Genomic DNA, 71,834 nt, shown 5'->3' with positions numbered 1-71,834 from the left:
GGGGGGGAGGAAGGGGGGCAGGGGAGGTGCCTGTTGCTGTAAGAATAAGGGGAGGCCAATTAAAGAAGGCGACCCCTCTTCAGGGCGGTGGGGAGCGGGGTGGGGGCTGCTGAGGAGTTGGGGGAGTGGGGTTTGCAAATGAATCCCATTGTCGGCTGGGAAGGGGAGGGGGAGGAAAGGCCATGCTGGGCCCCACCAGTCTGGCTCCAGCGTCTCCCATCTGATTAATAGGCCTCCTCCCAGCATGGAAGGGGCTTTGCGTGGGAGCCTGTCCCAGCCGGCAAAGGCAGTTAGCCGGAGCAGGGGGAGCCTGATGCCAGCTGCTGGCCCCTCCGGGGAGTGCAGGACCTGGCTGCTCCACACTTCAGCAGTGGCCTCGGGAAAGGGCTGGGTGACAAGGGGGACTTGCCTCCACTCAGGTAGGCGTGAACCCTGCCGGGGCCATGTGGCTTATTCAGGCATTGGGCTCTCGGCTGCGACCACAAGCAAAGGAGCCTGTGAATGCCAGTGGGGTGTGTATGTGTGTGATTGTCTCCGGCTCTGCAGGGTTTCCTAGGGCACAGGATTCATTAACCCTGCACCCCACTGGCAACCGTGGCTCCCGCATCACAATCCCCCTCTTGCACCGTCTGCCTTGTCTATTCAGACGGCTAAATCATGGGGCAGGGCCTCTCTCTCGCTCCATCTCTGTACAGCTCCTAGCAGAGCCGGGCTCTACACTCAGCCTGGGGCCCGGAAGCCCAGCTGGGATATGCACAGGGACGAGGGAAACAGCTCACACACCTGGTGAACTAGCAGTGGGGAGCCAATGGCCTGAACAGCCGTGCAGATCGCGTGGCGGAGACAGACTGTGTTGTATTGCTTGTTAGTGCCCGAGTGCCCGACTTGGGAGCATTTTCATAGATCATAAGGGTTGGGAGGGACCTCAGGAGATCATCTAGTCCAACCCCCTGCTCAAAGCAGAACCAATCCCCAAATGGCCCCCTCAAGGATTGAACTCACAACCCTGGGTTTAGCAGGCCAATGCTCAAACCACTGAGCTCTCCTAAGCAAACTAGAAGGCATCTGAAATGCACCCATCTCTAGGTTTGAATGTGTCTGCTTCAGGCTTCGCGGCCGTTCTGTCTTGTCCCGGGACCACCAGCCCAGCTACCCTAGCGGCTTGCGCTGGCGCTGCTGGTCACACCGTTCTGTGATGGCAGGAGGCAGGGCCTGTTCTGGGCAAAGGGGGTGCCCGTCAACTTCTCTCCCTTCGGCGTCCATCAGAATCGCTGGGGGGCACCCTCTGTGGTGAGACGTGGGCTGAGTCTCTCCAGGATGACCAGATGTCCCAATTTTATAGGGACAGTCCCAATTTTGGGGTCTTTTTCTTATACAGGCTCCTATTAACTTCCACTCTCTGTCCTGATTTTTCACATTTCCTGTCTGGTCACCCTAAATCTCTCAGATGGTGTCTATCAGCAGAGCTCCACTGAAGCCAGATGCAGCTGGGACGATGCCAATTTACACCAGCTGAGGTTCTGGCCCAGAGTATCTTTCCTGGCACTTTCATTCAGGGGCAGACTTAGGACAAAGGGCAATTTAGAAAATGGTTAGGCGCTGTAATGGGCAATCAGCTGTGCAGAACTGATTGACTTGGATCAAAGCGATTAGGCCAGAGACGGGCAAACTTTTTGGACCGAGAGCACATCTGGGTGTGGAAATTGTATGGCGGGCCCTGAATGCTCATGAAATTAGGGGTAGGGGTGCGGGATGGGGTGAGGGCTCTTGCTGGGGGTGCGGGCTCTGGGGTGGGGCCAGAAATGAGGCGTTCAGGATGTGGGAGAGGGCTCCAGACTGAGGCAGGGGGTTGGGATGCAGAGGGGGAGGTGAGAGCTCCGGCTGGGGGGTGTGGGCTCTGGGGTGGGGCTGGAGATGAGGGGTTGGGAATGCAGGAGGGCGCTCCAGGCTGGGACTGAGGGGTTTAGCAGGTGGAAGGGGGATCAGGGCTATGGGAGGAGGTCAGGAGTGCAGGCTCTGGGCAGCTTTTACCTCAAGCAGCTCCCAGAAGCAGCAGCATCTCCCCGCTCCGGCTCTGTGCGCTGCCCCGTCTGCAGGCACCACCCCGCAGCTCCTATTGGCCACAATTCCTGGCCAATGGGAGCTGCAGGGGCACTACTTTGGGCAGTGTGCAGAGCCCCCTGGCTGCCCCTATGCATAGGAGCTGGAGAGGGGCATGCTGCTGCTTCCTGGAGCCGTGTGGAGTGGGGCAAGCCCCTGCCCCCGCTCCCTAGCAGGAGCCCGAGGGCCAGCTTAAAACATCTGGAGGGCCAGATGCGGCCCCTGGGCCGTAGTTTGCCCACCTCTGAATTAGGTGATCAGGTGCTCCATTACTTATGGCTAGGAGGGACCTGTCTACTAAAGCACTGGTCTGGGAGCAGGTGTGGTGTGGAATCAGCGCTATACAAAGTGTCTCTAGTCACCTCTTTTGTGGCCTGCCAAGCTCCTTTGTCTGGACGCCGGCAAGGGGCCGACTCCTCCGTTCCTATACGCAGTGCCCAAGCCTGCCTGGCAGCAGCACTGTCACACGGGGCTGCTAACGGTGCTGAAAGTCCAACATTGAGCTCCTTTCTAGCGCTTTCCATCTGTGGATCTCACTGTGCTTCGCAAGGGACGGTCATTATCATCACCCCCAAAATGGGGAACAGAGGCAAAGAAGTGACTTGCCCAAAGGCACACGGCTGGCCAGCAGCTCAGCTGGGATTAGACCCCCTATCTCCTGACCCCCAAATTCAGTGTTTGCTCCACGGGGCTGGCGGAGAAGCATTGCAGCAATGGGGAGCCCTGTTCCCGTCCCTGGTGGGACAAATCCGTTTTAAAACAGAATTTAAACACAGTAAGGAACAAACATCTAGAAATTGAGGCATATTTGATGCCATGAGCCTAAGTCAAATCTGTAGCAAGCCAGGCTTGCTGTCGAAGTCAGTCGGGCCAGTCCCGCACTCAGCTACACCGCTGTCATGCCAGGCGTCCTCCCTTGTCTCACGGAGACACCGGTGCCAGTCGGTGGCGTGGCCAGCACAGGGAGTGTAAGATGAAGACAGGACCCATTCGTTTATTTTACACTCTCAGCGTGGAGTGTTATGTTCCATGCCACCTCCGTTCTGCCCCTGGGGGTGGATGCAGGGCTGCTGAGAGCAGGTTTGGGCCCTCATGTAAAAAAATTTTCGGGCTCCCCAGCAAGGGCGGGCCAGCTAAACAGGGCCGATGAAGCTGGGGAAGCCAGGCCCCGGGTCCCCTTCCAGACCACCGGGCCCCGGTAATTTGTACCGGCTTCCCCCCCTCTTCCGTCGGCCCTGGGGACGCAGCACTCTTGGGATCAGCGACTGGGCCCCGCTCTGGTGGCACAGAGCAGAGAGAAATCCAGCATCACTGGCTGGCTGGGGCTTCCCTTGGCAGAAGGGGAATCCCTGGACGGTCTAAAGCCACATAGCAGCTTCTAAGCCACGTCCTCCAGGCCCGGAGCACGGGCGACATTCCCAGGGGAAAAGGGGCATGTCCATGCACTAGCGACCCCCAGCTGCCAAAACAGACAGCTGGGATCAGGGCAGGCCTCAGAGTGATCCCCAGCTGGCCCCAGAATCTAAAGACCATGTAGGTGACTTAAACCCAACTTCCCCTCATGGTGTGCCCTGCTGCGCTAGCCGGGCGGAGGGAATCCGGCCCACTGAATGCCAGATGGGTGCCAGGTTCACTCCTGTACCACTTACACCCATGTTCTGCCTCAGGTCCAGCCCAGTGCAACCCGCCTGTCCACCCCCCAACACCGCATAGCTCAAGCTACGCTGGCGTAAAGGATTGTACGGCCCATCTGCGTGGTGACACCGGTGTGAACATGGGGCCTTGGTTAATGGGGGCAGGAACTAGGGCTCAAGGCATAAAAAACTCATTGTCATGTAAAAGAAAAAAACTTCACTCTCCCCCACCCAGGGGGCAAGAGCCTGAACCCCACCAGGTGCTCAGAGAATCCAGCAGTGAGGGGCATTAGCCAGAGAGCTTCCAACAGGAAACCAGGTGATCTGGGGGAAAACCCTCAGCTGATGTAAAATGCTGTAACGACTGAAATCAGTAAGGCTACATTGCAGCACATGGAGCAATGCTGATTTATACCAGCTGAGGATCTGACCCCATTGACCTGAATGGAGCTATGCTGATTTACATCACCTGAGAATCTGGCCCCATTGCCCTGAGTAAAACTATGGTGCTTTACACCAGTGAAGGATCCAGGCCCATTGGCTAGAATGGAGCTGTGCTGCTTTCCACCAGCTGAGAATCTGGCCCCACTGGCTTCAGTGGAGCTGTGCTGCTTTCCACCAGCTGAGGAGCTGGGTTGGAGTGAAGCTGATTTCCACTAGCTAAGTGCCTGGCCCTACATTTAGAGATGATTGTGCTGGTTTATCATCTGGTTTCTGTCTTAGTAGCAGTATTTGGCCTCGTTTCAGTGCCTTCCGTGGGAGGCTTTCCAAGGACTTCCCGAAAATGAATGAGTTAAGCCTCACTAAGCCCTTGGGAAGTGGCACTCATTATTCCTACTTGCCCCTTTGTCCGACCACAGCATCCCATTGCTAAGACCAGCAGCACCCATCTGTTGAGGGGCAGCAGAATTCTGGGGGTTTTCAGATCGGCTTCCTAGCGGGGGAAAATCAGTGACATGGAGTGTGAGTATACACTAAGTTTAATGTTTTAGATGCATATATACACCAGCCCTGGCACAGAGATGGTCACAGACAGCATGCAGGAAATCCCTTCTACCAGAAATCTCAGTCCACACACCGGTGCCCCAGGAAGCTACTCTGGCCCCAAATTGTCACCAATTATAGAGAATAAAGCAGAGCTTCTCTCAAAGGTCTACTTCATAACAAAACAGCACAGTGTTTCTTCAATGGACTGAAAACTTGTTTGCGCACTAAGGACTTTAAGACCATGTGTAATAGCACCATTTAGTACTTCTGCCATGCCATTCCCACTTACAGATGAGGGAAATAAGGCAGCAAGGTGAAGGAATTTACCCAAGGCCATGCAGTAAGTCTGTGGCAGAGCCAGGAGTCAAACCCAGGTTTCCTGTTGCCTAGTTTGCTACTCTGCTCTATCTGTTTATGCACCCTCTTAATTGACTAATGGGACACTACTATCATTTTTACAGTAACCGTATATGATGTCACTAAGGACAATAACTTCAGGTGGCAAATATGCACCAGGAGCAGATAGACTTTTAAAAACAAGGGACCTGATGCAGACAGGTGGAAGTGTCTGGACTCCCTGACTGAAATGGAGTCGGGCCTGTTTACATTAGGTCTGAATTTAACCCAAAGACTCTATTTCCTCCCAAACACCCTAGTCTGAGGCTCACATTGAACTGCTCAGTGTGTCAGGCTGTGGCCAGCTTTGCCCATACCCACTGGCCAAATATTAGAACATAAGATCATAAGACCAGCCATACTGGGTCAGACCAAAGGTCCATCTAGCCCAGTATCCTGTCTTCCGACAGTGGCCAATGCCAGGTGCCCCAGAGGGAATGAACAGAACAGGTCATCATCAAGTGATCCATCCCCTGTCGCCCATTCGCAGCTTCTGGCAAACAGAGGCTAGGGACACCATCCCTGCCTATCCTGGCTAATAGCCATTGATGGACCTGTCCTCCATGAATGTATCTAGTTCTTTTTTTAACATTTTTATAGGCTCAGCCGTCACAGCATCCTCTGGCAAGGAGTTCCATAGATTGACTGTGTGTTGTGTGAAGAAATACTTCCTTTTGTTTGTTTTAAACCTGCTGCCTATTAATTTCATTTGGTGGCCCCAAGTTCTCATGTTATGAGAAGCAGTAAATAACACTTCCTGATTTACCTTCTCCACACCAGTCATGATTTTGTAGACCTCTATCATATCCCCCCCTTAGTTGTCTCTTTTCCAAGCTGAAAAGGCCAAGTCTTACTAATCTCTCCTCATACAGCAGCTGTTCCATACCCCTAATCATTTATGTTGCCCTTTTCTGAACCTTTTCCAAGTCCAATATATCTTTTTTGAGATGGGGCGATCACATCTGCACACAGGATTCAAGATGTGGGTGTACCATGGATTTATAGAGAGGTAATATAATATTTTCTGTTTTATCTATCCCTTTCCTAATTCCCAACATTCTGTTCATTAGGTGACTTTACCGTCAGAAACGTAGGCACCTCGGCACATACAGGGTGGTTTTGAGGATCTAAATGTTGAACTTGGTCACCTAATTTGGCAGTTAGGTGCCTAAATCCCTTTGTGGATCTAACCCTTAGTCTCTCTGTGCCTCAGTTTCCCATCAGTGACATGAGGGTAACAGCACTGCCCTACCTCACAGGAGTGTTGGCAGGATAAATACCTGAAGGACTGGGAGGTGCTCATGATATGGCTTGTAAGCACCTTTTAGCTAGTTATCTATCCAGATTCTTGATCTCTTGTTTATTTCACTTGACGTGTTTCCCTGTATGGGCTCCTGTGCTTTGCTAGTGCCAAAAACCACTACCCCAAGCAGAGGTGTGGTAGCAGAAACAGACACAAAGCTCTCTAATTCCCCTCGGGAGATGGCCTGCCAGGTGGAATCTCCACAGGCAACCCCTGAGGGGAGAAGCTCTCACCACACCCGCACTGGCTCACTCCCTGAGAGGAAGCTAGGTAAGTCCTGGCTTTGTAATTGTGCTGGCTTTGAAAAGCAGCTGTAGTTATAGGTATCTGGCTAAAGAGGAACAAAGTCCTAGATTTCCCCTCCTCTCCTTGGATGAGCCGTTGTGCTACCAGGAGATGCTTTGCATCACACACTGCGGCTGACGGTACCTGTGATGAGAGAAAAGCCGCAGAACCCCTAGAGCGAGCCCAGTGGTTTCCATGGAGCCATTCAATCTGAACTGATTCAGCGATCGTCACGGTGACCATAGCGTTCTGGCTGCAGCGTTTTCCCCTCAGTCATTTTACTTTTTCCACGTCTCAGAAATTCGGAGCGACGGTCAGGCTGGTGGAAGGTGCTGGAGCGACAGCCCCAGAGCTTGGTGGCCTTTGTTTTTCCAGAGAGCAAGCCAGCACAGGCAGCTGTCAATGCAAGAGGCTGCTGCTTGGCTCAGCCGTCGCCTGGCAATGTTAAAGGGGAGTTCAGGCCTAGATTCTCAAAGGTATTTTGGTGCCTAACTCCCACTGATTTCAAAATACCTAAATACCTTTGAGGATCCGGGACCCGGCCTTCATTGTTTGTTTCATCCTTGACCCCCTCAGCTAGCATCTCTCTCCATTCCTAGTATGCTGCTCTTTCTACATCCATGCTCATCTCATCGACCCCTGTCTGTTCTCCTATCTGTCTCAAAAATGTCTCTGCTACAGGCGGCAATCTCTGAACCCACCCTCAGAGCCTCTGCCTGGCAGTACAGCGACACCTGCCCCTTTGCCAGGTGCTAATCATTGTCTCTGCCACTGCAGCAGCCCGATGGCCCCAGTCACCTTCCCTCTTTCTGCTCAGCAAGGGCCCGATCCTGTTCCTCTTGAAGTCAGAAGTAAATATGAGACTGGATGGATCCAGCCCTTTGGTCCTGTCTGGTTCCCCTTTCTGCTCAGTTTGAGCTCTTTTCAAAAGGTGGGCAAGAAGGAGGAAGTGTCATGACAATAAGAAAAGAGGAGGAATGGGTCTTTCTGCTGAGGGAGAGTTGACACCTCTGGTTAATTAGGAAAATCACGGCTCAATTTCACTCCCCGCTGAAAATGACAAGATGGGTTTACAGGGAGGAATAAACCCATTTTTATCTCAGTGATTGCTACCTACTTCCAGGGGCTGAGGCCAGGTGGTTCTTTGCTGCTGGAGTGAAATGACAGGTCTGGGTAGGATGCTGCTTTTTTACAAGGGGAGCTGTTTTTAGAGCCCGCAATTGCTTTATGATGGACACTTGAAGGGCTGTAAAAGTGTGGGGGGTTTTTTTAGGTGAGCGCCCCTTCTCCGTAGGCCCTGGGTCGTGTTTTTAATCTTGATTTCATGCTGCAAGTGAGAAAGGAAGTGGGGGAGGAAAATAATGTCCCCTTGAAGCTAAAGTAACGACTGAATAAAAGAGGAATTGCGTGTCCCCACCCCACACACGTAATAAAGTGCGGAGCAGTGAGGGTCCTGTCACGTATGTGTTAACTGGCGCTTAACTATGGGAAATGACGCTTTATGATCCACTGGGTTCTAGGCCTGGGCCAGAAAGCTTGGGCTAGGAGTAGTAGGAAAGCCACTGTGAAATTTCAGCACCATAAAAAAGTGGCTTTGAAATCTGACAGCTGCGGCCAGTCTGGCATCTTTGCTTTCCAGCTACGGCAAAAGGAAAGCCGGGGGGGCTGATCCGGAGCAGCCCTGCCACTTGTGTTGTCATGTACAGTGCAGCGAAGCTAGTGCAGCCTGCTACCCTTCGGATCTGGGTGTGTTTCACAGCCACTGGGCACTGGCCCAAGGTACAGAGCAAAGGAGAATCAGGCCCACGAATATACATTTGCCAATGCACTCTCCAAATTGGGTGCCTCAAATTCTACCAGGGTCCACCCCCCAGTTCTGGGGCGTGGCCAAGCTGACCACAGCACAGGGGCAGAGGTGGTTGTCCCAGGACTCTGGGGCTGCCAGTGGGCAGTTTGGACATGCAAGGTCCGATGCCTGTGGGGAAGTTTGCACTGATGCAGCTGCACAGCGGTCGCCCCGGAAAGCAGACGCGCTGCCTGGGTGCAAGATGGGGCTCATGGTGGCCCAGCTCATTCTTGTAAATGACTGGAGTAAATTACATTGGTGCAAGGTCCACTGCAACCTGACCACAGGTGTGGTTTGCCCCAGTATAGCTACATCAGTGCCAACGCTGGCAGCCGCTCAGGGCCAGACTTTCCCCTGTGGACCACGGTCCCTCGCCTGGCACCTGTTAGATGACATCATGATGCCTTTAGGGTTCACCAGTCAGCTAGAACCCAAACCGGAAGGTCTTCAGGCTGACTTGCCCAGCAGCAATTCCAGAGCAAGTATTCCTTGTGTTGCTGCAGATTTACACTGGTATAACTTCATTGAAATCAACGGGGTTATGCCGGCACAAAATCAAAGTAACCCAGGGTGAATCGGGCTCCTGAATTGCCAGATATTTATCCGACACTTTGATTGTTCATCCCCTGCGACTGTAGTCCCAGCAGCCACCTTAGAGGATGATGATTTGTATTATCGTAGCATCGGGGAGCCCCTTTGCGCCAGGTGCTGTACAAACAGAACAAACAGACAGGCTTCAAAGAGTTTATAATCTAAGTCTCTGACAAGAGACAACAGATGGATCCAGACCAACAGGGCAGTACGAGGAAACAATGAGACAGTACTGGTTAGCAGTGGTCTTGGCCCATCAGCACCCAGAAGATGCCCTCAGATGCCAGAAGCACCCCATTTCCAGGTCCTGTGTGGGGAATCCTGCGACTGAATCATGCCAGTGTGAGGAGCCCCAGAGCTGAGGAGTCTATCAATGCAGAGAGCCCCATGGCTGGGGGCTTCCCTACTAGGATCAAGTGTTCCTATGGGGACCCTTAGAATCATAGAATATCAGGGTTGGAAGGGACCTCAGGAGGTCATCTAGTCCAACCCCCTGCTCAAAGCAGGACCAAACCCAACTAAATCATCCCAGCCAGGGCTTTGTCAAGCCTGACCTTCCAATGCGGTGAGCTGGAATGATGGCCCGGCTTGGGACACCTGCCTCATGTGCAAGCCCCTTCATTTCCACATTAAACTGATTTTTACCGAAAAATGTGTGGGTTTTACAAAAAGTATTAATCATTTTTTTCTGATTTTCACCCTACTTTTGTATCACTCAAATATACAAACAATAACTGGTTTTATTAGGAAAATGCAATACATTGCATGAACTCTATGTACTACGCTAATGCATTAGTCTGTGTGTATATGCAAGGCTGCCTGTTGAAGTAAGGCCATGCATTAGGCTAGAAGATACACACAATAAACAAACACGCACACAAGCTCTGAAGCACGTGCCCATCTGAACCTACTGATGAATCTCACGCCCACCACACGTACACATTTCAAGCTGTTGGCAGATAAGGGTTTAAAGCTCTGACGCGCTAAAATGGGAAGAAAACGACAATCTGTATTAGACTATGGTTCGGAACACAAGGAAGTATTTGAAAGTTTTAACGAAACAAACCCAGGAGAAAGGCTGAAGCTGAGTGTGTGCACTGTAAACGGGGAGGCCCAATTATTAAATGTAAATATTTGTAGGCTAATAGTTCCAAATCTACAACAGTGACCTGTTTATTCAGATGAAAAGTTTGATTTGGGGGATTAGCGAGATCTTGTTTTCTTGTTTTCAGAGGTGGCATTGTGTTTTGAGCTCTGTTTTAGTGCCGCAGCAAACCACATGGACGAACAGGATTCAAAGCATGAATCTAGTGAATACTCCCCCCCGTTATCCCCCATCTTTCCGTCCACCAAAGTAAACCTGATATTTACCCAGGAAAAGTGTAAATAATGTTTTGCATTGATTTTCACCTGTTTTTGTTGTAATAAACACTGATAAATTCCCGGGGGAAATTAAAGAAAAGAAAAACTGATAACGAAGGGCCCTACTCATGTGCTCTCTGCTGGGCTGTCAGCTGAAATCCGAAAGGGGCTGGGGTGGGCTCAAGGTGTTCCTCAGACAGATATAATAATTAATCAAAATGATTGTTACTATTAATTAGTGCTGCAGCAATGCCTAGGAGCCTCTGGGAAAGGGAAATCTCTTTGAAAGGGCCCCTGATTCTTCGGATTTCCCAGTGGGTCCCTGCTAATCCAGTTGACCACCCCCCCTCCTTGTCCCTTTCACTCAGGAAACACCCTGAGGATGAACCGTGGTTCCCTCCCTCCCTCAGCTCAATAAAGCCTTTAATTACTGTTGTGGAGACAGGTCTAAGCAGGAGCGTTGGTCTCAATCGAGAGGCGAGAGGAAGTGGAGATGACTTCATTAGCCTTGGAAATCTCCGTTAATGGTATAAATCAGGCACAGGTATGTTCCACGTCTCAAAGGTCAGGAAACAACCCTGACAGGATCCTCCTAAGACAAAGGCCTTCCCAGCAGTGATTCACCGGTGCCCTAACCTTTGCATACACCAGACGCCTCCCACCCCGCCTTTCCCCGGCTGCATTGTGAAACAAACCCCTGTGTTGCAGAACAGTAGCCAATTACACCAGGATTAGAACCCAGAGCTGTCAGCTCAAACAGAGGTCTCTGGCCCTGGAACTAGGAAAAAATCTCCCTAGGAACAGAACTGCCATAGCAGATCAGACCTGGGCTAACATCCCACCCTGGATTCTGTCGCCAACAATAGCCAGCACTCGCTGCTTCAAAGGAAGGTGCAGGAAAGCCTTCAGGGATAAACTGCCCTAATGGGGTGTTACTTCCTGACCTCCAATATTTAGAGTGTGGTTTATGCCCTGAAGCAGGAAGGTTTATAGCGCATCCAAACTTCCTGTGAAAAAGTCCTCTGAATGTTCATATTATTCATAAAAAAGCTCAATCCTGCTGAGCTTTCAGACTTGATATCCAGTGGGAATGAGTTCCACAGGCTCATTGTGCCTTGAGGAAAAAATGAATTTTCCTTTATTATTTGAAATGAGCTGCCTTCCAATTGTTCTGAATGTTCCCTTGTTCGTAACTGATAGTAGGGGGTGTGATTCGCAGCATCTGATTTGCCTTTTCTGTGCCATTCCTTATTTTGTAAACCTTTATCATCAGGCCTCGTTATCCATCTCCCCTCAGAATTAAACAGCTCCCAATCTTTTCAGCCTCTCTTCATGCCTATGGAAGTTTACCCAGACCTCTAGTCATTTTCATTTCCCAGCTCTGAAACCCCTGGATTTCTCCTCTACCCTTCCTGAGACATGGTGACCAGAACTCAACACACTGCAGGCCAGCATAGCTCATTGCTTTATAACCCGCTGTTACAGCGTTATTATCTCTCATTCTTTATGCAGCCTACATTTGGATTCCTTTATTTCCACTGCTGCTGCAGACAGAAGAGAGGCTTTTGCTGAGTTGTCCACACTGACGCCCTGCACACACAGTCTTTTTAGAGCCCAGCTCCAACATCACAGGCTTTTACTACATGAGCTAAAGGAGAATCCCCATCCGCTGCTTGTAATGAAGAGATTGTGCCACACAGTTGAGCAGTTCTGAGTCTATCCAGTAGAGGGCAGTAGTGCCCATACAGACGAGCCATTCCACAACAGTGTACTTTGGATGGATGATTATTTGGTTTGCAGGTACCCTGTAGTTTCATTAATTTACAAGGAGAAACAGTTCGCAGACCCCATTCATTTCCAGCACAGGAGTGACACTGACTGTATCGTCCCTGGGCTGTGCCGTTCCAACAGCGCAACAAAAAAGGCCACTTTATGTCGGGCTTTTCCAACTCACTTCTCCTCCAGCCGTGTAAAGAGGATCTATTTTTAGGCCCCTATTTTGGGGTGAGGGAACAGGAAGTGGCACGGTTGCTAAATCATAAAATATCAGGGTTGGAAGGGACCTCAGGAGGTATCTAGTCCAACCCCCTGCTCAAAGCAGGACCAACCCCCAGCTAGATCATCCCAGCCAGGGCTTTGTCAAGCCGGGCCTTAAAAACCTCCAAGGAAGGAGATCCCACCACCTCCCTAGGTAACCCATTCCAGTGCTTCACCGCCCTCCTAGTGAAAAAGTTTTTCCTAATATCCAACCTAAAACAATGTTTCTGCCTGGTTGGAATCACAGTATTTCAGTGTGGCTGGAATGCATGCGGCACACCCAGGAGAAGCTCTTTTGCAAGGAGAACTCCCCGGCCTGGCTCCTGGATGCCGGCTGTGTGGGAGCCTTCACGCATACTGGGTGAGACTCACCCCTGGGCAGGGGGCTATGCACCACTGGGGGCTGGAGGGGGACTTGCCGGGTGCCTAAGCCTTGTGATGATGGCTGTTTGCCCGGAGGGGTAGATTTCCCCCGCTGTGCATGATGTCAGCGGATGATGTACAGTTTCAGGTAATCCCTTTTGGCTGAAGAATGGCCTCTTTTGATAAAGAGAAAAAGGAAATGGGGATAATTATTGGCTGTCGGGAATAAAGGAGAAACCCTGAACTCACCGTCTGGCTGACATGAGAAGGGGAAGCCGGGGCACCGTTGACAAATGGCCCTCAGCTCCGAAAAGGCCCTGCCTGCAACATGCCAGTGGGCCCTGACGCGAACTGTGGTTGGTGATTTAAAGAGAGGGAGGCTGGGACCTAGACCCAGGGGTGGGGCAGGCCTACAATGAACCAAGGGAACAGGCTGTGTAGCCTTCAGTCCACGCAAAGCCCCAAAATGCAGCAGAATCGGACCGCAGGTGGTTTAGGGCTTGATCCAGCTCCACTGGAATCAGTGGGAATTACACCTATTGACTTAGATGGGGATTGGATCAGGCCAAGTTAGGGGCCTGATCCTGAGCACTGTAAAATGCCATTTAAATCAGTGAGGCCAGGATCCCCTCCCATTCCCCAGTGATTGGGGGCCGGGGGGGAGAGCCCTGCGGAGCTGTAGCTGATCATTGGCCTTCTGAGGAAGCCAGCGCTTCGCACCACAGTGTCATCCCTTCTCCTTCTGCCTCTTAAAAGGTTTTCTACAATTGAAATACCTCTCCACGATAGGCCGAAGGAGACACATTTCCAAAGCACTGGCCTTCTGCTAGGCGGACCAGATAGCAAGTGTGAAAAATCAGGACTTTTTTTCCCCCAGGGGCAGGAGGATAGAGTTGCATAGACTTTAAGGTCAGAAGGGACCATTATGATCATCTAGTCTGACCTCCTGCACAACGCAGGCCACAGAATCTCACCCACCCACTCCTGTATCAAACCTGTGTCTGAGCCATTGAAATTCTCAAATCACGGTTTAAAGACTTCACGGTGGAGAGAATCTTACAGCAAGTGACCCGCGCCCCACGCTGCAGAGGAAGGCGAAAAAAACCCAGGGTCTCTGCCAATCTGCCCTGGAGGAAAATTCCTTCCCGACCCCAAATATGGCGATCAGCTAAACCCTGAGCATGTGGGCAAGACTCACCAGCCAGACACCCAGGAAAGAATTCTCTGTAGTAACTCAGATCCCATCCCATCTAACATCCCATCACAGACCACTGGGCATATTTACCTGCTGATAATCAAAGATCAATTGCCAAATTAATTGCCAAAATTAGGCTATCCCATCGTACCATCCCCTCCATAAACTTATCAAGCTTAGTCTTGAAGCCAGATATGTCTTTTGCCCCCACTACTCCCCTTGGAAGGCTGTTCCAGAACTTCACTCCTCTGGTGGTTAGAAACCTTCATCTAATTTCAAGTCTAAACTTCCTGATGGCCAGTTTATATCCATTTGTTCTTGTGTTCACATTGGTATTGAGCTTAAATAATTCCTCTCCCTCCCTGGTATTTATCCGTCTGATATATTTGTATCTCCCCTCAGCCTTCTTTTGGTTAGGCTAAACAAGCCAAGCTCTTTGAGTCTTCTTTCATAAGACAGGTTTTCCATTCCTCGGATCATCCTAGTAGCCCTTCTCTGTACCTGTTCCAGTTTGAATTCATCCTTCTTAAACATGGGAGACCAGAACTGCACACAATATTCCAGATGAGGTCTCACCAGTGCCTTGTATAATGGTACTAACACCTCCTTATCTCTACTGGAAATACCTCGCCTGATGCATCCCAAGACTTCATTAGCTTTTTTCACGGCCATATCACATTGGCGGCTCATAGTCATCCTGTGATCAACCAATACTCCACGGTCCTTCTCCTCCTCCTCTGTTACTTCCAACTGATGCATCCCCAGCTTATAACAATTCTTGTTATTAATCCCTAAATGCATGACCTTGCACTTTTCACTATTAAATTTCATCCTATTACTATTACTCCAGTTTACAAGGTCATCCAGATCTTCCTGTAGGATATCCCTGTCCTTCTCTGTATTGGCAATACCTCCCAGCTTTGTGTCATCTGCAAACTTCATTAGCACATTCCCACTTTTTGTGCCAAGGTCAGTAAAAAAAAGATTAAATAAGACTGGTCCCAAAACTGATCCCTGAGGAACTGCACTAGTAACCTCCCTCCAGCCTGACAATTCACCTTTCAGTACTACCCTTTAACCAGTTCCTTATCCACCTTTCAATTTTCATATTGATCCCCATCTTTTCCAAGTTAGCTAATAATTCCCCATGTGGAACCGTATCAAATGCCTTACTGAAATCAAGGTAAATAATAATAGAATGCTATTTAAATATTTTTGGATGATTTCTACATTTTTAATCTCTGAGACAAAGCCCCTAATATTGGGATGGTTTGGATAACACCTGGACAGCTGGTCACCCTACCTTCTGCCCATCTCTTTGGGATACTATAACATGCGGCTCATTTATTCTTCGGGCAATTCCAATTACTGCAACAATGATTCCCCTCCCCGACTCCCCAGTCCCCTTCAAGGGGACTGTTGCGTCTTTTGCTCTTTAGAGAATAAAAACAGTATGTGTAGAAATGCCATGGAGAACAGGGGAGCTAGCACTGGGACTCAGTGCTTGGCCTGGGCAGCCCTTAGAAGAGCGGGACTCAGACTCAAATCTTTGCTCAGCCGTGTGCCATAAAGAGAGTGACCTTCTAGCTGCTGTTACAACTGACAACACCTTGAAAGAGGCAGCAACTATTGCAAGTGACCTGGGAGGCCAGGAGGGGGAGCTCTCTTGCTGTGTCAGGCAAAGAAGGGGCCAGCCGGGGGGGAGTTTAGCTGAGATTTTTGGTCTTTCCACCCTTCTACCTGCCTCGGCCTCGGGATGCCATTTGCTGCAGCTTCGTGGACCTCGACCCAAAGGGCTGGTCACTAGGGAGTGATTTGGTTTTGGTTCTGTTATGTGAAGACGCTTGCGCTGCTCAAATCCAGCCCTGGCTTGGGCTGACTTCATTCCGGGGCTGAATTTGCCCCGCTGGGTGTGCAACAGCTAAAAAAGGTGCTTTCGAAAAGTAGAAACCCGAGGGCACTTCTGCGCCGCTCCCCTGTGCAATGTGTCCCAAGCGACTTTCCCGCAGCAGCATCCATACCCCATTTAACAGAGGGGGAAACTGAGGCACAGAACAATTACGTGGCTTGACTACGGCCACACAGAAAATAAATGGCAGTGGTGGGCATAGAACCCAGGTAGCCCACTTGCTAGTATTTCACTGCACTCTTGTCTCAGGCTCAGTCTGTTTCGAACATAGCTGCTATCACTGGAGTGCCTGAGCACCACATACAGCAATGCAGAGCTGCATGGAGCTATCCAAAATAGATTCATCAGAGGACTCTGCCCCGTTCACCAGCTCTCACTGTCTCTGGCACAAACAGGACCTTTTCTACCCCTCCTGCTGCCCGCTCCTGCCCCGCACTGCTCACTGCTGTAAGTACCTCTGAATACACAGCGCTGCTCCTGCTGCAAAGCAGGAAGTCAGCAGGGCAGTGGCACTATTGAAGGGAAAGGTATTTGGCAAGTCAGCTCCCTTGTCCGCAACAGAGCTGGGTACTGAAAACCCAACGGATCACAGCGCTGAAGGAATAGAAGCACAGTCCTCCTTAACGCGGCCGTCGGTGTTTCGTTTAATCTGCAAGATAATGATGATATTTTCTCTTCTTAAAACAGGGAGTGTGTTTTGTGTCTTGCTGGGCGAATACTGGGCTGGGGTCAACGGTGAGTGTCTGGCAATTACTAGACAGAATTCCTGCCTTTTCAGAGTCACAAAGCTTCAAAACCTGCCTGCTTGACTGGGTCGAATACCCGTAGTCCCCGGATAAGGCAACTAGGGCCGAGCGCCTCGAAGGTATTTAGGCATTTCACTCCTGTGACGGGGTGTCCACCTCACACAGGACAGGAAGGGGTTAAGGTGGCCAGGTAGGCCTATTAACTGCCCAGGCTGCAGCTGGAGGGAAAGCCAGGGGCAGGGCCGGCTCCAGGCACCAGCGCAGGAAGCAGGTGCTCGGGGCGGCCAACGGAAACGGGCGGCACGTCCGGGTCTTCGGCGATGGGTCCCTCGGTCCCTCTCGGAGGGAAGGACCTGCCGCCGAAGAATGAAGCCCAGCTGAGGAGGAACAGGCAACCGAAGGAAGCTGCCCGGAAGTAGGCTGCACTTGCTCCATTAGAGGAGGGAGGCGGGAGGTTGGCGAACCCAGAAAGGTAGAAGAAGGCTCAGGGGAAAGCAGCAAGGTAGGACAGTGCAGGCCTTGGCTGCTGACTAGAGGGCCCCTGAGCTAGAACCGGAGTGGAGGGCAAGCCTGGGTCCCCCTACCAGCTGCTGCTGAAGTGGCATTGTGAGGCGGTGAGCAGGAAGGCTGCCTGAGCCCAGTGGTCAAGAGGAACTTTGCTACCTCCAGAAGGGGAATCCATATGGAGACCCAGCCGGAGGGCTGAGTCACGAAGAGGAGGCTGCAGTTCCTGGAGCGAGAGGGGCTGCAGGGTGAGACAGGATGGGTGAAGACACCACCAGAGGAGGGTGCAATGCCTGGCAGAACTAATCCCTAGGATGGCCTGGAGGAGGCGCCACCAGTGGATCCCATCACACTCCCATGGAGGCTCTGGGCCCAGGATACTTGTGTAACTAGCTTGAAAGCCTGAATGTCTATATGCCTTAGGCTGCAGTTTGTTTGCTGGAGCGATTCCTTGAATGTTTTCAAATGACAATCATGTTCCTAACCCATGGGAGTCTTTTGTGCATGTGTCACAAAGTGAAAATAAAGCCCATTGTCACTGAGTCGGGAAAGCACTTAAGCAGACGCTTCACTTTAAGCATGTGCCTAATTCAGCACGTAAATCAGCGGCCTTTGCTGAATAGGGACGTGCTTCAGTGTTTTGCTGAATAGCACTTGGCAAATACTATTGGACTAGGGCCTGTGGGCTAGAGCCAGGGCCGTGTTTAGGGAGCTTTGCATTGCTTCGTTGGCACAAAGCTGCCCGGGAGCGGGTGTAACCAGCCACATCAGGATCACTCACATGTAAGGGGATCCTCTAGGGACACAGAGCCAGTGTAGCTGCTCTGATACCCTCCACTGCAGCCATACAGGGACAGTGGCTGTGGAAAAAGGAAGCATGGCTGGGATATCCCCATGTCTCAAAGATCCCCAACTGTCAATAGCAACCGGTGCAATTTAGAGCAGCCCTGAGGCTACTCTAATTTGTGCCTGGGAAAGACCTAACTCAGATCAGTCCAGACCAGGGGAGCACAGAAGCAGCTTAAAGCCACTACCTCTCCCACTGAGCTGCACAGATTTCTCCTTGGCCACAGCTCAGAATCTGGCTCTGCATAGCCTCATGCCATTGCCCATATCAAATACAACAAGCTCCGTCCATTTCCAGTGTAAAGGGACTGTGCCAAAATGGAGTATTTTAAAAACCATTTTATGGAACCTAACGGACAACCCGCATGGAAGTGTCAGGGTTTTCTTAACATTTTAACAAAACCAGGTCTGCCTGGTTTTTTGTTTTTGTTTTGGTGAGTGGCACAGACTGAAGGGTCAAACCTTCCCATGCTGTCTTGGAAATCCCAGCACAACAGCATTGGCTTAGTAGTGCGTGAGAATGCGCAAGAGAAACTGACTATGAATAGAAATCAAAAAGAAACCAGACCGGCCAGGCTGAGCGAAGTGGAGACAATAGACAAACAGACGGCAGCTATAGCAGAAAAGGAATTCAATTGTGGAATAATCCAAAGTGCTCTCGGTAAACCAGCTCTGGAATTTTTCATACGCGTGGAGTGTTTCTTCTGACAGCCCTGGGGAAGACACGACGCTGTTAAACTACGAGGCGGACTCCTGAAATCTTTACTCAGTTTAATACTTAGTCATGAAGATTCCGGCAAAACGCCATTTGAAATCACGGCGTAAAGACGTCAAGATTTGGCCCAATACCCCATCACTATTGTTGATGCCCAGATACTACACTGTTGGGCACGGAAAAATGCTGATGAATAGACAATATCCTTTTAAATAACTGCTCCAGTCACTCTGTTACTGTAAACCGAAGGGTGTTTTGTAATAATACTGATAGGCAGGTATAATGACCCCCCTTGCCCTAGGGCTCGTCAGCAGGATTTGAATCCACAATTTGCAGCACTGGGGCTTTACTGCATGAGCAAAAGGAGTAGCTCCATTAGCAGTAGAAGGTTGTTAACCCCTAGCAGGCCACTCACTAGCCAGAGGAATGACATGCTCGGCATACATGCACACTGTACAAAAACCCCATAGGACATCGCCTCGCCTCTTAACGGAGGATGTTGGTTTTCCCCACCCCCACAGGTGCCCAGGTCGTTCTCATTTATTGCCATTGCAGCACCCTTGGAATAACATCTTGAAAAACGTTCCCGTTCCTCCTTGTGCACGTGATGGCAAATGTTTGAGCTGCATCCACTCAGTGGCTTAAACCGGCCTTTAGGGCGGAACGCGCGGCTGCTGTGCTGAGGCACCTAGCTAGACTTCACCTGGCTGGGAACGATCCCCGGGACACCCACAGCCGACGTTTGATGACGCCGTGCTGGGTCTTAGCCAGTGAGTTCACCTGGAGATCACCCACCGGTTTGTGGCAGCGGAGGGACGAGCTAGAGAGGCCCCTGAGTGAATTATCCCAAGGCTCAGGGCCAGTCACTGAGAGACAGAGTTAAACTATTTGTTTCTCCTGCCCTCCTGATTTCCAGGCATTGGCCTTCAGCAAACTGGGAGCGTGTGGAGAGACCTCCCTGAGCGTGTTTGTCAGCAAGAGCCATGTGACCCGAGGTCATTTCTGAGATGCATGAAAAAATGCTGCTGAGCCCTCAGGCCCCAAACCTGCTCGTCTGCCTCATGGAACTGGCCCCATTGAGTCAACAGGCCCTTTCGTGGGCGGGAAGAAGCAAGCAGCAGAGCCAGGCCCTGCAGTGCTTTGCAGAGCCATGTAGGGCTGCATCCAGCAGCTGGTGGCTGGGTGGCCATTTCGGCAGAGGCGGGATGTGTGACGAGTTCCCACTGACGCCTTGAGCAGGGGTCTGGGCAGAGATTGGCAGAGCTGCTGCTAGGTCCTAGTGGCGTATCCTGGGAGGCCCAGGGCAGTTTTTTCAGTAGCAAGTCCCTGGCTATGGGACTCAGTCTCCCTCGTGTGTCCGACTGAGCCCGATTTTAGGAAGCAGTAGAGTACGGCGTCAGGCACGTCTTTCCCTTACCTGCGCAGGGCATTTAAGGCTGGATGGGGCCATGCATGCAGGCGGTGCAGCTCATTTCCTGGTGCACAAGAGGTTCACCTCACCTCAACTTCCCCTTGCACGGATGTTCAGGGGAAGGGCTACTTGCGGGAGGCAGAGGGCTGAGGCTGCCTTTGGGAAGACAGGGACCCACAGCCCCACGCCCAGGAGTGAGGTGAGCCCCAGGCCAGGGGTTTTGCTTGTGTTAACGTGGTTTGATTTCTGGGGCTAAGGAAAAACCCACGCCAACTCCACTTGCCTGTGGTTCCTGCTGAGTCATCTGGCCACGGCCTTGTAAGCAGTCAGGGCTGTTCAGATCGTCTGCTACGAACAGATTGATTCAGCAACTGGTTTTTCAAAATGCGGGACATACACGGTGCTTGCAGAGCACCTGCCATCACAGCCATGTGCCTAAGGTGCTGCAGAATTGCAGTGCTGAGTGCCAGGGAAGTGCCTGGATAGAGAACCACAGAGCTCGGTGGTTCGTTCCTTTCCAAGCATCCCTGCAGCTCTGCACTGTGTGAGAAGGTAAAAAGGACCCGAAAAAGAAATGAGAACCCAGTTCCGTCAGCCGAGTCTGCGGCTCCCAGACGCACACAACACGCCGGGCACCTGGCGATCACAGGCCAACTCGGGAACAAAGTGCTAAAGCCAGATCCCCAAAGGGATTTAGCCTCCCAACTTCCACTGAAACCAAACACGTACATGAGCATCGGGGCCCAAGTCCTCAGAGGCGCTGAGCCCGTATGTCCCAGTGATTATACTGGGGGGAGCAGATGGCTCAGGGCTGGGTTGTGTTTATGTCTCAGCCTTGAAGAGCTCCTGGCTGCACCTTGTAAACAGCTACACAATACGAGGCCTTGGCACGGCCTCCCACTCTACCGCCCGCTTTCCATTACAGGATCATGTTTTGTGTAACTCCCACAAGCTGGCCTTGGCCTTCGGCATCATTTCCACAGACTGGCTGCGACAATCCTTGCCTTGTACCATCCTAGTCGAGCTGGTCGTTTGCGTGTCCGCTGTGCAGGGGCGGCTCTAGGATTTGCGCTGCCCCAAGCAGGGTGGCGCGCCGCGGGGGGTGCTCTGGCGGTCGCTGGTCCTGGGGCTCCGGTGGACCTCCTGCAGCCGTGCCTGCGGAGGGTCCGCTGGTCCCACGGCTCCGGTGGACTTCCTGCAGGCGTGCCTGAGGATGCTCCACCGGAGCCGCCTGCCGCCCTCCCGCGGGACGCCCCCCCAAGCGCGCGCTTGGCGCGCTGGGGTCTGGAGCCAGCCCTGCTGCTGTGAGCTTGCCTTATACTCGACGGGAAAGCTCCTCGGCGGGCGTAAAATGGCCCAGCTCCATTGTGCTCAATGGGACAAGTCCCTAACTGGTTTAAAATGTCCCAGCTCCACTGCAGTCAACAAGGCCGATCCCAGACTGGTGTGAAACATCATCGTTCCATTGGACTCATTAGAGCTGTCACAATTTACACCGGGAGAGGATCTGCCCCCCCCAATCCCTTGTTGCTGACAATAATTCGTGCTGCTCCTCGTCGCCGATGCCTGTCGTCCGAGGCTCTCCGAGGACTCGATAAACATGAAGCTCAGAGCGAAGCTGGCAGAAGCAAACTCAGCTGTGGTTGATAGCCTGCTCCACCGAGGGAGCATTTACCATGACCCAGACAGATGGAGTGACTCCCCCACGGTCCCACAGCAGCACAGCTGGATTCTGGCCTGGAAATTTTGAAAGGAGTCGAAGGAAGTTAGGTGCCTAACTCCCATGGGAGAATCTAGCTGTCCTGCTCTGTCCTCCTTTCTAGCCCCCTTGCCTCTCTACTGAACCCTCTTTCTATAGCTCTTGTTAATAAAACCTAGCTCTCACCACTTTAATCCCTACATTCCAAAGTGCTTTGCAAAAGGAAGACAGGATCAGCATTCCCATTTTACAGATGGGGAAACGGAGGCACACAGCAGGAGGCAGTGACTTGCCAAAGGTCACCCAGCAGGCCAGTGGCAGAGTGGCAGAGTCTGAGTCCCTGTCAGGTGTGCTACTCACTTAGTCATGCTGCGTCCCAAGAGCAAAAGGGGAACAAGCTCTTCACAGGGGACATATTGTGTCACCCACTTTGTTGCAACCACAGCTGGGAAAAAATGCCACAGTTTTCCCCGGCATGACCACGCTGCTTCCGGTGTCGGTCATCGGCTCAGACAGAACAGAGGTCCTGTCGACTAGTGGTCGGCATAGACTCTATTGCGCTTTTTTACAGGAATGGGGGTGTTCACCCGAAGGTCTTCGCCATACTCCACTCTTCTGCCCCTCTGCTGCCATGTTAACTGGGCATGGTGGCGCCGCTTCACTTCCCCTACTGAGCTATGGCCTAATGCTAGTGTGTGCTGTTAAAATGGTGGCCGTGTTCCTCCCCAGAGCTGATTGCTTTTCAATGCTGGATGATACGATCGCTCTTTGGGTAAACCGTAGCTATCTGAATGTGTGGTGGGGCACCCCAATAACTGGCGGTTTAGGTAAATGAAATACATTCCTGGATGAATTTGGCATTCTGGGGACATGCCCAAATTTCAGATAATCAGGATTCAGGGGGCAGGGATGTGAGGGGGAGGGGCTGACCTTGAGATTTTATAAAGGAGCAGCTGTAAAGCCCTTAGCAAAGAAAGAATAGTCTTGTGGTTAAGGCCCTGGGGTCTGTTCCTGGCTCTGCCACAGACTCCCTGTGTGACCATCAGTGTGTCTCTCGCTCCTTCATTCCCCCATCTGCAAAATGGAGCTAAATAATCCTTCTTGCGTCTGGCTTGTCTACTTAGATCGCCAGCTCTTCAGAGCAGGGGCTGTCTTACTGGGTGTGCCGCAGCTAACACGCTGATCGTCCTCTTGGCGGGGGTGACACCTCTCAAGTCCGGCTGTTCTCCGAGTACCAAGGCGTCCTCGGACTGAGAGGTGCTGCGTGAGTCCCAGCGATCACGACACAGGCGGCAAAGGGGTGTCCCAAAACTTTCCACCTTTCTCTAGTCGTCACATATTAGTATCATCATTCATTTCATAGGTTCGTAGAGTCTCAGGCCAGCAGGGGTATCTGGCCTGTCCTCCTGCACCACACAGGCCCTGGGACTTCCCCAGAGTGATTCCTGTTCGTGCTGCCGTGAAGCCCAGAGGCCCAGTCAGGGCTCTGGACCCTGCTGGGCTAGGCACTGTCCACACATCAAATGGTTTCTTGCAGGCTACGCTCTAGCCCAGAGGTGGGCAAACTACGGCCCGCGGGACCGTCCTGCCTGGCCCCTGAGCTCCCGGCCAGGGAGGCTCCCGTCCCCCGCAGCCAGGCCACCGCATGGGCAGTGCTCTGGGGTTGCGCGCTCCTGCCGAGCAGCATGGCAGGGTGTCTGGCTCCGGCTGGGCGGGGCAGCAGCCAGACATGCTGATCTGAGCGGCATGGTAAGGGGGCAGGGAGTGGGGGGTGTGGATAAGGGGCAGGGAGTCTGGGGGGGCAGTCAGGGGACAGGGAGCAGGGGGGCTTGGATGGGGCAGAGGTTCTGGGGGGCAGTCAGGGCATGGGGGTTGGATAAGCATGGGAGTCTGGGCGGGGGGGCTGTCAGGAGGCAGGGGTGTGGATAGGGGTTGGGGGACAGGGAACAGAGGGGGTTGGATAGGTGTGGTGTCCCGGGGCTCTGTCAAAGGTCAGGGGTGTGGATAGGGGTCAGAGCAGTCAAGAGACTGGGAGCAGAGGGGTTGGACGGGGGTGGGGTCCCAGGGGCGGTTAGGGGTGCGGGGTCCCAGGAGGGGGAGTTAGGGGACAAGGAGCAGGGGGGGTTGGATGGGTTGGGAGGTTCTGAGGGGGGCAGTCAGGGGGTGGAAAATGGGAGGGGGGCAGATAGACAGCAGGGGCCAGACTGTTTGGGGGGGCACAGCCTTCCCTACCCGGCCCTCCATACAGTTTCACAACCCCGATGTGGCCCTCGGACCAAAAAGTTTGCCCACCCCTGCTCTAGCCAAACCCTCCGCAGCCCTCAGTTTCTGCACCCCCAGCAGGGACAGAACATTCCAGAAGCTCGTTTGCAATCCAGGCCCCTTGGTTTCCAACCTTCCCCTGTTTCCAGGTTGCTCTTTTCACTCTCTCAGTTTACCAAGTTGCCGCTCCCCACCACCGTGCTTGGAGAACACCCCGCCGGCTTGATTGCAGTTTCCACAATCCGCTTATCCACAATCTGCCCTTTTGAAATCCAGCCGGGCTGCTCCGCCAGTCACGCGTCAGCTCTGGCTTTGAGGCCGTGGTGAGATTATTTGGCTCCGTTCCCACACCCCACCCCTAGAGAACACCCTAGAGAACATTCAGGAATACTCTGAACAGCTGTGAAATATCCCCTGACTGTAATTTGCTTTTTCCCTTTCAAGTGCATCCCGAACGGTGTGTGGGCTCCTAAGGGCCGGTGTCCCGTTACAGCCTTTGCCTCTTTGGTTTTACGAGTCCTATTAAACCGGTGGTTTGATCGATGCTTGGGACTTCCCGCACGACAAGGGGAGGGAAGGGGCAGAGCATCCCGACGCACAGGAGTCCGTCAGCCCAGCGGCAGGTTCTCCGTTTTCAGCCCCCGCTGCATGTCGATGTGCAGGAGTCACCGGAGTACAGGGAAGCGAATGGGTGCTCTGCTGTGGGGTGAGTGACATTCCCTCCACTCGCATAGCGCTGGAGTTGGCAGAGGCTGTGGGGATGAGGGCCATGCAGGTGGGGGGGTGGATTATATTGGATAGGGAGGATGGGTGGCCGGAATGAATTTGTGCTGCATGCGGATGGAGAGGTATCCACCCCCTCCCCAGCCCACGGCTAGGATGGGGGGCTGCCCTCTTCCCCATGCCCCCCTAGCCCGTCCTCGCTGGCTGCACAAGGGATTTGCTCTGCACAAATGCCCAAGCCCACCCCACCCCCTGGACTGCCCTTCCTCACCTGCGCTAGCTGGTGTGACGACCAGCTCTGCAGCGTGCCAGGGCTATGGCCACGTGCTGGGGGGCGAATCCCACCCAGCCTGAGCCCAAACAGCAGCACCTTAACCCAACTGAGGTTCCCTTTTATTGATGCGGAGTTACTCCCTGATCTCCTCATATGCTTAGAGTGAGGGCGTGGAAGGGAAGTGGGGGCAGAAATTGCAGCCTTAGCCAATGAGTCACAGATGGAGCTTTATGGCTATACTGGGTCAGACCAAGGGTCCAGCTACCCAGTAACCTGTCTTCTGACAGAGGCTGGTGCCAGAGGCTTCAGAGGAAATGAACAGAACAGGGCAACGTATTGAGTCATCCATCCCATGTCATTCAGCCCCAGCTTTTGGCAGTCAGAGGTTTAGGGATACTCTGAGCATGGGGTTGTGCCCCTGACCATCTGGGCTAATAGCCACTGATGGACCAAACCTCCATTGCTTAATTCTTTTTTGAACCCAGGTGTACCTGTGGTCTTCACCGTGAGTTCCACAGGTTGCCTGTGGCTTATGTGAAGAAGTTTTTTCCTTAGGTTTTTTAAAAACCTGCTGCCTATTAATTTCATTGGGAGACCCGTTTCATGTCTAACAGGAAGGGGTAGCAGCATTTCCTTATTCACTTCCCCCCCCCCCCCCCAATCATTCATGACTGTATAGACCTGTATCATATTCCCCCCTTAGTCATCTCAGTTAGAGGGATGCAGCAATTCCCTTGGCTTCCATACTTCTGCCCAAAAGGAAAAGAAAAAACAAGCAACTCCCACCGAGCCTGCAGGAAAGGAGAGACCTGTGTGAAGTGTTAAAGGAGACTCAGCAAGGAAGCTCACTGGCTGCTAATGACCCATACCCGGTCAGCCCTAGTGTGGCTGCAGGGCAAACCTTGCAGCAAGGTGCAGGGAGGATAGACACACTTAATTGTTTTGCAGCAAGTGCTCTCTCTAGTGAAGAAAGGCCATAGCCGGGTTTCACATTTAAACTCTTTCAGGTAGTTTGTATCTCAGATAATTTTTTCTATTACAAGCACAGCCAGTTCAACACCAGCCCTGAAAAGCAGCTGGGTTCTGTCTGAGGGCACCTCGGTGACAAAGATCCTGCAACAAGAATAGGAGAGTTTTGTTGATGAATGTGATGGGGTGGCCCCACTCACTGCTAGTGGCACCTCCTCTTGGTCACTGGCGGGGAATAGCTCACAAGTCAGCATCCCTTTCCGTGGCTGCACACCATCCTCCACCTCTCTCTCTCAGTCCACAGTCCTCTTGCTCCCTGAGCTGCTGCTTCTTTGTAACTTGGCTCTCCAGCCGGGTCACCAAACGGTTTCCCCTTCAGGGGGTGGCAAGTCTTTCCTCACCAGCACTCCTAGGCATTCGTCCCAGTAACGGCCTCGCAGTGCTGCTCCCTAACTTGGGCCCACCCTCGACTCTGGGTTCCAGCTCAGGGGCCCTCTAGCCAGCAGTCGAGGCCCGTTTCCTTCTAGACCTGCCTTTCCCTGAGCCTCGTCCTACCTTCCTGGCTCCCCTGCTTTGCCAGCCCAAACATACCTCTCTTCCCAGGGAGTGACCACACTTTCCCAGTATCCCCTTGCTGCTGCCAATTTCCTGTCTTTATAAATCCAGCCCAGCTCCTTCCTCCTGAGCTGGGCTCCCTCACTGTCAGGGGAGTGCTTAGCAGCTGATCCCCCTCAGCTGTGGCCTGTGGGGTTAATTAGCCCCCTACTCTCTCTGCAGGAAGCCTTTCCAGGCAGTTGCAGGGGTAAAACACCCCATCACAATGAAACAAAACAAAATGAATCCAGCTTAGGCCCCAGTATCTCCTCCAGAGCGCTCACAAGCAGAGCAAGAACTTGCTTGCATCAGCTCTGGCTGAACAGGCAGCCGTGCCGGATGGCGCTCATTTTGCCCTTTCCCCAGCCTTCTTTGCTGATCACACTTCGCAATGGCAAAAGGAAGAGTCTTAGGCCATCAAACTGACACCCTGCCAGGGCAGGATTGTTTTGTTGTTGCAGAAGTGAAGTCAGATCTGAAAGTGGAGTTTGGATTAGAGTTCAGGGATAAGGGGGATATTAACAGCCATTTTAAAAATTCCTGCTCACAGACCATTTCTGTATGCCCTCGAATCCAATGCTTATGCGCCCATTTCCTCCTCCTGTCTTCCCCCAGCCCAACCAGCTCACCTACTGGTCCATCCACAATCAATTCTCCCACTCCACTTGGCCAAGCCAGCCAACTCCACCCAGATCAGAATACTGCCCCTGCTTAGAAATCGCTCCAGCCCCCAGGGTGAGTACTTGTCTCCTCCCTTGTTCTGAATCCCCTCAGCTCACTGGATTTTTCTCAAAATCAAACTTCCCTTCCCTCCCCTCTCTGCTGAAGCAGGAAGCAATTGCAGTGCAGAAGACCCCAGTGCCCACAGGAACTAATCTGAAATCAGCGCGTCAGAGGCATTGTTGGCATCTGCTGTGTCTACTTTCTTAAGCCAATGTACTGCAGTATTTCTTGATATGGCTTTGCTCCAGCCCACAGCCAGGTTCACTGCAGTCCCCCAGAAACAATTACAGCAGCTATGCTATAATGTGTGGTTGACAGGTTGACTTCACCCCAGAACTCCTTAACCAACCTCCAGGAGACACTGTTGGAATGCTGAAATTTTATTAACCAGCTTGTTCAACTAAGAGAAGGCTTATTTTCAGATCCCACATTGTTACTGCTTAGAAGTATGACAAGGGGTAGATTAAAATCCAGTGAGCAACCCCCAATGGATTTCAGCAAATTTAAGGCCCAACACCTCTCAGAGGATTCCTTACTGCTCAGGTAGAAATGTGACCCATAGTATAGGTCAGGCAGTGATGCAACTCAGCATGCCACAAATCACTGAATCTTTAAATCAAGAGTAGATGTTTTTCTAGTAGATCTGCTCTAGGAATTATTTTGGGGGGTTTTATGGCCTCTGTTATACAGGAGGCAAGACAAGGTGATTCCAAGGCTGGAAGGGATCATTGTGATCTATGAATAATACTAGTGCAAGTTTCAGGAAACATTTTATTTGACAAATATTTCTTTATGATTCTGAGGTGATCAAATAAACAGCAAGACATAAAAACATGAAATAGTTAAGAGATTTTATTCTAATAGCTTTAATTACAGTGCTTGTTTGTCAAAATGAAAACTGAAACAAGTATACAAAACAGTTTGATTACTAATTGTGTATTGAAAGCATACAGGTTTCCGCAACACTAAACAAACCAGTTCTCATAGTTCCTCAAGTTTAATGTTTTCAACAGCTCCAGCTTCTTCAGTGTTTATCAAAATACAAAAGAAAAAAGTAAAGAGATCTTTTTCTGATGGCAAATCTGAACCTTGCAGTATGAGGGATGCCCAGGGTTTTCACACATATACAGATATGGGATTGTTCCAAAATGGGATTGAATACTTCTAGAATGGAATGACTCTCCAGACTCTCATGCTTTTTTCTAGACACTATACCTAGATGTTTGGTGAGTTTTTCATGGCATTTCTTATTTACGTACAGTACTTTCTGACTATAGAGCTTAGGACTGATGTAGGCTGTGCTTTCTGTGGAAAGGTTTTGCCTTCTGGAGTGGTTTACACACAAGAAAAGTACAAAACACTTCACATAGAATGTAACAGGTTAAAAATGTGAACCTCCCAGAAATTACTGTAGTCTGATAGAAGATCACAATATCAACCTTATCTGAAGTAAAATACAGTGGTTTAAGTTGTATGAATAAATCTGCAAACTGCTTTAAACCAGTTCAAACAAACCTTTGAACACACATGCTATGAACTACAGAAAAATCCAGAGATCTTGCAGTTACATAGATCTGTATTTTAATCAGATGAAGCTTGCTTTTATTTCTGCTTTGCCATGTCAAAAGAATTAAAAAATCACTGGTATTCAAACTGGAATCACAGAAATTATGTCCAACACACTTCTTATGTGTTCAAGTGTTTTACTTTTCTGTAGCTATTTAAAAAATAGAGTTCAGGTTAAAAACCAACCACCAAAATGGATCTCACCTCAGATCTCACAACCCAACAGGGACAATCTTCAGCTCTATTGCACATTGACTACTGGCAACCCATATGTTAATCCGCTTAAATCCCTTCCCAGTACTAAAACAGTGAGTTGATTTTTTACAATAAAAAAGCTGAGTAATATTGCATAGGAGTACCAGAAACTGCCTCATTGGAAACAAAAACTATTTACATTAAATAAGAAACCTAACTGTTTTCAGGCTTGTACTTGCCACATTTACAGCATGGTGCAATACATACTGTGACAAAAGTAATGAAAACAGCTTCCGGCACTCAATACCACAAAGTAGCACAGTTTGCCACATTAGAGTAAAGCAAAGGGCGAAGAGGAGGAAATAAAAGGGAGGGGTGGAAAAAGAGGGAAGAGGAAGTTTTATGGTTTCATTTCTGGTTTCGGAGCTGATTGGACAACCAGTCCAGTCCTTCATAGAGCCCATCTCCACTAGTGGCACAGGTTGCCTGGATATACCAGTTCCTGTGACGAAGAGAATGGAGTCCAAGTTTGTCTGTAATTTCTGCTGCATTCATTGCATTAGGGAGGTCCTGAATGAGGGAAAACAAGGAAGTCATTTTCCACTTAGAAATCCTTTACATATTCCAGTTAAAGTGTTCACATATGAGAAGGTATGAAACCGAGGATAACTACATCCTTAAATGAACACCAGAAGTATTTGCATAACCCCTCAGTATGTATCTATCCTGACTAAATATGAGTTTTCAGAAAAAAGGATTTATTTCATCCTAGGAATGAAACTGCTCGTGAAGTACTGTATTGTATAAGAAAAAGGAAGCTGATGATGCAGAACTGAAATGCAGACTTCATTCTATCAAATGGAAAAGCAAGGATATCTAATGATTTACCTTTTCAGTTAAATTAGCAGTTAAATTTTAATTTAGCAATTTTCAAGAATTTAAATTACACCTTTGAAAATCTCTGCTCTCAGGTTAAGATTCTGCTTTCTCTCAGCTGTCAATTCAAAGTAACAGCTTTCTGTTTAATCTTAACTTTGGTAACGTGCTTTTTAAAAAAGGGTATCTTACAGTCAGGGATCAAATTCAAAAAAGTGGTGGAACGCTATTCAAGCGGTCTACAATTCTATAATTGCTGGATGCTTCTGCCAAGAGATCAGCAGCAAAATGGTTAATGTCATTTAAACTCACTAAGATTCAGAATTAACATGCACTGAGAAGACAGTTCACACTTCAGGGTTATTGTTTCAGGCTACCTGGGAGATCTCACAATGTCAGCTCCCATTTATTCAGAAGGTTCTCTTCAAAGTTGAGGAAATGAGATTTTTCTGAAAAGCTTAAAGTGCCGTTCTGAAGAGCAGGTACATAAATAGCAGTCTTAACAGCTCTGCTCCCTGCCTACCTTCAGTTTTAACAATGACGACTTATTGCTTTTAATAGCTGTAGCCAATAAAGCTGAGTCAGCTGAATTCTATTCTTATACACAGAAAAGTTAATTAGTTGCATGTGTTCAAATTTGCAATAGTTACATGAGTTTTAAGGAGGACCTAATCTGGACCAAGCCAAGCACTACTGGTGGTGATGCATGAGACAGAAAACCCAGCTAGACTGAGTCTATGGGGAGTTTGCAGAGCTTGCCATTCAAAAAAAAATAAAATATTTTCTTTTGTAAAGGGATACCACAAAGGCAGTCAACTGACAGAATTTTTGTACCTATTACAAGACACCCCTACATTTACCATAACTTGGGGGTCCCCAACGCAGTGCCCAAGGGTGCCATGGCACCCGCTGGGCATCTATGTGCACCCGCGTACTGGCCGGCGGATAAGCATCTGCTGAAATGCCGCCGAAAAGCAGCGTCATCAAGAGGTGTCGCCGCCAAAATGCCGCTGATTTTCGGCAGGATTTCAGCAGCGACGCCTCTTGACGTTGCCGCTTCTTGGTGGCATTTCGGCGGATGCTTGTCCGTCGGCCACAGTCCTCAGTGGCTCGTCATCTGGTGCCTGCCACCCGGAAAAGGTTGGGGACCACTGTCATAACTGATGCATTAGATAAACTATCTCCAGTTTATTGTATGCTTTGGCAGTGTTTATTTATAGTCAGTTTCTTGACTGCCTGGGGAAACTCAGACAGGTGCAATAGCAGAAAATACTTTTAAATTAACTTAAATTCAAGTTGGCAGCATTCTTTACTAGCAAGCTGAGAATTTGATGTGGAAAATTAGTGAGACAAAAACAAAGACTTATGATTTCACTTCAATGGAGTCAGTTTTCAGAGAAAAAACACTAAAATTTGCTGTAGCCAATGGAGCTACAGATCAGTCAATATGGCCTTTAAGATCACTTGCTAACGCATACCTGTTTGTTAGCAAACACTAATAAGACAGCATCTCTCAGCTCATCTTCTGCCAACATTCTCATAAGCTCTTCTCTGGCCTCATTCACTCGTTCTCTGTCATTACTGTCAACCACAAAAATCAAACCTATAAAACAAAAACAATTCCAAAAAAAATTAGCTTCACACCAGAAATTCTCCTTTAAAAAAAATCCCAGTTTTTTCTGGTGGGCAGAGGGTGCAGGACAATTAAGGCTAAAGCTGTAGTATTTTGAAGTTTTAACAGAAGATAAAGCAAACAGCTTATCAATATGTACCACTCCATGTATATCTGGCTACTACAATATCTTTTCTTTGAGATAATGACAAATCCCAACAAATGCTGACTATGCATAGATTTCCTCCCAATTTTGGGCCAAGAACAGATTTCAAATTATATACACACAGAACTAAAACTACAAAAATATTTTCAAAAACAGTGTAAGTTCTCTTAAAAAAGAATTGTTAGAGGGCAGGAGAGTTGCTACACGACTTATTTGACATGTTTTAACATCAATTCCTCTAGTTATCTGATGTTCTTGACTCATGGTTCTATGTTAGCTCTGTAGTAGATGACAAGTACTTAAAAAGGAGCCTATTTTCCTATATTCTCTCCATTAGTTTGAAAGCAGATTTTCAACTCTTGCAGAGGAAACAATTCTGAACTCTGGTTTTGACAGGTAAGCAGCAGAGCTGATTTTCAAGTGTTTTAAAGGAGCAACCGTTGTCATTTTTGCATCTACATTAATCTAATTTGGGAATTGAAACAAACACACTGAAGATCTGGATTGGTACCCACTTACCAAACCCTTGAATGGACAGTTGTTTGATGCTTTGGCTTATGTTTTCATGTAGTAAGCAATTCAGGAAAAAAGTTTAATATATGCACAAGTTTCTTTAACACAGACAGTCATTTAACTGAGGACCCACCTTGTGTATTCTGGAAATAATGGCGCCAGAGAGGTCTGATCTTATCCTGACCACCTACATCCCACACTGTGAAGCTAATGTTCTTGTATTCTACTGTTTCTACATTGAAACCTGAAATAGAAATGGTGACAAAAAATTTGACCAAGCAGGAAAATATACATGGTTAAGACCCATTTCTCTTACCTTCTGATGTCCCCTAAAAATATACAGTAATGAGTGTCTATGACTGGCTCCTCAACTGAAACTTCTGCAGCTGGAACTGTAAGAGGAACTAAAAGGACTTTTAAATATATTCCTTAGTACCTTATCTTCAGATTTTATTGATTTGATTCTAACCTCTGACCAGTCCATCTCCCCAGAAGAGCCACTCTGTTTTTCCACCCCTACCCCCCAAAATGCTTTATGTTCATGGTGCCCTTAGCAGACAAAAGTTAGACAGACTTCCCCACCTATCAAAAGCTGCTCCACACCTTGGCCAGAAGGAATGAAATTAAAAGCAGTCATATGCTAACTTCTCTATAAGTTGCACAGCCACACAGCTGGCTATCAAGGGCCATGCAGGTGTGCAACCAGAGGTGCCTCTCCCCTGGCCCGCCGCAGTGAGATAGGGCTGGGAGGAGTCCTTCCCCCCCGCTCCACAGCCCTGGGGCAGCCTGCACCCCCAACCCTCATCCCCAGCCAGAGCCCCCACTCCCCACCCCTCTGTCCTAGCCTCCTCCTGCATCCCAACCCTCTCATCCCCCGTCCTCGTCCATCCTAACCCTCTGCCCCCTCCTATACTCTGAACCCCATAGCCCTTCCACCGCCACACAGCACCTCATATTGGTGCACGTAACAAAATTCATTGCACACAGTGATGTAAAAAATTAGAGGGAACATTGGTCATATGTTCTCTTCTCCTCCCAGGCCTAAAGAGGTACTGCTTCCACCCCAATCCATCAGAGGAAAACTGTCACTAGAGCCAAGTCAGGATGCAGCATTTCAACTGAGCCATGAAACCAGCAAAGCATGTGACTAACTAAAGACACTGATGTGAACATGTGTCACAGGGACCAGAATCTCAAAAAGTTTAAAAAAGCAAGCAAAGTGTAAATATCTTACCTATAGTAGGGATAGTAGTTACTATTTCACCAAGTTTAAGTTTGTACAAAATAGTGGTCTTTCCTGCAGCATCCAGACCAACCATAAGAATACGCATTTCTTTTTTGCCAAAAAGGCCTTTGAAGAGGTTAGCAAAAATATTTCCCATGCTTGAAATAAGGTGTTCCCTCACTGGCCAATGAAATCTAGAGAGAAGAAATTCAAGACAATTAAAAGAAGAACATAATGGTTATACTGGGTCAGACCAATGATCCATTTGGCTCAATATCTTGACTTCTAACAGTGGCAGGTGCCAGATGCCTCAGAGGGAATCAACGGAACAGGGCAGTAATTGAGTGATCAATCCCCCGTTGTTCAGCCCCAGCTTCTGGCAGTCAGAGGCTTAGGGACACCCAGAACACAGGGTTGTGTCCCTAACAATCTTTGCTAGGGACAATGGACCAATCCTCCATGAACTTATTCAATTCTTTTCAGAACCCAGTTACATTTTTGGCCTCCACAACATCCCCAGGCAATGAGTTCCACAGGTTAACTGTGAAGTGTGTGAAGAAGTACTGCCTTATTTTTTTAAACCTGCTGCATATTAATTTCATTGGATGATCCCTGATTCATGTGCTCTGTGAAGGGGTAACTAACACTTAAACATCTATCACAATGGTTCTCAAACTTTTGTACTGGTGACCCCTTTCACATAGCAAGCTTCTGAGTGCAACCCCCCCATATAAATTAAACACATTTTTACATATTTAACACCATTATAAATGCTGGAGGAAAAGCAGGATTTGGGGTGGAGGCTGACAATTTGTGACCCCCCATGTAATAACCTCATGACTCCCCGAGGGGTGCCGACCCCCAGTTTGAGAACCTCTGCTCTATCACAACCCCCTTAGTCATCTCTTCTGAGCCGAACACTCCCAGTCTTTTTAATCTCTCCTTACATACAAGCTAATCATATGTGTTGCCCTTCTAACAGATTGGTGAGGCAATTTCCCTTTACACAAGCCACACTCTGACTGTTCTCCAGCATAATGAGTCCATTTTTGTGTCTGACAATTTTGTTCTTTACTCTATTTTCAACCAATCTGACTGGTACTGAAGTTAGGCTTAGCGCCTTGTAATCGCCAGGATTGTCTCTGGAGCCTCTTAAAAATGTGCATTATGTTAGCTATACTCCAGTCATCTGGTACAGAGGCTGATTTATACAACAGGTTACATACCACAATTAGTAGTTCTGCAGTTTCATATCTGAGTTTCTTCAGAACTGTTGGGTGAATTCCATCTGGTGTTATGTTCAAGTTATTGCATGTATAACTACTGACAACATTCTTCGTAGTAACATGGGCTAAGAACAGCTATAGACTAGCAGCTGAACACATTCTAAGAAAGCTGTAAGGAGCTCACGGTATATTTCAGGATTTTAAAATGCACTAGATACAGATTAGTGGGTTCTTAAAATTGTTTTGCCTCAATATGGAAAATTCAAGCACTTTGACAAATGGGGGAAAAGGTAGTCCTAATTATAAGATAGCTACCATAAATACTCCTGAATCTTTTGTTAGTGGGCTTACACAATGTCTTTCAATTACTGACATAGTCAGCATCACCATCCTTTTCCAATGCTGAAAAGTTGTACAAAAGCTAAGTATTAATTTTTAGTGAAAGAAAACACTGAAGTGTACATATGATTTATCAACATGAACAACACACTTGACTACTTCATCTTGCTCCAACGCTTTGTGTGTGTTACTCATAGCATCAGATCACTTTGAGGTAATGTACCATTCACTCTAAGATGGGAGAAGATGGTAAGACCTGAGCCTTTTTTTTTTTTTTTTTAACATTTTAACATTACCCTGTTCACTAAACAAAAATGCAGGAATAGAGAAATCCCATGACACAGCCCACCATGTCTCCCTGCTCTTTAACAGTTTCTTCCCTCCTCACCAGTGGATTGATTTATAAGAGGAAGACAATTTGCAGTGTGATCATCATATTGGCTAAGGCTTTGCTAACCACCAAACCTGCATCTTTGAGACATTCTTCTCAAAAGTTGATCAACTGGTTTTTCTGAAACTTTCTATGAGATATCGACTGTTGGTTGAGATTGGGTACGCAAAAATATCAGTCAAAAGGACAATATGAGAAAGTGATGGTGGTGTTAATCATTCTACTCTAATCCTCTCTATATATGAGTGAGCACTGAAGTTGGGATGAAAGTGGAAGACCAAAAAATTGCTCAGAATATGATTCTTTAGGATTTGAGGAAACTAGTGCTCACAAACTTAAAATACAAGACTAATTTTTAACAGATACCTGCTTTTCTACTTTTAAGTCTTGACCCACAGGGTTACATTTTCAGCAAAACCTTTGCAGTTCACCTTTGTATCTGACACACAGCTACATTTCCATTAAAGGTACATTATGTTGCCATCAGCAAATTCAGTATTACATTCTAAGGATATGCAGTATTGTAGCTGTGCGGGTCCCAGGATACTGGCAAGACAAGGAGGCTGAAGTAATATCTTTTATTGGAGCAACCCTGTCTCTCACCAACAGAAGTTGGTCCAATAAAAGATATTACCATGTCATTCTAGGGATAGGAATTATTGCAGTTTACAGCAATAACAAATTCTTCTTTTCTAACAAATATCACTTTATATTAGCGTTAAACCGAAAGCTGCATCCAAGACAAATTTTACCAGAGAGAAGGGGTAAGAACTTAAGGGCATTTAAAAACAAAAGCTTAATGTTTTTTACGTTCCTTAACCAGTAGATGGTGACACTGCATTACATTGAATTGGTGACATAATTCACTTTGCTACTGTTTTGCCTAGAAACTGAGGTCTCAAATGTACAATGATATATGCAGAGATGACCATCACTAATGGAAAATTTAAGAAACATAAAATTAAATTTTAGAACAAAAAAGACAGCAGGAATATATAGTCAGAAACTGCATGATTTTTAGAGGATGTCTGTTTACTACAATAAGCCAAATTCTTTATATAATATGATGTGTACTTTGTTAACACATTACCAATGAATCAGTCATCTGAAAGTTTATTGCACATGTGCAGTGGGCAAGTGAGACTTATGATTGCCCCTCGAATTTAAGAAATTTTTAAGACAGTCCATGTCACAGAGCTCACCTTCCTTTTGATGACTAAAACATGCCAGTTATTACACTTCCCCACCCCCAAAATACTTAGCAATGAGTAATGCAAAGAGATCAGAATCTACCTTGAGTTTTTTAGCAATGTGTTAATAGTATAGTTTCACTGCAAAACTCACTGAAGGTTCTCCGCAATTATGTTCTTAAAAATTATGTTCTAGTCTATACATTTAACCAAAGTTTTAAAAATAATTGTGGAATTACTGATTACTGAAGCCAATATATAAATATTTGAACTTAGACTAAATATGACTCAGTGTAGTGCCCAAGAAAGATTTGCACATCCCAGTGCCTTCTCTCAAAGGATCCTTATTACTCTCAGAATGATGAAGAAGCTATCGCTCTTTCACATTAGGATTGGCACAGTGTAATGCTTCTGTTGCACCAATGTCCATGTTTTGCTTATTCCATGAATAGGAGATTTCAGTCTCGAGGGCTGTCATTCTGGAATCTTTCACCAACATTTAATTCACTTAAGTTTAATAAGATGTGGCATGGAAACTGTCTTTAGTGTTGGTTTTACTTCCAGTTAAAATTTGTTTCACTGTCATTGTTAAAAAGAGATGCTCTCTTAAGAAAACTTAATGCTGCTTTCATATTCCTATAGAGCCAAAATACTGGGCTATCAGAGAGAACTGTAGCTCAATTTATGAATGTTGTATCAAACAGAAAGATTGTGGCATGACTCATTTGCAAAGGAATGCATTTCCTTCTTTCTAGAGCCCCTATTTCCTCAAAAGACTGTCACGAGTCTTCCAGACAAGAACAGGAGATGCCTCCTTTCACAGCAGACACTGCCAATCCTTATTTGGTGAGAGGGGAGTGAATGACAGGAAGTGCTCCACTGGGCATGAGTATGCTGCCTCCACAGCAGCTCCCTATACCAGATTAAAAAAAGGAGACTTGGGGCTTGGCTACACTTGCAAGTTGCAGCGCTGGTAGAGGCTTTCCAGCGCTGCAATTAGTAACCGTCCACACCTGCAAGGCACATCCAGCGCTGCAACTCCCTGGCTGCAGCGCTGGCTGTACACCTGGCCAGGTTGGGGTGTAGCGATTGCAGCGCTGGATCTGCTCATCAAGTGTGGACACACACCAGCACTTTTATTGGCCTCCAGGGAATAAGGAGATATCCCAGAAAGCTTTTAACTAAATTACTCTCTTTGTTTTGTTATGCAGCCTGTCTTTGTTTTGTTGTGAACTCCCATGGGAGCTCCCATTGAACTGCTTATCTAAAAAACAAACACTGATCACAGCAAACAGGAGCTATCTGTACCTGGCTGTAAACGATCAAATGAGAGGCAGGGAGAGAATGTTTGCTTGACAGAGAAACAGCACTGGAGGCAGGCTGTTTGCAATTAAGACCAAGGGTTCCCGAACATTGTGATTTTTCAATCCAGGAAGCTAAAGTGTTGGCTCCAAAAATCCACTCACTCTCTCTTCCCCGCTCCCTGTCACAGTACACCACAGGGAGTGAGTGAAACAGCGGGGAGTCCGTGTTGGAGGCAGACTGTTTGCAATTAAGAGTTAAGACTAAGGGCTCGCGAACATTTTGTGATTTTTCAATCCAGGAAACTTAACACACAGTGTTGGCTCCAAAAATCCACTCTCTCTCTCTTCCCTGCTCCGTCACAGTGCACCACCCTCCACCCCCCTCTTTTGAAAAGCACGTTGTTGCCACTTGAATGCTGGGATAGCTGCCCATAATGCAGCACTCCCAACAGCGCTGCAAATGTTGCAAATGTGGCCACACACCAGCGCTGGTAGCTGTGAGTGTGGCCACACACCAGCGCTGCTCCTACACAGCTGGATGACCAGTGCTGCAAACCGTAAGTGTAGCCAAGCCCTTGGACTTTATTTTGTTATATAGGCATTTATAACCACACCCCCGTTGGAGGTCTGAGTACCACCACTATTAGGCTACTTTACAAGCCTGTAAAAAAGTTAAGAGTAAATTTTTAAAAAACATTTTACACGTTTAAAGGCATGTAACTCAATTTAGGTTATGACTATCTTGACAGCAGCCATTTAAAATTTGACTCTCAGTTAACATGTAGTTGAGATTCTTAACATCTTCCCATGCCTCAAAAGAGGCATACAATCTGTGCTTGTCTTACAGTAAGAAGTTTCTATGTTTACACTTGCATTCCATTGCTACTTCCCCTCCACAAACTAGAGAGACATAGGAGGATTTTCCTTGAATCCTTTTGGTGGCAGATAAGTTTGTGCTCCCCATTTAAGCCTAAATTAAAACTATCATCTTTCTGAGTAGTTTTATGACATCCACCTTTCTATTCAACTTAAGATTTTTACACTTTCCATTATGTCTCCACTTTAGATGATCTTTTCTAGTGAATATAAACATAGCTCTTCTCGGATACAATGTATCCTTTACTACACTTGTTATCCAGTTCTGTATCTTGTCCAATATTCCAATACTTGAGATGATACAGCTGTAGTACAGTTTCCATCCTTGTAAGAGTCAGAACTTGAAACATTTACTAGGTACCCATCTGACAGAAGCAAGACTTACCAGTAGCAATACCCAGCCGCAAACCTGAGTTAATTATGCAATTCCTGATGCTATTCCTGGACCCTGCTTGGGGACTCTTCTGTATTTGCCTCTGGCTAGATGTCAGATAAACTTACCCCCTACCATGGCTGCTGGAAGGAGGGAAGATTCTATTATTTTACCCCTCTTCCAGTCTCCAATTCCCTTTCTGTCTCCTTCCACCAACTCATCTTCCATTTGTATCAATCAGCATAACTTGCATTCTCTCACCACCCCATAATCTCTCTCTTTTTTCAGACTAGTTTTAGTGCTATTTTTACACATTCTCTTACATTAACAATAGTATTCAATCATGCCTTCTGTATCTTCACCTCTGTATAGTGCAAAGTATAACAGGGACTTACTAATCACGACTGGGGCATCTCGCACTATTGTAATAGAAACAGCGTCTTCTAGTTCTTTCCCCTAGCACATCTACTTATGAAGACTACCAGCCTAATTATTAACACTGACAATTTCTGAATAGTTATTCTCCACCCCATAGGGAGACACCCTTACTTTTCATGGGTCTTTTTGGGTACGTTTACACTGCAATTAAACAGCTCTGCAGCCTGAGTGTCATGAGCCAGAGTCAGCTGACATGGGCTTGCCACACATATTTACAGTGTAGACATACCAGTGTTTTCTCATTCTCTTGCCCGTTCCAGATGTCTGGACATGTGACATTATGTGTCTTACCTGAGAAAAGGCAAACTATACTAGAGTGAGAGTCTTAACTACCCAATAAATGGTCTATTCTTAAGTAAAGAATCTTCCTCTATTCCGATTTGTTTTTCTTCTAACTCAAGTTAATAGAGACCCCAAATATTACCACTGTTGACTGTATGACAGTCCAGATGAAGCTAGTTTGGTGGTCTCGGTCTAGTTCCCAGTGCACAGGTATAACCACCACAAGTAGTTCAGCTGGGGCTTGTCTACATGACAAAAGCTACCTTAATGTGGTTTATCCTTGCCTTTATATGCAGCCAAACCATATTCAGCACCACTCATTGTCAGCAATAGGTAGTTTTGTATTAGAGGCAAGTCCCATCTGGCATCCTCAGAAGAGATACTACAGAATGAACAGATTCTGTTCTCTTATCACCTGTAAGGGAGGGCCCCTCCAGGTCAGGGTTGGACAGATTGAGCTGCTGCTAAATGTGCCAATGGCGCTTTGTAGACATGATTTCAGCCTCCATGGATGTCAATCTAGTACCGTTCACCAGCTCTGAATATTCCAAAACACCCTTTGCTGCTCTTACTCCTGTTTTGTTGCTCCTTATTAGGCCAAGCCCTGGACTACACTACAAACGTGTGTCAGTAGAACTATCTCCCTCAGGTGAAAATCCACACCTGAGCGAAACAGTTATACTGACCAAACCCCTGGGGTAGACAAAACTCTCAACGGGAGGGCTTCTCCCGTCAATTTAGCTTTGCCACTCAGGGACGTGGAGTGCCTACGTCAAAAGGAGAAGCTTTTCTGTCTGCATAGGTAGAGCCTTCACTAAGCGCTGGCTGTAAGCGTAGACAAGCCCCCAGCACTACAGAGCACACCCTTACTCTGATATTGCATTCTATAGCACCTCCCACAAGGTCTGAACAGCAGTAGAAACCTGTTATTCAGGTTCAGTTAAGACCTTGTGTGTCATTGGTAAGCAATAAGAGGAACAAAGACTCATTTCTGGATAAGACTCTGCAAATTTATACCAGGAAGTAGAAGATCTCAAACTACAGGTAAATTTCTAGCAAGTGATGTATCTTAGATAAACTCACAGCAAAGTTAAAACTAGAGTGAATGAGTCTTATAGTAATGCTTTTACTATGCAGGATTCATTTTAGAAGTTTGCTCAAGTGGCAAGGCACCAAAGACAAGTGGCTTTAAGCATTACACAATCTAAAATAAAAGGGATGTGACTAAAATTTACATGTTTAGTAGTGTTCTATACTTCTGCATCCATACCAGTTTTAATGACATTGTATTTTACTTGCATTCCTTTAGAAATTCAGTATGTTCCTGCTTTTCCTGCTCACATGCTGTCCAATAGTTGTTGAATAAAGCCAGTCTACTAATTTTAATTCAAACTATACTGTAAATCAGCCAAGAAAGGTGCATATTTGTACTGATGTTTTAACCGGGATTTAAGATCTTTGAAAACTGGAGTGCAATCTTTTAGTCCAGGGGTGGCCAGCCTGAGAAGGAGCCAGAATTTACCAATGTACATTTCCAAATAGCCACAGTAATACGTCAGCACCTCCCACTCCCTGAGGCTTCCACCCACCGGCAGCGCCGATCAGCACCTCCCTCTCCCTCCCAATCACCTTTTTCGTGGCATGCAGGATGCTTGGGGGAGGGGGGGGAGGGGGAGAAGAGGGCACGGCAGGCTCAGAGGAGGGGGCAGGAAGGGGTGAAGTGGAGGCAGGGCCTATCGCAGAGCCAGGGGTTGAGCAGTGAGCACCCCCTGGCACATTGGAAAGTTGGTGCCTGTAGCACCAGCCCTGGAGTCGGTGCCTATACAAGGAGCTGCATATTAACTTCTGACAAGCCGAATGTGGCTCCAGAGCCACAGGTTGGCCACGCCTGTTTTAGTCTTTCATGGCACAGTTCCATTTGGCCATGTACAACTGATTCAACTTCTTTAATCGACTAAAAAAAAAGCAATTGTGATGTAAGCAGCCATTTCCTGTAACTATACACTGTATTAACAAAAAGATATTGTAGAATGCTTTAAGGCAACAGAGTGGGGAAAAACCTGTACATCCAACATTCTTCTGCCATTTTCACAATTTAAGGAGTAGAATGTTAGATGCAATACAAATATATTTACATCTGTGCTCCTCCATAACAGCACTCACATGGAGCTTCAGCAGCAATTAAACTAGTGTTACACATGTTCACTATTTCAAACCATTGCAAGAAAAGCTACTGGGCAGGAGTATAAGCATCTTGCTCACAAACTCTTCTACTACTGATGACATCCAACACTGAAAAGATGGAAGGCACTGCTAGCAAATAAGACTGACTGCAGAAAAGCTTAATTCCCTACTTCAGAGTACAAGCATGTCATGGGAGGAGTGGTAAATACACTGGAAGGTAGGGACAGGATACAGAGGGGCCTAGACAAATTAGAGGATTGGGCCAAAAGAAATCTGATGAGGTTCAACAAGGACAAGTGCAGAGTCCTGCACTTAGGACGGAAGAATCCCATTCACTGTTACAGACTAGGGACCAAATGGCTAGGAAGCAGTTCTGCAGAAAAGGACCTAGGGGTTACAGTGGACGAGAAGCTGGATGAGAGTCAACAATGTGCCCTTGTTGCCAAGAAGGCTAATGGCATTTTGGGCTGTATAAGTAGGGGCACTGCCAGCAGATCGAGGGACGTGATCATTCCCCTCTATTCGACATTGGTGAGACCTCATCTGGAGTACTGTGTCCAGTTTTGGGCCCCACACTACAAGGAGGGTGTGCAAAAATTGGAAAGAGTCCAGCGGAGGGCAACAAAAATGATTAGGGGGCTGGAGCACATGACTTATGAGGAGAGGCTGAGGGAACTGGGATTGTTTAGTCTGCAGAAGAGAAGAATGAGGGGGGATTTGATAGCTGCTTTCAACTACCTGAAAGGGGGTTCCAAAGAGGATGGATCTAGACTGTTCAGTGGTACCTGATGTCAGAACAAGGAGTAATGGTCTCAAGTTGCAGTGTGGGAGGTTTAGGTTGGATATTAGGAAAAACTTTTTCACTAGGAGGGCGGTGAAGCACTGGAATGGGTTACCTACGGAGGTGGTGGAATCTCCTTCCTTAGAGGTTTTTAAGGTCAGGGTTGACAAAGCCCTGGCTGGGATGATTTAGTTGGGAATTGGTCCTGCTTTGAGCAGGGGGTTGGACTAGAGACCCCCTGTGGTCCCTTCCAACCCTGATATTCTATGTCTGTTAAAAAGTGAAAGCACCTGTAAGGAAGGCATTCTGAAGACTTGCAAAACCCTTAACCAGCACTAGCAGTTTCAGCTGTTTTTCCTTCAATAGCTACAACTGGTAAAGAGTATCATTAATGTACATACACATTCTTGTGCACCACAACATGCTATTTACAATATAGCTAATCAAAATGCCTTCTTTGTATAAAAAAACTGACCATTTTGAAGCCACAGCACTACTGGTCTGAAATGTAATAGTAAACCTGTGATTTCAGATATGTATTTAAAATATTTTTCACAGCAGTCCTTTTCTCCATCCCCAACTGCCTATATTAGCTTTCTTGTCAATATAACCAAAATGTAATTATAGAAACTGCTTCTTGTGTCCAAATGTTTTGCCAGCTACTTAAATGCTTAACAGGCATGAATGACATGTTTATGAACCAATTCCCCTCCTCCCCACAATAAAAAAAAAAACATATCAAAGGCACTCTTCCTCATTGAAGACAAAGTAAAATTTGTATTTCCATGGATTTATACAAAGTGTTAAGAAATGAACAGAGTGAGGAAAAACAAAACCAGAGAAAAATAGTTTTACTCAACTTCTTTAGTTTTCCTTGCGGTGGCTTGTAAGAATAGTAGACAAAATATTTAGAAGAGCAATTTTGAAGTTGGCACTATGCCTTTGACCTGTAAAGTACTGTTTAGATGTTGGGTCATTTCTAACTTTCACAGGGATAAACTATCTTAGAAGTTTTAGTGGCAATGTAATCTAGCAGCATAGTATTTCACACCTGAAATGGATATATAGCCAGTTAAACAAACCTGCATGCTTTCTTTCGTACTTGAAGAATCCGTTTCCTTGCAGCTTAAAATGTTCTATTGCAGCAAATTTTAAAAATAGCTCTTGATCAGAACACTGTCAACTATGTAACTAAACTGACTCCATAGATGACTATTCAAGAACAGTTATATCCAACTATTAGAAGTTGTTTACTGGCCTTTCACCTATGAAGCAAAGGATGAAAGACGGCTAAATAGGAAGTAGTTGTAACCAACTCAAAGAATTCTCTGAAGCTGGAATTATAGTTTTTGATTTCTAATTTTTTCTACTGAAATCAAGACTGCTACTTTCAAGATACTATTTACAAGACTAAAATTAAGCATAAGTTTTAGATCAGTGTTTCTCAAACTGGGGTTGCTGCTTGTGTACGGAAAGCCCCGGGCGGGCCGGGCCGGTTTGTTTACCTGCCCCGGCCAATCGCAGCTCCCACTGGCTGCGGTTCGCCGCTGCAGAACAATGGGGACTGCTGGAAGCGGCGGCCAGTAAGTCCCTCGGCCTGCGATACTTCCAGCATCCCCCATTGGCCTGGAGCAGCGAACTGCTGCCAGTGGGAGCCGCGATCGGCCGGACCTGCGGACGGGGCAGGTAAACAAACTGGCCCGGCTCGCCAGGGGCTTTCCCTACACAAGCAGCAACCCCAGTTTGAGAAACACTGTTTTAGATGTAGAAGTCATGCTAATTTTCAGAATTTTTAGTTTAAGTATGTATCATCATCAGGAATCTAACTTTCTATGAAGTCTTAGAATTAAAGATGAGTCATGTACAAAGTATTTAAAGATGAGCTGCAAAGCAAGAGATGGTAGCATTTAATACTCTCATCATGATGTATTAAGACTACCTCTACACTCCTCCTCTGCCCTTCCACCAACAACTTGTTACAATATATTAAGCCCCCTTATCTCTTCCTTGGAGGTATTTGGCAAGATCTGTTGTGCATCTTAAATGGTTGATTGCACATAATGCCATAATCAGAGCTGCAACTTTCCCTATCTCCAACTGAAGGAGGTGAGAATGGATGCTGAGTTTGGAAGAGGAAGGAAAAAAACAGGTAAAAAGTTACAGTACCTTGGTTATTTACCGACCAACATAAGGAAAGCAGAGACCTGACATTCCTGATGTTTCTAATGTAAAATAAATCATTCCTTTTGGAAAGCCAATTGAAAGCTGTGTATAAAGATACGGTACAGTAAAGGGAATTCTGTCTTTGCTTTAAGAATTCCCTTCTGTGCCCATTTCAAGTTATTCTTCTTCATGGTACCACAAGAGCCATCAAAATGTATTCTCTTCTTGCTAAAAGTACCTGAAGATTGATCTAAATGTGGCTTTCATGTTCTCCAAGACTTGACAAACAGAGCACTATGAATGAAACTAGGTGAAGAGTCATCCAGAGCAGATGATGCCAATCCCCAGATGGGCTGGATGAAAACACGTATACAGTAAGTTATTTTCAACCAGAAGTCGCATCTAAGCCTTTTAAAAGGAATGCAGAGGGCCACAACTGTTCTCAAATGCTTCTCCAAATGAACTGAACTTCTCTGCCAAACAGCAGCTAAATATCAGGACCAAATAAATGCAACTGCTGCAGGTGCTGAAGGCGGCTTAGCACCTCTTCAAATCAAGATGATGTTCTTCACTGACAGTAGATCTTACTTGTGACTTTGGCCACAGCTTCTCAATTGCTTCTGCAGGAGAATGAAACATAACTCCTAAAGAACATAGTTCACCTAAATCCCATTACATCTCTTCTGTCTGCTACAATTTCAGTAGACATAGGTGAATGTAAGTTCTTCTGGGAAGAGACCTTCTTAGTACTGTGTGCACACAGTGCTAAGTATAATGGAACCCATAGGTGCTACTGAAATAGAAATAAATACGTGGAACATGTGCATCAACAGTTAGATATTGCCCTAGTGCACTAAAGATTTAGTCATTCCTGCAGTAACGTGAACAGAAGTAGATTGCACAATGTTCTAGAACCCATGGAAACAAAAGATGGACCATTTAACATTTTACTCAAAAGCCACATCAGTCTGGGGTTCTTGTTTTCAAGTTCAACCTCATGCATGAGAAGCAGTGATGCACTTCTAAGTTTCAAAAATAAAACCCTGACCCACATTAAAATATTATGAACAGCTGGTGTATCACAAGACAAAGAACAGGGGTAACCCAATATTGTTTATCTAAAAAACAGGTGAACAATTTAACATATTCCATAGTAATCCAGTGAGTTCTCTCAACTTTTGGCAGTCCACATATTTTAAGTTTAGAGAGACTCATAACTTCTGTATCTTCCTTTAAAAAAAGGTTGGCAAAAAATGTAAAGGAATTCACCTTACTGGAAGGATTTTGACTACAATCATGAGATTTCTGGGCAGAAGCAGAAGGCTCTTCTATTTTTTCCTTCTGGCTGTCCCCAATTGCCTGAAAGATGATGTCAGAGTTAAGTGTAGTCTGCTACCCAGTCAAGGCACATCTAAAGTAATTTGATTACAGCTACATCTGCTATTAAATATGGTGAAACCTAAGAAAACTGTGCTCAGCCTAACCAGCAGAAAGTGTTGACGACTTCCACTTAAACAGAATGTGGCTCAGACTTACAATAGCAAAATACTTATATACTTTAAAACTGCTCAAGTTTTAAACTACACCTCTACCTCGATATAATGCTGTCCTCGGGAGCCAAAAAATCTTACTGTGTTATAGGTGAAACAGCGTTATATTGAACTTGCTTTGATCCGTTGGATCGTGCAGCCCCGCCTCCCCCGCCCTGGAGCGCTGCTTTACTGCGTTGTATCCGAATTCGTGTTATTTCAGCGTAGAGGTGTATGTGTCTGACATACTACCCCACCCACTATATGAGTTCAACACTATGACTAAATTCACCCTAGATACTGTGAATAAAGTCAAGTTAAAGAATAAACGAAACAAGATTGGTGGTTGACATGACCAATCCAAGAGCCAATTCTCAACTGATTGTTTGGATCAAGATCAGCATATGAAGAGGAATATTAGAATTGAGACATCAGCAAAAGTAATATATATTCACACAATGTGTCCATGTATTAGAAACAAGAAATAAAATTAGATACTTGCAAGCAGCAAGAAAAACTGCCGAATAATGCAGAAAAACAGCTGTTGTAGCAGGAAGCTGATTCAAAACTTTTGCCCATCAGTAAAAGGAGAGCATGATATCTGGGGATAGTGGTAGCTGTAATACCAGCTCTACAGCTTCCACACTAACAAGGCCTTCAACAGACTGGGGGGGAGGGGGGGGGGGAGAAGACACCTGCTTTTTTATGGAATCTCAATTTTATACAACTATGGCTACATGAGAGCACTTACAGCAGCGCAGTGGCACCAATGGAGCTGCGTCACTGTAAGCTCCCTAATGTCACTGCTCTAAGCAGATGGGAGTCTCCTGTGCACTTAACTAACACACTCCCAATGAGTGGCAGTGACTATGTTAGCCGGAGCTCTCCTGCTGCCATAGTGCTGACCACATTGGTGCTTAACTAGGCACAAGTTATGTCGCTCAGGGGGGTGGCCAATTCACGCCCCTGAGCAACACAACTTATGTTGACTTAAGCTGTAGTGTAGCCATAGGCTATGTTGACCAAATGTACCCATTGTAAAGAATCCAGAATACTGAAATACTCATGAGAATGACCTACACATGATAAAATATTTTGTAACAGATGATGAAACTAAAGTGTAGTTCTACTCTGCAATGTAAATATTGTCATCTCAGTGATTTTCTACTGAGCAGGTTTGATAGGAAAAAATTCATTTCACTTAACTCGCATCCTTCTGAACTCAACCAATCTTGATGTCAAGATGGGTTTCTTTCCTTCTTCCACCAATGTATGTAATAAGGGTTCTGCGGGGTAATTATGCCCTTAGTTGTACTCATGCAACCCTAGTTCCCACAGACAGTTTTACATGGGGTAACATACACTGAACAATTCTGATGAGTCACAAAAAGGAAGAGAATCCAGTCTACTCCTAACTCTGCTAGCTCCAAAGCCTAAGACAAATCTCCATTTTGTCAATATACTCAGCAAGTATGACTCAGACCTACACAAAAGATCTATTGAGTAAGAATGTACCACTTTTACAGTCCCTTTTCAGATAAGAATGCAAAAAAAAAATAGTACTTTCAGATAACTTTATACAAAGGGATTTGCTGATACAGACTGATGTTGAGATGAGTAACAGACACTATACCTGATTCAAGGTTCTTGAATTAAGAATCCATGGCAAATAAGTGGACACCATGATCAGTCAAGCCACCTATTTATGGGCACAACCTACCCTGCACCTGATTTTTAAAATGAGTTTTTTAACCAGTGTCCATTGCTGTAGCACCCAAAGCTGCTGAGTTTGTAGAAGTGACATTTGTTTAAACCATCTCTTGGTTTTGCTGCTCTGCCAGAGCAGAGGTGTCAGTAAGCATGATAAATGAAGACAGTCAAGCCAGCCAATTTAAGAGCTTCAAGTCAGGTAAATTTCCTCACCTTTTCATCCAGGGCTACCATTACAATAATGGGTTGGGGGAAGTAGTCAGCTCCCAAGCTTTGCTACAATTATGGGTGTCCAGTAGAGGAAATAATGGCATCAAACTAACCCCCAAGTACATTTTCAGAAAATCCCTTTCCTTCGATACCTACAAGCTTAACCCTGTATATAATGGTACCATTTTGAGTAGAAAGTCACAAAGAACTAAAGAATATTTGGAGAAAAATTCTAACTCCCTTAAAGGAAGAAAATGACAGGGAATACCCAAATTCGGATAAAAAACTGCCAGGTTATTAGAGTGGCAAAAATAGTAATAGAATTGTTCTGCTACATAAACTTGGACAAATCACTCAACTTTAAGCTCTCAATTTCTCATCGGTACAACAGGGATGATAATGCTCTTCAAAGAGGTATTGTGAGGCTCAGTGGTTGCACAGCAAAGTTCAAAGTATTATCTGAATAGTTAATATTTCAGCTATAGATGAAGCTGAAGCTGAAGGAGTCAAAATAAAATTTATGCATACACTCAGCCAACCTGTGGAATTTGCTTTGGTAGGCCAAGTGCCAGTCAAATACTTTGACTAGATGATTGTGACAAAACAGTTTTAATGATACTAAAATGGAGTAAATCCAATCATGCCTCATGATCAATGACTTCTTCCATGTAGAGCACTATACTCCTGGCAAGCTGAATTGTGGGAGGAGGTTACCTTCCTGGAGTGTCATATATGGGACACAGATAAAGGCAAATGGGATTTTATAGGCCAGCGGCTAATCTGTTATAAGCAAGCCCGGCAAGCTGAGTAGGGTGGAAGGTTGACCGCCTGGTCACCCACCCAAGCATTTGAGACTGGAAAGAAATTCTGTTCCAGGGTAAAGACAGCAACTCTACTTCTCACCATGTCATCCTATCACACAACCCGACCCAAGCACTACAAGAATTAAGCAATTATACCCTCGAACGTTTAATGAAGGCACATACTCAGCACACATCCCTGATCACACTCCCAAGACTGGACAGGCATTAAATACCTAAAGCAAGCCAAGAGTCTGAGGAAGAGGAGAATCCATATGCCCTGGGCCAGCTCTGAGAGGGAGATCTTACCTGACAACCACCCCCATCCAACTCCCCCCCACTTGGGGGGGAAGAGGATGTTGGACATGTAGACCTGCCTGACAGGGCCAAGGTTGGGGAGTTAGGTCCATAGAGCTGGCCAGGCCAAGGTGGGGGGTTCTGGGCTGAGGGGGACACAGGTCGGGTGCCTAGGCCGGGCCCAGGCTGAGGGGGGAGAGGGGAGACAGGGCCTAGGCCGAGCCCAGACTGGGGCGGGGCGGGAGAGAGGAGACAGGGCCCAGGCCGGGCGGGGCGGCGGCAGGCCGGGCACCCAGGCGGGGCGCGGGGCCGGGCGAGACGGCCTCGGCCGGGCCCAGCCTGGGGGCGGGAAGAAGAGGGCCCAGGCCGGGGAAAAGAGAGAGGACTTAAGCCGGGCCCGGGTGGGGGAGAGGAGAGGAGAGAAGGCCTAGGCCGGGCCCAGACTGGGGAAGAGAGGGCTTACGGCCGGGCCCAGGCTGGTTTGGGGAAGAGGCCCAGGCCGGGGGAAAGAGAGGGGGCCTAGGCAGGGCCAAGGTTGGTGGGCGGTAGGGGAAGAGGGCCCAGGCCGGGAAAGAGAGGGGGCTTAGGCCGGGCCGAGGCTGGTGGGCGGTAGGGGGGGAAAGAAGGCCCAGGCCGGGGGACAGAGCGGGGGCTTAGGCCGGGCCCGGGGAGGCGGGACTGGAACCCCACCCGGGCAGCGACCGTTTGAATCGCTCGCAGCTCCCCGAGCGTCCCACGCTCCCCAGGGCGGGGCGGCCTGCTGGGCAACACGGGCCCTCGGCAGGGACGTGCCAGGCCGCCCCCGCTGCTCCGGGACACCCAGCAGGCCGGGCCCCGCCGCTCCCCCACCCAGCGGCCTCCACCCCCGGGCCCGGCCTCCCGCGCCGAACGACCGCGGGGGAGCGGGAGGGTGCGGGGCGGCGGCGCGAGGGGAACGTGGCCCTTACCCGGCGCTGGCTGCCCCCGGCTCTGGGTCGGCTCCCTCCTGCGCTTCTCTCGCGCTCCCCGCCCAGGCTCACAAGATGGCGGCTGCGGGCAGCCACGTCAGTGCCAGGGCTGCGCGGAGCACGACGGGTAACCGAGGAGGGGAACGGTGGGCGGGGCTCCCGCAGCGCCCAGGTTCGGCGAGCAGGCGGCGGGAGGAGGCAGGAGCGACGAGGTGGCGCGCCAGGGGGGCGGGGTCGCGGTATCCCCGTCGCGCGCGCCGAGGGGGCGGAGCCGAGAGCCTCAGGGAGGCGCGCGCCGGGGGCGGGGCCTCGGAGTAGATGGGGCTTTTGCCCCGTTGTTGCCTTCGACCTTTGCCCGCCGGGCGGCGGCGGGGGCGCGATGTGACCGGCTTGGGCGGCCCTGGGGCAGAGCGGGCCGGTGCGTCTTGGTGGCGAAGCCTCAGGCGCCTGGCGACACACGTACGCCTCGCGTCTGGTGGGGTGACACGAGCGCCTTGCACCGCTTGTGGTGACACGCACATGGCTTGTGGTGATAGCACACCGCTTGTGGTGACACGCACATGCCTTGTGGCAATAGCACACCGCTTGTGGTGACACGCACATGCCTTGGGGTGACGTACATGCCTTGGGGTGACACGCACATGGCTTGTGGTGATCGCACACCGCTTGTGGTGACACGCACATGACTTGTGGTGATAGCACACCGCTTGTGGTGACACGCACATGGCTTGTGGTGATCGCACACCGCTTGTGGTGACACGCACATGGCTTGTGGTGATAGCACACCGCTTGTGGTGACACGCACATGCCTTGGGGTGACGTACATGCCTTGGGGTGACACGCACATGGCTTGTGGTGATCGCACACTGCTTGTGGTGACATGCACATGGCTTGTGGTGATAGCACACCGCTTGTGGTGACACGCACATGGCTTGTGGTGACATACATGCCTTGTGGTGACACGCACATGGCTTGTGGTGATAGCACATCGCTTGTGCTGTTAGCACACCGTTTGTGACACGCACATGGTTTGTGGTGATGTACATGCCTTGTGGCAATAGCACACCCCTTGTGACACGCACATGGCTTGTGGTGATAGCACACCGCTTGTGGTGACACGCACATGGCTTGTGGTGATAGCACACCGCTTGTGGTGACACGCACATGCCTTGGGGTGACGTACATGCCTTGGGGTGACACGTACATGCCTTGTGGTGACGTACATGCCTTGTGGTGACACGCACATGGCTTGTGGTGATAGCACACCGCTTGTGGTGACATACTTGCCTTGTGGTGATAGCACACCCCTTGTGGTAACGCACATATGGCTTGTGGTGACTTGCACACCCTTAGTGACACACGCCTTATGGTGACTCGGGCATGCTGCATGCCTCGTGACATGCACACACCTCCTGGTGATAGCACATGCCTTTTGGTGACATGGGCATGCTTCACACCTCATGGTGACACGTGTTTCATGGTGATATGCACCCGCCTTGTGGTGACAGGCATGCTTTACACCTCATGGTGACAGCAAATGTTGCATGACATGGGCATGCTACACACCTCGGGGTGACAGCACACGCCTCGTGCTCACATGGGCATGCTTCATGCCTTGCAGTGACACACAAACACCTCGTGGAAATAGCACACACCTCATGGTGACATGGGCACGCTGCACACCTCGTGGTGACATGCACACACCTTGTGACACACACATATTGTGTAACATGGGCATGCTTCATACCTTGTAGGACATGCACACATCTTGTGGTGAGAGCACACACCTTATGGAGACATAGGAACACATGTTCTGTCGTGATACTGGCACTTAATGGTTTGTGGCGACAAGCACGTGCCCTGTGGTGACATTGGCACACATCATGCCTTGTGGTGAAACATACACACCTTGTGATGATGGCCTGCTTCATGGTGACACACGTGGTGACACAGCACACATCACATCTGGTGACATGCACATGCTTCATGAAGACACAGATGTACTTTGTGCCTCATGGTGACACATTTAAGCCCCATGTTGCAGCACTGTCAAGTTCAGGCCTTGCACTGCCCCATGAACAAATTCATGCCATGTATCATCTTTTCACACTTGAGCCACCATATAGTCATTCATGCCTTGTTCATGCCTCACACCCTTCTTGTGAAATGGTCATACCTCAGGGAGACCTTCATGCCTCGTGAAGACAAGACCATGCTTTGTGGTTCGCAGGGGCCAGCCTGTGGCAGAGCCAGTCACTTGGAAACTTAATGAGCACAGTCAGAAGCTGTCAGAAGGTCCTTTCATGGATTGAGAACTGGTTAAAGGACAGGGAACAAAGGGTAGGAATTAATGGTAAATTCTCAGAATGGAGAGGGGTAACTAGTGGTGTTCCCCAAGGGTCAGTCCTAGGACCAATCCTATTCAATTTATTCATAAATGATCTGGAGAAAGGGGTAAACAGTGAGGTGGCAAAGTTTGCAGATGATACTAAACTACTCAAGATAGTTAAGACCAAAGCAGATTGTGAAGAACTTCAAAAAGATCTCACAAAACTAAGTGATTGGGCAACAAAATGGCAAATGAAATTTAATGTGGATAAATGTAAAGTAATGCACATTGGAAAAAATAACCCCAACTATACAAACAACATGATGGGGGCTAATTTAGCTACAACGAGTCAGGAAAAAGATCTTGGAGTTATCGTGGATAGTTCTCTGAAGATGTCCACGCAGTGTGCAGAGGCGGTCAAAAAAGCAAACAGGATGTTAGGAATCATTAAAAAGGGGATAGAGAATAAGACTGAGAATATATTATTGCCCTTATATAAATCCATGGTACGCCCACATCTCGAATACTGTGTACAGATGTGGTCTCCTCACCTCAAAAAAGATATTCTAGCACTAGAAAAGGTTCAGAAAAGAGCAACTAAAATGATTAGGGGTTTAGAGAGGGTCCCATATGAGGAAAGATTAAAGAGGCTAGGACTCTTCAGTTTGGAAAAGAGAAGACTAAGGGGGGACATGATAGAGGTATATAAAATCATGAGTGATGTTGAGAAAGTGGATAAGGAAAAGTTATTTACTTATTCCCATAATACAAGAACTAGGGGTCACCAAATGAAATTAATAGGCAGCAGGTTTAAAACAAATAAAAGGAAGTTCTTCTTCACGCAGCGCACAGTCAACTTGTGGAACTCCTTACCTGAGGAGGTTGTGAAGGCTAGGACTATAACAATGTTTAAAAGGGGACTGGATAAATTCATGGTGGCTAAGTCCATAAATGGCTATTAGCCAGGATGGGTAAGAATGGTGTCCCTAACCTCTGTTCGTCAGAGGATGGAGATGGATGGCAGGAGAGAGATCACTTGATCATTGCCTGTTAGGTTCACTCCCTCAGGGGCACCTGGCATTGGCCACTGTCGGTAGACAGATACTGGGCTAGATGGACCTTTGGTCTGACCCGGTACGGCCTTTCTTATGTTCTTATGTTCTTATGTGTGACTTTCAATCCACCCCGACTGGAGTCAACACTAATTAGCACCGTGGATTGTTGCTCCAACCATTAGGCAAGACCACCCACGACTTGGTCACTGACAGTGGTGATGTGAAGTATTTGTGCACTGAAGCACAAATGTGATGTTTTGGTGTGCTGTCACTGTGATATTTTGATGTGTCACAGTGACTTTTTCATGTGGTGGGGTGATGTATGGTGGCACCGTGGCACCAGGAGCGCCGGCAGCCTTTTTGGCGCCCTAGGTGGCGGAAGATCCCGCCCCCAAAATGGTGCCCCTGACAGATGTGTCGGAAGGTCCTGACCCCGAAATACCACCAATGACCGTGGCGGCCGGATGTTCGGCCACCACGGTCGCCGCTCCCCAAATGTCAGTGCCCTAGGCAACCGCCTAGGTCGCCTACTGGGTTGCACCGGCCCTGCGTGGCACGGTTTTATTTTCATGCATTGGTGTCTCTTCGGTGATGTTTCACATTACTGTCTGTTGATGCTAATGCTGGAGCACAATGATGTTTTCCCAAAGCACCATTGGGATGTGTCACAATATCTTGAGCTTCCCATTGTGTATTAGGAGCATGCCGGGGACTATGTTGTTATTCAAACCTAGATTAGGGCCCCAGTTTATCAAGGTATCATATGATACTACTGTAGTGCCTAGGAGCCCTTGATCAAGGGCCAGGACACCATTATTCTAGGTGCTGTACAAAACGACCTTCCCTACTCCCAAGAGCTTAATGTTCTTGATCTTCCTTTAGTACCTGAACTCTTGCATTAAATGAGGAAGGGCTCACCACGTTTTTTACTGCCATACCAATTTATCAATGCACTCCTCTTTCATATGTAGAATATTGGGAGGCAGCTGTTAAAAGGCCTCAAAGTTGTTAGAAGATGAATGTGCATCCACAGACTATGGTTTTCAAACTTTCACAGTTTGGTGAAATCAAAACAGATTTTCATCAGGACAGTGAAAGGCACTTCTCCTTCCTCAGAACTATTTCCTTGCCAGATTTCAACTTCTTGCCCTCACGCTTTTTAGCACTAGAGCAGTTCTAAAACGGTTGCATTTTTTTTTAGTGGAAATAGTATGCTTTGTTCATTGAACTGGTTTTGCTCAAACTTAAAAACCCTCCAAAAACATTTTCAGGCAGAGACCAGGTCTGAAAAAATTCAGGCTGAAAGGTGAACATTTTACAAATGTCTGAATAGCTTACAAAGGATAATTATAATGGAAATATTTAGGCCAATGGTCCACAGAGCATTGGCTGTTGGTATGTGTGAGGGTGCACCCTACAAGGCTTTATGGAAATATGCTTATGAATGTATATATGACATAACTGGAATATGTTTTATGCTACATATGCCATGTACCATATCTCTGTAAAGGTTATGATCTACTGAATCTATTCATCCTATTTGTATGCTTGTATCATTTTTGTGTTCGAAGTTATGAATTTTGGCTGTGTACTTGCTTGATTTTTAAGTAGCCTTAGTAAAGCATTTGGTCAGCTTGTTGAGAAAGGAATGTGCAAGTTAAGTGCCCGATCAAGAAACACTTAATGAACAATGGATCTTGGAATGCTCCAATCCACATAAAAAGTCTACTTGAGGACGTTCAAGGTAGCATGTGAACCATGGCTGCCACCTGTAAATTCTGAATCATGTATGGACATGTGACTTGCCCATGTGACTCCAAAACTCCATCTTGGAGCTGGAATTCTACACCAGGGGAGGAAGGGGTATCCCACCCACAAGAGAAAGTATATTTAAACCTCTGGGAGACTCCTCCATTTTGTCTTCAGCTGGCTCAAGAGCTAGCCTCACCACCCCCAAGGATACCAGAGAGAAACTGGAACAAAGGACAGTAACTGCAGGGGGTGTGAGTGATTGCTCGACCCAGACTAGAAGGAGACTAGTCTGTAAAAGGAAGCTAACTGGAACACCTCTGAGGGTGAGGTTTTATCTGTATTGAGTTTTCTTAGTGTATTAGGCTTAGACTTGCGTGTTTTATTTTATTTTACTTGGTAATTCACTTTATTCTGTCTGTTACTACTTGGAACCACTTAAATCCTACTTTCTGTATTTAATAAAATCACTTTTTACTTATTAATTAACCCAGAGTATGTATTAATACCTCGGGGGGGGGGGGAACAGCTGTGCATATCTATCAGTGTTATAGAGGGAAAACAATTTATGAGTTTACCCTGTATAAGATCTATACAGGGTAAAATGGATTTATTTGGGGTTTGGACCCCTTTGGGAGTTGGGCATCTGACTGTTAAAGACAGGAACACTTCTTAAGCTGCTTTCAATTAAGCCTACAGCTGTTAGGGGACGTGGTTCAGACCTGGGTCTGGGTTTGCAGCAGGTTAGCGGGTCTGGCTCAAACCAGACAGGGCACTGAAGTCCCAAGCTACCAGGGCAGGAAAGCAGGGACAGAAGTAGTCTTGGCACATCAGTTGGCAGCTCCCAAAGGGGTTTCTGTGATCCAACCCCTCGCAGTATGTATTGAATCACATGATGGCATTCCTTGTTTCCAGCTGCTGCCACAAGCATCCAGGCTTGCCAATTGCAAAAATGGCTTGTAAAAGCAGATAAAAACAATGAGGAGTCAGCCTGGGTGCCTCTACTAGAAGCTGCAGATGCAGAAAAAGATTGAAAATAGGACCACTATCAAGCATGGGAACCACCAGTGGGACTGGAGCTGCTACTCACCAGAATGCAACATCCCAAGGAGCAGGGGAGAGTGGTGTAAGAAAGCTGAGCAACAAGTGCAGGGGCGTAGAGGGAAAAGAACCAAGAAGCAGAGAAACGTGTAGGGGTGGAGGAAGCAAAGGGGACATACTTTCCTAATATTAGTCTTTTAAATAAACATTTTCTGGAGTTGCTATAAGGATGTGATGGGGTTGTGAATGGGAGCGGAGATATGGGGTGGGAGGGGAGGTAATTCTCTATTAAAATATGGCCCACCCATTCTATGTTAAAGTTTGAGAAGGCCTGGGTTAACTAAGCTGTCACCACACTTCCAGTTATAATGACTAAACACATGGAGAAAGGCAGAAGACTGGAAGCCACGAGATTTAGGTTCTGTTCTTACCTTTGCCACATCGTCTGTGTGTGGACCTGGGGCAAAGTTGCTTCACTGTTCTGTGCCTCAGTTTCCCCATCTGGAGGGTAATACTACTTACCTATCTCACCTCATATGATACGAATATCTAAAATGCTTTAAGAGCCTGAGATGGAAGGTGCTAGCTACACGTGTAAAGCAGTATCGCCAACTCCAAATGTTACAAAAAGTTAGTGATTCAAATTCAGGTTTGGCATACGTGGGAATAATTCCTGTTGAGATCGTGTTTCATTTTTGATTCTCACAGTGACATGAAGCTCATGAGATTGGCTTAAAAATCATGAAATTAAAAAACACCCTTTGGGCTTATTTTTATTTGTCTTCTGATTTGGTGGCCTTAAGTTACACAGGGGTCACATTTTTAAGCTTTTCTCTGCCACTGTGAGGGCTAGAAACTTATTTTTTAACAAATGAAAGCTAAGATTCTGATGTACTCACATAACTCCAGTAACTGGGGCTCATGATTATGAGATTCTCCATAAAAACATGAGAGTTGGCAACACTGGAAAGTGTTATTAAACAGAAAGTGAAAACAGACCAATCTATAGTGTCACTGTCTGTGGTGAATGAAGTGCAAACAAGTTTTCAAATTGCAGAACTAGACGAAAGCAAAATTTGACTTTTAAGACTCTCTTTAACAACCAAAAATGTTATTAAATAATCCAGGAAGGATATTTTTAAAACAGTATTTTATATTGTTTTATTTTACATTGAAAACAATTAACAGCTTAATAGTTTTCCAGCCTGGGCCATGGAGGGGGAAATAGACATGGGGGCATGGGGAGGGCATGAGGCAAAGGATAGGAATGGAGAGGTGATGAAAACTCTATGATCTTGGATTCACCACTCCTCATGTTGCAAACATACTCTTGCTGCTCTACTAAAACGGTGGCAGGCTTCTTGAAAGCCACCCACCTTCCCTTGGCATTCCGATAGTATCCCTCAGTATAATTGGTGGTGGGAGCAACTCGCATGGACAAGGTTATATTCTCAGGCAGCCCTGCCTGCTGGCTCAAACTCCACCTCTTAGGTCTACTTCTTGGGCACTCAAAGCTACAAGAGCAGATACATCCAGGACCTTGCTGCCACCAACACATCAAGGAAAAGAGAAAAACAACAAACGAAAAACAAAACATCCCCCACAACAACACAGGATTAAAACCAAAAGAGAATGAAAAGGACAGGAAAGAGAAAATTGATAGAAAAAAGGAGAGTGTCTGTACTGAGACATGGTTAGAGGGGACCTTGGGAGGAAAAGGGATCCATCCTCCAATCCCTCAGAGAAAAGAAAGATCGGGCACCACTGCTGTAAATGACTATCTAGTAGTAATAATTTTATTTATAGTAGAACCCACATTTAACTAGCACTTTTCAGTCATTAAAGGAGGGACAGTCACTGCCTTGGGGACCTCGGAGTGTAAAGACACATAGACATATGGACAGAGGTTAGGGAAAGGGGAACAACAAATAAGGATTTTAAAAAAAATACAGATCCACTAAAGGCAGCATGGCAAAAATGGGTCTTTTAGAGAGACTTAAAGAACAGAATAACAAAGCAACTGTTGCCATGAACAGATTGTTTCACAATTCACAGTGATGAGAGACATAATGTGAAAACTACTGGGTTTTCAGCTGTCTGAAAGATCGGTCGGGACGCAGGACAAACACCTAAATATAGGGATGGTCCCGATTTTATTGGGATGTCTGGTCACCCTAGTTACCAGTAAGGCTGGAAATTGAAATGTGAGTTAAATTGAAAAAAAAACAAACAACCCCATCATCTCTATTAGGCTAAGACCCCCAAGTTTCTGGAATCAGAACAAAGGTTAAAAGTTCAAATTTAGGTTTGGCATAAGTGGGAATAATTCCTGTTGAGATCATGTTTCAGTTTTGACTCTCACAGTGACATGGGGATTTGAACCTAGAAGAGAGAGTGAAACTTACGAGCTCAGCCAACTCCATGAGAAATGGAACTGAAAATTTGTACAGCTTTAGTATTGACATGGTATCCCCACCTATCTCTTCCTGATGTTACAAAATACTTCTGCTTGGTGACACCCGGAATGACTCACTCACTGTTTGTGGTGCTCAGTTTAATCTAAACAGTTCAGGGGAGCACTTTTATTACAGCAGGCAGAGATCGTCATGAGAGATGGTCTATATATAGGTTTCAGAGTAGCAGCCGTGTTAGTCTGTATCCGCAAAAAAAAAAAACAGGAGTACTTGTGGCACCTTAGAGACTAACAAATTTATTTCAGCATTGAGCTTGAGTGTTAGCAGCTTTAGGTCTATATATAATGGAGGGTGAAGAGATGCCATTCAAACAGTGCTGTTTATTTATTTTACAGTGCAACTTTTATATGAAGATTTCAAATTACATTGTAGATATTAATTAAACCTCAACACTTCTAAAAGGTATCGTAGGTGATGGTGATAATACCCATTTTACAGATTGGTAAGCTGAGGCACAAAGATGTGCAGTGAGTTGGCCGAAGTCACACAGGAAGTCGGTGGCCAATTCTGGAATGGAACCCAAGGCTCTCCTCTGACACTTGCTCTCTCATTGAGCCCTATTTTGACTTGCTTGTGAAATATATGTTGCAACTGTGCAGTGAAAAGGCATAAAGATGCATATCCTTGCTATATTATACTGCCCATCCTCCACACCTGTCAGATACTGACCAGGTCATCTTGAGCTGTTGCTGTGGAAGTGATGTACTAGAGCACTTTATTCTTTTTGTAGGGTTTATCTTTAATTCCATGAGTTCCTGTGTCCTCAGGAGGTGGAGGGAAAAAAAAATCAAGAATGCAACAAAGTGCAGGGAAGAATAGCATCCCTGTGGTAGGGTGAGGACTCACTGGTGCGGCACCTCCTGCTGGTCATTTTGGGAATTAGCTCTTTCCAGCCCAGAGAGCCCTCTGCAGGCACCGGCTTGCCTGCTGCTGGCCCCCATGTCCCTCCCAGACCCTGGTGCCCTTTGCTCAGGGGTTCTGCCCACTGCAGTACCCCCTCTCTCTGGGTCTCCCCTCCCCAGGGAGCCCCCAACTCCTTATCCCTACCTTGCCTCAGTGGCTACTGCCAGTCACCATCTCGCCCCCGCCCTCGGGCAGACTGCAGTCTGTAAACCACTCATCATGGGCAAGGGGGGTTAGACCTGCTGCCTCTGCCTATATCTGGGCTGCCCCTCTGCAGCCCTAATACCTTCTTGTGGGCCCTTAACTCAGCCTGCAGCCTGGGGCTTAGCTAGGCTGGAGCTCCCCAGCTCCCTCTGCCCTTCCCCAGCCCTGCTCCACCCTAGGTACCCTCCTCAGCTTCCCAGGCAGCCAGGTCCTTCTCTCTCTAGGGAGCTAGAGAGACAATGTGTCTGTCAGTCTTTGGCCCTCAGCCCTCTTATAGAGCCAGCTGTGGTCTGATTGGGGCCCGGCCCTACCTATGGCTTCTTCCCCCAATCAGCCCAGCTCTTCTCTTGCCACAGCCCTCTCCCAGGGCTGTTTTAAGCCCTTCAGGGCAGGAGTGGGATGACCACCCCACTACACTCCCTTAGAAGCAGAAGGGGGCATTGCCGAGGTAGAAATCACATCTGATTTACAGCATTTCTTTATCAAGTGCACCTTTGATTATATAAAGCTGAAATAATGTTAAAGCAGCTGACGGCATTCAACAGAAGCTCAGGAAAGCATCCCCAGGTATATCTCTTCCGATAATGATCTGACATGTATTTAGTAGTTTTCATCCTAAAAGATCCCAAAGTAAATTGTAAGCTGCATATGAAGCACTCCACTCATCAGGGAAAGGCAGCTATATCTGTGAAATACAAAAGAACACTGTATCCAACTGAAAACATGGAGGATACAGACTGGCAGAACCATGGTACCCACTTTGTAATTTGATGAAGATATCAGAGCCAGCACCCTTACAGAATGTCTCTCTCATTGCCCATCCTTATGGTGACGGAATGCCAAGTAGGCAGCTGCGTGCAAAGTGCCATAGCATCTTTAATGACTATGTAGCTACAATCATAGGCCTCAAGAGATCTTCTCGTCCAGTCATCTGCACTCAGGGCAGGACTAAGTACTAGCTAGACCAGGGATCTGCAACCTTTGGCATGAAGTTCTCCAGGGCAAGCACCGTGGCAGGCCGGGCTGGTTTGCTTATCTGCTGCGTCCACAGGTTCGGCTGATCATGGCTCCCACTGGCTGTGGTTCGCTGCTCCAGGCCAATGGGTGCTTCGGGAAGCGGTGCGGGCTGAGGGATGTGCTGGCCGCCGCTTCCCACAGCCCCTGTTGGCCTGGGATGGCGAACTGCGGCCAGTGGGAGCCACAATCGGCCGAACCTGCTGACACGGCAGGTAAACAAACCGGCCCGGCCTGCTACGGTGCTTACCCTGGCGAGCCGCGTGCCAAAGGTTGCTGATCCCTGATCTAGATGATCCTTGAGAGATGTTTGTCTAACTTGCTCTTAAAAATCTCCACTGATGGAGATTCCACAACCTCCCTAGGCAATTTATTCCAGTGCTTAACTACTCTGATAGATAGGAAGTTTTTCCTAATGTCCAATCTAAACTGCCCTTGCTGCAACTTAAGTCCATTGCTTCTTTTCCTATCCTCAGAGGCAAATGAGAACAAGTTTTCTCCCTCCTCCTTGTAATGATCGTTTATGTACTTGAAAACTGCTATCGTGTTCCCTCTCAGTCTTCTCTTCTCCAGACTAAACAAACCCAGTTTTTTCAATCTTCCCTCATAGGTCATGTTTTCTAAACCTTTAATCATTTTTGTTGTTCTTCTTTGGACTTTCTCCAATTTGTCCACATCTTTCCTGAAATGTGGCACCCAGAACTGGACGCAATACTCCAGCTGAGGCTTAATCAGTGAAGAGCAGAGCAGAATAATTACTTCTTGTGTTTTGCTTACAACACTCCTGCTAATACATCTCAGAATGATGTTTGCTTTTTTTGCAACAGTGTTACACTGTTGACTCATTTTTAGCTTGTGATGTACTATGATCCCCAGATCCCGTTCCACAGTGCTCCTTCCTAAGCAGCTATTCCCCATTTTGTATTCCTTCCTAAATGGAGTACTTTGCATTTGTCTTTATTGAATTACATCCTATTTACTTCAGACCATTCCTCTAGTTTGTCCAGATCGTTTTGAATTTTAATCCTAACCTCCAAAGCACTTGGAACCCCTCCCAGCTTGGTATCGTTTGCAAACTTCAGAAATGTACTCTCTATGCCATTATCTAAATAATTGATGAAGATATTGAATAGAACTGGACCCAAAACTGTAGGACCCCGCTTGATATGCCTTCCAGCTTGACTGCGAACCACTGATAACTACCCTCTGGGAACGGTTTTCCAACCAGTTATGCGCCCACCTTACAGTAGCTCCATTGAGGTTGTATTTCCCTAGTTTGTGGAGTTTAAAGTCTCATCTGAAAGATATCACCTCCAGCAGCAGAGTGCACTGTAATTCTATGCTAGGGCACTGGTTTGGTACAGAACCAGAGAGAAGAGTGCCACCTACTGAATCACCAATGCTACTTCCTGTAGAACCTGGCTTTTTCCTTAGAGGACTCTCACTACATAATGATACATCCTAACTTCAGAGATCTGTCTGGACTGCCATTTGAGGTGGCATGGCTACTGATGTATAAATGGTTGTAAAGCCAGGGGAATCAGGGTTATTATCGCAGCTGATTTTCCTAGATGGGAACGAAATTCCGGCTATTTTCCATCATCAGAACCTCATTAGGCCGTGCAACCTACTAATTGATAAACACAGACCTGACAACCTGCGTAAGAGGGGAAGACAGAAGTCAGCCTGGGACCTGCCAATCAACGTCACAGCCGTCACTGGCTAGAAGTGAACTTTGACCTCTCGCAAGAATGATGCTGATTGTTTCAGATGCAAGGAGAAAAATGCAACCTTGCCTAATTATTACATCAATGTCAGGTCACATACCCTAATGGGACACCTGCAAGATGGAAAAAAAAACCTGACTGCAGCTCAGGGAGTCCTGCTGCTGTGAATCTAGACATATTACTTTGCTGAATATACAATCTGTTGGAAACTCTTCACAGGCCACTAGGATACTGCTTCATACTGACTAGCTCCATACAAGTAAACCATCTCACCAACTGCTTCATGGAGCTATGTGAGAAGATACAGTTGCTAAAGTAAAACTTAAATAAAAGTAGATGGAGAGAGAAGTTAAAGAGTATGGGAGAAGGGAACTAAGATACATGCTTAGCTGAGATTTCAAGGGAGAAGGAAGGTTGAGAAGGCAGAAGAGATACAGGGAGGCTGTTCCAGAAGCAGGAGGTCAGATTAGATAATCGTATAGTGATCCCGTCTGGCCTCATAAAATCTGTGATAGGGTCAAAGCTAGCTCATTTCCCTTTCAGGAGCAGTCGTGAGGGTGTGGCCGAGTAAAGCAAGCTGTATTCGGGCCAAGATCTGGGGGATAGACTGGTTGGCTCAGGAAGCGGTTTGAACGGGAGAGCACTTCGGAAGTGGATCCGGAAAGATCAGCCAGTCTGTGTTTTCCTTCTTTCCACTTTTTAACTTTGACTGTGTTTTTTCAATGCAGAACCAACCTGGGACAGCAAGAACCACCCTTCAAGGCTTTGTATGTAAACACATGCTGAGACGTGGAACGAAAAAGGATCCATAACAAATGTGCGGAGAATATAAAGCCTCATATGGCCACCTCCAAAACTGGCTTCAGGCTGCAGCCAGTCAAGTCAAAGGCGTTCCTGTAAAGGCTGATCGTGGGTCTCTGTAGTTGTCCCCATGCAAATCGACTGAATTTAAAGGGAGTTTTTCTACTGACATCATTGGAGTGAGTTCAGGTGCAGGGAGAGCTGAGCAGAGACTGCAAAATAAATAAATACAAAACCCCTGTGAGTATTTGCTTGAATTAAAGAATCAATTACCTTTGGTGATCTACCTTACTACATACATGGCCCCTCTCACAGTTGTATCTGAGCACCTCACAATCTTTAAGGCGTTTCCCCTTCCAGCACCCCATGAGGCGCTGTTATCCTCCTTGTGCTGATGGGGAACTGAGGCATAGAGAGACTAAGTGCCTTTCCAGAGGTCACACGTGAAGTCTGTGTCAGAGCAGGGCCTTGCACTCAGATCGTCCCCTGCCTAGGCGAGCGCCGTGACCACTGGACCTGCCTCCCTTTCCCGTAGTGCTCATATCCCTCCAAGTGGAAGAATGCACAAGAAATCCATGAATTGGCCTGCCCTCTGCCTGTGCAGGAGTACGATCTGATCCCTCAGGTTTTATTTAGTCCTCACTCAGGCAAACTCTCATTTATTTCAATTATTCATTTACATTTATAGCCAACGCATGACGGTCTTATCTCCGGGGAAACCGATCGGCAGTTGGGGTTTGATTTATGCTAGTGAAATATATTTCAGTTAACCTGGATCCGTGATGTGGTTACAGAGGCGATATAATGAATCACCCTTTGACTCAGCTCTGTAACATTTTAAAACTTACCGGCGAGGGAGTTAGGCACACACATTCCTGCAGTTAATATGCATATAGATGCACTCATTCAATCTGTGTGGGCTAGAAATGATTACACCCTCTCCTGTTCCTTTGTCCCTTTACTCCAGACCAGGGAGCATGCACTGCTTACTTACAAAATCTTTACTGGTGATTCCAGTTATGTGGTGAAAATAGACATAAACCTCCCAAGACAAAGGAAATGTGCTAGTAAGATGGACTGACCCTTGATCTGGCCTGCTGTATTGATACTGTAATAAACTATGTGATGGGGAGGTTGGTCTAAGGCAGATGCCCTGAGCTTAATTTCCTATGTTGTGCCCATCACCGTGGCATCTCACTTAGTTCAGATGAAGTGGTAGGAAAGCATGGACTGTAGGCTTCTTAATGGCAAAGCCAGCAACAGGCAGGGACCATTCTGTGCCAGAGAGTTCTGGAGGTTTTCCAGCTGAATTTAGAATCCAGGATCTGAAGCCGTGTCTTGGGAGGTGTGAAAACTGTAATTCTAAACCAGCTAATGAGGTTGCACTACCTCGGAGCGCTTGTCAGACTGAGTTATATATAGCTGCAGGCAAGGAGGCACTTACCAGTGCCTTCGCAGTGTGTGAATCTGAGACAAAACTTCCCCCAGGGACCGCTTTAGACATTAGCCAAGCTGCCATATATAAAGGGACGCTGGAGAATTGTGAGGACCACTCTGGCTACTCACCTCCAGGCAATCTAGGGCTGGGGGAGAGGGGCATTGCACCCAATAGCGAGATTCAGCGCAACCAGGATTATCCAAACCTCACTTACCTGATCCCTGCTCCGCCCAGTATAAAGAGGATCATGTCCACTGACCTTAGCTGGGCACCTGACGTGTTTGCCCATACATTTGAACAGGAGGGGGCTAGGATGAGCAGATAGCAAGTGTGAAAAATCAGGACAGTGGGTGGGGGGTAATAGGAGCCCTCCGACTGCAGTACAGATGTACAGAGAGAGCTAGAGAGAGCCACTCCTGCCCCTCTCCTCCCTTGTCCTTACCAAAATCAGCAGGGCTCTGCCAGTGCTTCTTCACCCAGCCATGGAACAATCTCCAGAGCCAATCTCACATAGGGTGTGAGTCAGCTCCCGCTGGCACAGCAAGGCAGCCCTAAGGGGATGGTGTTCCCCAGGGAAAGAAGGAGCTGGGAGACCCTGAGGGGAAGCCAGAAGCCTGGGAACTGGAGGAGAGACTGTGTCAAGCACAGGCCCTAAGGGAGCAGTACAAGGAGCTCAGAGGTAGGAAGCGGCCCATGTGGGGTTGCCACCCATCCGGGTTTTACCTGGACAGTCTGGTTTTTGGCTTCTATGTCCGGATGCCATTTGACAAACCACTGAGCTATCCCTCCCCCGGGCATCCAGGGTTTCCAGGTTTATGGATCTTGGATAGCAGATAGAATACCCCTGGTTGGGGCTCTAGGGGTGTGTCCATGCAGATTTGTTCATGTACTATAGCAGGGAGTTTCTTGAGCAAATGGTGTCATTTCTTTTGATACTCCTCAATGGGATCGGAGGGTAGTGGCCTGTAGAATGTGGTGTTGGAGAGTTGCCTGGCAGCCTCCTGTTCGTAATCCAACCTGTTCATTATGACGACAGCACCTCCTTTGACAGCCCCACCTTTGATTATAATGTCAGAGTTGTTTCTGAGGCTGTGGATGGCGTTGCGTTCTGTACGGCAAGTGATGATGTTTGTTCACAATTTCAGCCTGTGCACGTCTGCGGAAGCACTCTATATAGAAGTCCAGTCTGTCATTTCGACCGTCAGAAGGAGTCCATGCAGAATGCTTCTTCTTGTAGTGCTGGTAGGAGGGTTCTTGTGGGTCAGTGCACTGTTCAGTGGGCTGTTGAAAATATTCCTTGAGTTGGAGACGGCGAAAGTAGGCTTCCAGATCACCGCAGAACTGTATCATGTGCATGGGGGCGGTGGGGCAGAAAGAGAGTCCCCGAGATAGGACAGACTCTTCCACAGGGCTAAGTGTGTGGTTGGATAGATTAACAATATTGTTGGATGAGTTAAGGGTACTACTGTTGTAGCCCCCTGTGGCATGTAGGAGTTTAGATAGTTTACTGTCCTTTTTCCTCTATAGAGAAGTGTGCATTGTAAATGGCTTGTCTAGTTTCTGTAAAGTCCAGCCACGTGGAAATTTGCATGGAAGGTTGGTTTAGTATGAGAGTCTCCAGTTTTGAGAGCTCATTCTGGATCTTCTCCTGTCTGCTGATCAGATGGTTCCTCAGTTTCTCTGAGAGTGTGTGGCACAATCTCTCACCATAGTCAGTGTAGTATGTTGATTGCAATGGATTTTTTACCTTCAGTCCATTTGGTATGATGTCCATCTGTTTGCACGTGTCATTCTGTTTCCCGTGTAGACAAAGCCTAAGTTAAGTTACTGTTAAAGGTTATTGTAAAGTAATCCAGTACGGGACACAAAAGTTGAATATACTCGGATGTAGAAATTAGAAAAGAGTGTGCATACTTCAATGTCAGAGCATACATGCTGTTAACATTTAGTATTTTTATTTTTTATTTTAGGGTTGTGGGAACAAGCTCTGTACAAAGGTCCAAAGTTGTGAAGAAGCTACGAAGAAGTTGTGGAAGAGCAAAAAGTGAAGCAATTATACATGTGTTGTGCCCGTATGCAGTACAATCAGTTACACTGGAGATACAGGAGGGAAAACCTTTTTCTCTCTCTCTTGATGCATCAAACAAGGGACATCTAAAGTACTTTCCCATTGCTATGACCTATTTCACAAAGGATAAGGGGGTCAAGAAGGGTGCGATCGATATTTCTGAAGACTCAAATGAAACTTCAGATGCTAGAAAGACACGCAGGCCCCTGCCACCTGAGCTATGGGAGGCTCTCCTCTGCTAAGCTGGGCCCTGTGACACACAGCTGAGCAATCATGAGCCTATCTGGTAAAAGAGGCGTTCCCAAAGTGTGGGGTGCACTCCTGTGGGGAAGGCTGAAGGACTGACTATGGGGTGACATGCACTGGCCTCTCCAGTCTCAGTTTTCATTTAAAAAAAAGTCTCTACCTGTTATGGCTGCAGAGAAAAACTTCAAAATATGACCTGAGTGGAACCAAAGCAGAGACAGCTCCTTCCTCTCCATCGATGATGTTAGACCTTTATGTCAGGACCTACTGGATCTGTGACAGTAAAGGAGAAGCTTTGCTTTAGAAGTGAATAGATAAAGAATATTAGTGGTGTTGCTTCCGGGGGTCCACTATACTTCTCAACAGCCCTGGAAATCATAGAATCATAGACTTTAAGGTCAGAAGGACCATTATGATCGTCTAGTCTGACCTCCTGCACAGCGCAGGCCACAGAATCTCAAATGATTTGTCAAGGACAAAACCACCACCTTGATCCCTGAAGTGTGCTATCCTTACCAGAGACGCGCCTCATGTTCTGAATGAATTTTACATACACGGTCCGAGTTAGCATATAGAAACTAACTGTGAGTGGCAACAGCAAAACCAAATCTTTAGTTCTTTGGACAATGGCTCTTTGGCTCAGTAACGTCAAGGCTTTCATTTTGATTACACCTCTGTCTGGCAGGGGGCAGCAATGAGTTTTAGTTGCTGAAAAGGTGGCACATGGCAGGTATTCCAGCTGTTAACACAGCTGTGTAGGGAGACAGCCCAGTCTGAAGCAAGCCAGTCACAACTGTGACGCCACAGACGTTCTGCAGGTACTGTAACATAATTTCCCGTTGTCACTCACAGGGCAAATTACAGTGAACCTGAAGCCCCTGTTGACAGTGGCTTTAATGAATCATAGCCAAGTTTTTACACGGCTTAAAAATCGACCAAGCACGAGGGGTTTAACACAAAATGGTGGTGAGTACACAGGATGATGGACTGACAGCCCTGGAAACAGGACAACTCCTCTCACCTACAGAACCAGGTGCAGCAAACAGTTCAACCTCACTCAGGGTTCAAGCCCCACCAACGCACGTTAACCCTGACCACCTTTAGAAGGGTGTCTGCCGCTGGCCATTCCGTGGCAAGCTGAGACCTCCATCCAGGGTGCCAGATGCGGGGCGGGGTCTTGTGTCCCAGAGACGGCTGGAAGACGTACTTGGACTGAGATCGAACAGCTGTCACGCCATAATAACAGCTGGTCGCTATGGATCCCTAGTTAAATTTGAACCAATCCCATGCAGCATCCACTACACTGCAAACATCAGATAGGGCAGGGCTGGAGCATGTTTTCTTATAGACACTGAGCCTCTGCTATTGAAGGATCAGTGGGCTATTGCATCAGCATGGGAGGGCTTCGCCCCCTCAATATTAAGCAGATTTTGAATGCAACCCTACCTGGAGCATACAGGAGCAGCAGGTGTGTCTAGGTCGGGACAATGTGGGATGCCTGGATCGAAGCCCAGGAGAGAGCTGCGTGCTGGACTCTGAAAAGTAGAAATGACTGACAAGCCTCAGGGTTGAATATCACCGAGTTATAATTGTTTTGGATTTCCTTCTCTGCAGTGCCAAGCTTTGCTAAACGTTTTACACCTTGGGAGGAAGGAGAGCGTTGGGGTTAAGGCACAGGGGTGTGAGTCAGGGTATCTAGGTTCAGTGCCTCTCTCTGTGATGTTGAGTAAGTCTCTTAATCTGTCTGTGCTTCAGTTTCCTCTTTGTAGGCAACTGTTGATCTGCTGGATCATGGGGTATGTGTAAGTGTTTTAATCAGCTGCCTGATGAATCAGCTTGTGGATTCATTTGTTTGATTCTTTTTAGATTGAGAATTCTTCAGGACATTTCGCCTCTGAATGTTTCTCTATACATCACCTAGCACAGAGTACCTTTGATCTTAGAATATCAGGGTTGGAAGGGACCTCAGGCGGTATCTAGTCCAACCCCCTGCTCAAAGCAAGGCCAATCCCCAGACAGATTTTTCCCTACATGGCTCCCTCAAGGACTGAGCTCACAACCCTGGGTTTAGCAGGCCAATGCTCAAACCACTGAGCTACCCCTCCCCCTGAAGAGGGTGGCATCGCCAGTCAGTCAGTAAGATATAAGAATGAAGTGAAATAAAGTGAGAGCCCAGCTGCAATATTGTGAACCTTGTTTTATTGTGTAATTATTAAAGTCTACTTGTGTTTTAAGACTTGGAGGGTGTAAGCAGCAACTAATAAAGGACATATTTAATGAGTTACCAGAGATATCTATCGAACCCCTGTCTACACAACAATATAAAAGAAATACTATTACTTTTTTGCCATAATTAACACAAAATGTTTGATGACTTTCTAAGACTGCAGAGCAAAGACTTTTGCTTTTCCTAATACGGGTTGTTTTCCCCTGTAGAAAATAAAAGAAGAAGAAGCCTTCAGGAGCTTCGCATAGGAAGTGAAAAGCTCAATTGCAATCTACTTTGCAGCAAGGGGCAAATTTGATGGGCAAATATCTGAAACGGAACAACATAGACCAGGCTTTAGGCTGTAGTGATCGTCCCAGTGCAGAAGAAATTGAGGAGCGAAGTGTAAATGATGGACGTCCTATTAGTAAGGAATTAGCAGATAGACCTGAAGATGAGGAATGGAAATGTGAGGAAAGTGATGGAGAATCGTCCAGTTTTCCTGGCGGTGTAAGAGAGAGTGATGATAAAGAAGAAAGTGGCTTACAAGAAAAAGGAGAGTAACGACAAAGAAAAATCTGGCTTACATGAAAAGGAGAGAAACGATAAAGAAGAATCAGCCTCACATGATGACAGAAACAGTGTGGTGTGAGAAAAATTGCACACCACAAATCATTACATCAGATCCTGCTTTATGGCCAGCGATCCTAAAGTCTGCCAGTATTGATTGTACGATTTTGAATGGGCTGCGAAAAATCGAGGCTCTGACGTTTCCAGTAAATGAAAAGAAGGGGCACGTCTCAAAGTCACACTGCGAAAGAGTGCTCGGGACTGGTGAGAGACTGGAACGGCGTTGGCTAGATTACTTGAAATCAACTGACAAATTGTTCTGGTGTTGTTGCAAAATATTTGACAAGGATGCCAAATGGTTGCATGCGCTGTCCAGGTACAATTACTGGCATAACTTAGCTGATGATCTGAAGCAACATGAAAAGCCACCCAGCCATTTTACAGCCTGCTCCAAATGGATGGAGGTCGAGTCCAGGCTCAAGTTGAATAAATGCATAGCCGCAGGAAACCAGCGCATTATTAATGTAGAAACCCAGCACGGGAGGAATGTGCTTGAGTGTCCAATCTCAATCACCCTCTTCTTTGAAAAGAATAATTTGGCTTTTCGGGGCTCATCGGCTAAGTTGTTCACTGAACATAATGGTAATTTCCTCAGTTTGGTAGATCTCCTTGGGAAATATGATGATGTCATGTGTGAGCACCTACATCAAATAGTTCATAAAGAAGCTATGGACCACTACTGCATCAAAACAATTCAAAACGAATTGACTGACCTTATGGCAAGGAAGATGCTTGATAACATATTGATGCAGCTCAGCAAAGCAAAGTACTACGCCATAATAATGGCCGGCACTCCCGACATAAGTCACAGTGAAAATGTCATTTACAGTAAGATTTGTTGACGACGAGTATGGCTGTATCCAAGTAGAGGAACACTTTATCTGTTTCCGGTCTGTGGACAATTGTACTGGAAAAGGCCTAACAGAACTGTTTATGAACGTTTTGAATGAGAATAAAATAAAGCTTCAGGACTGCTGCGGCCAAGGCCATGACAATGGTGAGAACATGAAGGAAACAGTAGCGTCCAGCCAAGGATCCTTGCACTGGTCCAAGAGATTTCTTCATGCCTTGTGGCTGCCATTCCCTCAACCTGGTTGTGTCAGATGCAATGTCATCTTCTTTAGATTCAGTATCTCTCTTCGGAGTACTGCAAAGAATATAAATCCAGTTTCCAGCATCAGCTATCAGGTGGAAGACCCTCATGGACAATATTACAAATCTGACCATGAAGCCGCTAAGTGACACTCACTGGGAGAGCCTCATTGACAGCGTAAGGCCAGTG

The 71,834-nt window shown here is 47.3% G+C and overlaps 1 protein-coding gene across 3 annotated transcripts; it reads right to left on the bottom strand.

Annotated features, from left to right (window-relative positions):
• Window positions 1-28,304: 28,304 nt before the first annotated feature.
• Window positions 28,305-50,824, bottom strand: ARF1 (ADP ribosylation factor 1). Of its 3 annotated transcripts, XR_005594114.1 has the most exons (6): window positions 46,444-46,487; window positions 33,637-33,821; window positions 32,536-32,646; window positions 31,590-31,714; window positions 29,549-29,805; window positions 28,305-29,405 (listed from the first exon to the last, which is right to left on the bottom strand). XR_005594114.1 is itself a non-coding variant. In XM_039524780.1 (5 exons), the coding sequence occupies exons 2-5, from the start codon at window positions 33,782-33,784 to the stop codon at window positions 29,644-29,646; spliced, it is 546 nt and encodes a 181-aa protein (XP_039380714.1). In that variant the 5' UTR covers window positions 33,785-33,821; window positions 50,668-50,824; the 3' UTR covers window positions 28,305-29,643. The 3 variants fall into 3 exon arrangements, 2 of the variants coding, with proteins under 2 accessions (XP_039380714.1, XP_039380713.1); XM_039524780.1 differs by lacking the exon at window positions 46,444-46,487 and adding an exon at window positions 50,668-50,824 and having other exon boundaries at window positions 28,305-29,805; XM_039524779.1 differs by having other exon boundaries at window positions 28,305-29,805.
• Window positions 50,825-71,834: the final 21,010 nt, after the last annotated feature.

The sequence above is a fragment of the Mauremys reevesii genome, linkage group 2 (assembly GCF_016161935.1).
Source record: "Mauremys reevesii isolate NIE-2019 linkage group 2, ASM1616193v1, whole genome shotgun sequence".
In the NCBI taxonomy this organism is placed as follows: Eukaryota; Metazoa; Chordata; order Testudines; family Geoemydidae; genus Mauremys; species Mauremys reevesii.
Note: the sequence above shows the minus strand (reverse complement) of the source record. Positions and strands in the feature narration are given on the sequence as shown.

What these genes read in the sequence shown, in the direction of transcription:
- ARF1 (XM_039524779.1), bottom strand. Translation starts at nt 46,472, where the DNA reads ATGATTGTAGTCAAAATCCTTCCAGTAAG. An exon ending in GTCAAAATCCTTCCAGTAAG is followed by an intron (nt 33,822 to 46,443) that starts GTGAATTCCTTT and finishes TCTTCTCTCTAG; the next exon opens with ATTTCATTGGCCAGTGAGGG. An exon ending in AACTACTATCCCTACTATAG is followed by an intron (nt 32,647 to 33,636) that starts GTAAGATATTTA and finishes TTTCTATTTCAG; the next exon opens with GTTTCAATGTAGAAACAGTA.